Source organism: Protopterus annectens, chromosome 16.part0 (assembly GCF_019279795.1).
Source record: "Protopterus annectens isolate FY-2018-M chromosome 16.part0, PAN1.0, whole genome shotgun sequence".
Classification (NCBI taxonomy): domain Eukaryota; kingdom Metazoa; phylum Chordata; order Ceratodontiformes; family Protopteridae; genus Protopterus; species Protopterus annectens.
The window spans coordinates 651,382,985-651,455,073 of record NC_056750.1 but is presented as its reverse complement, the minus strand read 5'-3'; positions in this window follow the sequence as shown (position 1 = coordinate 651,455,073).

Here is a 72,089-nt window from a genome sequence, read left to right as displayed (position 1 = left end):
TGACTGTTACATGGGCAGTGCTATCTGCTACATTCAAAAGGATACTCATGAAAACATTTGAAATAGACATTGTAGACAACTGATCCTCTGAAGACTTGTTTGCGAGCCTCAGACTGTTGCAATGCCACTGACAGACATCTCGGTAATAAGATCTCTTTGAAGTCTAGCCAGGTGTACTAAACAGTTCAGTGCATGGAAGGCAAATATGGCTGAACTACATGAACACTTCTAAAAATGGACCAGTGCCTGTGACTATTTAGAGGGTAGGACTGTTGTACTCTCTTCGAAGATTTTTTTTTTCCAAGGCTGAAACAATAGTAAGAGTGTCCACCATGGAATCTTTGATCCAAAATAACCTATTCTTGGGAAGAACCAATACCTAACCTGGTTACTGGTGGATGGGCTCCACATCAGGTTCTCGCCAGTCCTTCCAGGACATCAAATTAATGAGAGAATCTAGAGGTGCTACCATCCAGGATATGGATGGGCTCATGCCAAAAGTCTCAAGAAAAGCCTACACCTCTGGGAAGGGGCTTTGATGTTGCATCTCCCTCACTGTCTCATCAATTCCAGCAAATCACCATAAGCATCTTCACAGTGAGATTTGAGGTACCCTTCTCCTTCATAGAGGTCAGAAGTCTCAAGCAGACTCCTGAGGGGAGTCTAGATGTTTACCCTTGCACTTATTCTTCACGTCTCCCAAGCAGGTTAAGCAGGAGAGAACATGGAAGCTGCAGGGAAGCTCCTGGTCTGGGACTGCTCAAGGCTTAGTGCGGGCTGTCCCAAAGACAACTCATGTGAACCCAAGGTTCCAAATGGGCAAGAGGATTGGAAGGGGGCCGACTTAGTGACTGAAATCTCAGGAACAGAGCGAGACAGGATCCTTTCAAAGATGTCAAACGCTGATGCCATGGCCAGAAAGATGGGAACAGATCCTCTGCAATCCACAGATCTAGGAGAAGGTCCAGAATCCACAGCTGACCCTGTCAGTTCCAATGTTTAGACCGGAGTCTAGCTAAAACCAGGACACCCAGGGAGAAGGATGGCTGTTATAACCCCAGAGTCGAACCTGACCCTAAGACCTATGCTCCAAACTCACAGCTCCAAGGGGAACAGAGTTGAAAATCTCAAGGAAGAAGCCATAACCTGAGGCAGCCAAGCTGTCAGCAACAACAAAGTGATAGGGTATGTTATAGTTCTAACTGTAGATATTGGTAGTGAAGAATGGGCCAGAGAAGGAAGAACAACAAGAGTCAGGGATTCCCTGCCCTCCGAACATACAATGAGAAAATGATCCTAAGGTGCATCTGTGCCTTCCAGAAGGTAAGCATAAGATGCTCTAAGTTGGAATCCCTTACACTTATGGCAGACCATGCATATCTAGATGATGGCAATGATTGTTTGGGGGGGGGGGGGTCTAGGCAGAAATAAATAAATCCTCCAGATCTGAACTGGAGACACCTGGATCAGATGGGGAGGACAGCCCTTGGGAAAACTCCGGAAGAGAAGTCATCAGGATGAAGTGACACTGGAGCCTATCCAAAGGAGGAGCCACAGTCAAGATAGGACTCGGGATGCTCAAAATGAACATCTTGACCTAATGTCAGAGGCAACAAAGATCTTGGGATCTTTGGATCCAGTTGTCCTTTAAGAGAGGCAGAGAAGAGTTTACAGTCCTCTCGTTCTCCTTAACTCTAGCTTTTTTCAATTCTCTTTTGGAGCTGTCTTTATGCAGTCTATCTCCTTCAGTTTCCTCGTCTCTCCAAATTTTTCTGGTGAGAGAAAGGGACAATGGAACTTGACTCGAGAAGAAGCCAGGGGAAAAGTTCCTCTGAGGACCAACTTAGCCTGATCAGGAGGGGGCTCTGGCCTCAAAAGTGGCATACATCTGCACTTTTCTAGATGGGACGCATCCAGACAATAGACATATGTATCATGCGAGTCTGGGGGGGGCATGCAATTTAGGCCCTCACCCCACATATTTTTTTGAAACCCAAAGCCCAGTTTCTCCACAGTTAAAGGTAAACTGACAACAGCAAGCATAGCACACACCACCAAAAGTAAAATCAAACAGCAAGAACAGCAGCCAACAGCAGGTCAAAGGATCATTGGAGATTACTATGCTATTGGCCCTAATGCCTCTACAAGCCTAGCCATGTTATACCTACCCTTGTTCCCTTATGGGCCAAGATACACAAGTCTATGTTTGCATGCGAATCTAAGATCAGTACCGGCTGTCCCTGTCTAACATGGATCCTTAAACTAATACTTTTTTGAAGCATCTTTTGATTTAATTACAGCATTGTCTTCTTGGGTAGGAGTCTATCAGCATGGCGCATCTTGACTTGGCAATATTTGCCCACTCTTCCTTGCAAAAGCCCTCCAAATCTGTCAGACTGTGAAGGCATCTCTTGTGTACAGCCCTCTTAATCACCCCACAAATTTTCTATTGGATTTCGGTCCAGGCTCTGGTTGGGCCACTCCAAAACTTTAATTTTCTTCTGGTGAAGCCATTCTTTTGTTGATTTGAATATATGCTTGGGGTCATTGCTGTGTTGAAAGGTGAAATTCCTCCACCTTCAGCTTTCTAGCAGACACCTGAAGGTTTTGGGCCAAAAGTGACTGGTAGTTGGAACTGTTCATAATTCCCTCCACCTTGACTAAAGCCCCAGTTCCAGCTGAAGAAAAGCAACCCCAAAGCATGATACTGCCGCCACCATGCTTCACTGTGAGGATGGTGTTCTTTTGGTAATGTGAAGTTTTGTTTTTGCGTCAAATGTACCTTTTGGAATTGTGGCCAGAAAGTTCAACCTTGGTCTCATCAGACCATAATACATTTTCCCACATGCTTTTGGGAGACTTTATGTACTGTTTTGCAACTTTTACCTGGGCCTGGTTGTTTTTCTGTTTAAGAAAAGGTTTCCATCTTGCAACCCTATCCCATAATCCAGACATATGGGAGAATACAGGAGATTGTCACATGTAGTACACAACCAGTACTTGCCAGAATTTCCTGATGCTCCTTCAGTGTTGCTGTAGGTCTCTTGGCAGCCTCCCTGACCAGTTTTCATCTCGTCTTTTCATCAATTTTGGGGGACAGTCCAGTTCTTTACATCACGGCTGTCCCATATTTTCTCCACTTTTTGATGGCCGTCTTCTCTGTGCCCCATGGTATATCCAGTGTTGTGGAAATTATTTTGTACCCTTCTCCTGACTGATACGTTTCAACAATGAGATCCCTCTGATGCTTTGTAAGCTCTCTGTGAACCATGGCTTTTGCTGTAGCAGACAATTGAGTAAATGTCAGGAAAATCCTACTAGGACAGCTAAACTTTATTTGGGGTTAATCAGAGTCTCTTTAATTGATGGCAGGTGTGTACCCAAGAAGACTGAATGCTGTAATTAAATCAAAAGGTGCTTCAACAAAGTATTAGTTTAAGGGTGTGCGCACACAAAGTATTAATTTAAGGTGTGCACGCTTATACAACCAGCATTTTTCATTTTTTATATTTTTCCCTCAACAAATTAAAAGTGGGAAAAGTTTGAAATGATTTATTGTGGTCTCATTTTTTTATATTACAAAACCTGGCATTTTAACAGGGGTGTGTAAACCTTTTTTATCCAATGTGTGTGTCTGTGCGTGTCTCACACACTTTTTTTAGTTCGAAAACCACTCCAAAAATGGTGGTTAAAAGGCCCAAAAGACAAAGGCAAATGATCCAATAAACATTACTAAGCTAGAAAAATCTAACACCAAACAATAAAGAAGCTAAAGAAAAGCTATACAGAAGAGGCAACAGAAGAAAATCCGTCAAAAATCCTTTATTCAGAGCTTTAGAGATTGCATCTGATAGCTGAAGCAACAAAAGAGATTTAGGGAGGTCAGTGCATTATAGGAGAGGGGGCAGAGCTGTAAAGTCAAAGCTGCTTACTTTGGACCCTAATGGATCAGATATCCCACAGGCTGTGGCAGACAGATAAAGAAATTTGATATAGGATTTCTTATTTAGCTGCATTACTATTTAGCTGTGTGAATACTGCGGTGGTGGTGCTGCGGTAGCGTTGTCGCCTCACAGTTAGACGTTGCCTGTTCGATCCTCAGTTAGAGCTTCTTCTGTGTGGCGATATGCGTGAACGGGCGTTCCTTCGTGGAAGGTTGTGCGTTAGGCCCGGCAAGCCAGCACGTAAAACTCTACTGCCAATCATTAGCAGACCAGAGTTCCACTGTGGCGACCCCTAACCGGGAAAAAACGAAAGACAAACTATTTAGCTGTGTGACTCTGGTTGTCTGACTGCATTTGATTTTGGATTAGACTTGATTGTTTAAGGTCTGAATACTTCCCTTTTTTATTTTTGCTCTTACATTATAGTTTGTTTTATTTTTAATTTAGTTCATCTCAAATTTTGTTTTCTTCTTGGAGTTTCAGAAGTTCTTGGCAAGGGTCAGTTAGAAAAGAATTCCGCTTCCATTCATTGACTGAAAAGGAATCTAATGTAGCTAATTAGTGGGAGGAAATGAGAAACAGGATGTCTTATCTAGATGAAGTGCTGTGCAATTCTGCTGTTGTCATACTGCATTTGATTTTTCGCACCCACTTGCCCCATCGCTATTGTGTTTTTAAGCTTTGTCGCTCTTCAGCTGCCTGCCTCTACTATAAATTTGACAATGGACACTCCTCCCACTCATCTCAATGGTCATTCTTGTGGACACATAGACCAACTGGAAAGGTCCTCCCCTTGGACTCAAAGCTTAAATTATTTTCTGTTTCATACCACCCCACTCACTCAGTACACACTGCAAATTTCATAGTATTAATTTTTTCATCTTGCTTTTAAAATCCATAACATCTGGGACAAGATCAATCACTGGCAAGCCCAAGAACTGCATCTCATGAATCAACTTGGGATTATTGTTCTGTTTTGCTATGAGATTCCGTGCATTCCAAGAGACAATCACTGGAAAGCCTGAAAAGGAGCCAGCTTGGAATTAATGTTACTGCTTTACTCCTAGGGAGAGAAAAAGACGGAGGACATTGGTTCCTGCTGGTCTCTGATACGGCAGAACATATGGGATTTCACCTAGTTGTCTGGCTGCAGTTTTGTTGAGAACCTCTTCAAGGCCATTCTACAGCTTGGCTTTCTGTTGCATTCAACCGCTATAGATTCTACAGCAACATCTGGGTGACTACTACTGCTCAGGAAGCAGCTTGAGACTACTGCTACTCGTTTCTAGTGAGAAAAGCAACAAAATGCATTTTTAAATAATTTTAGAGCACTGTTTTAACACTGCATTTAAACTGCTGAATTATGCATTCCTGCCTATTTTAAGTGTTTACTGCTTGAACCAACAACAACTGCTTGATCCACTATGGCAGTTGATTTCCTGCACTTTCATGTTAGATTAATTTAAACTGATTACTTACTGTACTTACAGACTCTTTCAATGATTTAAAATTAAAAGGGTTAGTCCTGCAATCCAGTGGCAGTGGAGGGTAGCCTGGTCTCACTATGCTGAAAATCACTGAGGAAACCTTAGTGTGTGATTACTGTGATTGGCCTAATTTGTTTGTTTAATGTTTTTTTTGAGCCTGTATAAAAGTGTTATATTTGCAAGACGCTTGGCATTGCATACTGGTTAGCAATGCCCCGTACTGATGCTGGCACTTGGAATTGAAGCTTTCCTATGAAACTACCTCTGAAATTTCCTCAGTACTTAGTTGTACGAAGAGCAGCTAATCTACATGTTGAAAACCACCACTCCAAGAGTATAGACAGTCTTGAATCTTATCAAAGCTAGCCAGCTGTAAATCCCTTACGCACTATCCACTTGCAGATCGTATAAGGATCTATAACCACGAATATGCACTTTCCTACCATCTCTGCAGCCATTTTGGTCACTATGGACATTCTGAGGCAATATAGCAATTGTCTCATGTCTAGTGACAATGACCTCTTCACAAATATAGTATGAGAGAGATGTAGTTACACAATGTTAATTGAGGCAACATTTTCATGTACCAGCACTTGTAATACTAAATAGGTCAGACACACACACACAGTTTAAAGCTGTAGAGATCAACCCAGCAGTGCAGGGCTCTAATGACTTCCACACATTTACATCAGCTACTGGACAAGAAGGGACAAAATGTAGAGGAGTCTCCATTTACAGAAACAAACCCACCTCAAGGGTAGCCAAACAATATTATGAACTTGAGCTACTCCACATCCAGACTACCATAGGCAAAGTCCCATACCGCATCCTTGCAAGTTATAGATCTCACTCTATGACCCAGGAAACCCATAAACACATACTTAAACATTCGACCCAACACCATATTCATGGGTGACTAAAGGTCTCACTATAAACTGGGAATCATACACAACCTCAAACATGCAGATCCAGAAATTTCTGGAATTTGTAAACAATCATCCTGAACCATCTAGCCCATATACCCACTACAGGTGATAACATCCTTGACCTGATCCTTTCAAACATGGGAGAATGGTGTGTTCCCCCCATGTAATATCCTGGTCAGGTCAAGCGATAAGCTGTCTCCTTTGAAATATAAATAAAACTCAGGACTACAAGTACCCCAGAGACTTTCAGGAATTAAATTATTCTAAAGCAAACTATCTACCATTGACATCCTTGCAAAATTTGAAGCCCCTTTCCCAAAAATCCTGAGAATATCATTGCCTATGCATAAAAAACTGTACAATGGCATTAATAGCTGTAAAGAGACATCTGTACCTACCCAGAGCAAGCACAGTACAAACAAATGAGCCACCAATGTGAAATCCCATCAATAGGTTGTACAACAACAAAAAAAAATGGCAAAACTTAGGAAGTACAGTGCCCAGCTTAAGAAGTCCCACAATCTAAACAAGCAACTCAGGGGGATAAACACGTCACCAGCTGGATATCCAGTCAAGTGTGGCTACCCAAGACTCGGTGATGTAGCCGCTCCTTTTTAGCATTTACTTCTCTGAAGTCATGGCCAACCATCAAGGGCATCTGGCTGACCACATTTTCAGATGACTACAGACTAGGTGCAGTCACAGAATACCCACTAAACACAAAAGCCCTACAAGAAGGCCTTTCACAGACCAAAACTTGGTGCCAGAGCCACAGTCTAAAACTCAATGCCAAGAAATGCATAATGGTATCCTATGAGAAGAAAGTAGACCAAGTGGTCAGGGACTTGGAAATACATTTTCACAGTACCCCAAGCCTTTGACTATCACTTGCCTTTGATAAGCAAAATCATTTATGCTGCACAATTTATAAGGAAGAGTATGGCATCTAGGTCCAAGGATATCATTGTTCCTCTTTACTCAGCCCTCATTAGGCTAATCATAGAGTACAGTATGCACCTGACCAGGCATATTCAAAAAAATGTTGCATCCACAGAGGTCCCCCTCACAAAAAATACTCGGTATAAACAGTATGTCCTACATGTATTGCCTCAAAACCTTTATCCTTGTATACAGTCACCTACAGACTGCTGAGACGTGATCTAAGTCTGGCCTACAAAGCATCCTATAATCCTACTGATGAACCTGCTGCACATCCCAAAGCAAAAAGCATCAGAAATGTTCAATCTAGAGACCTAAATCTCAAACAGGACATGCTGGGTGCACGGGTATGTGTCTCAGAGACTATCCCTGGTTGGGAGAGTGGCTTAATGGCTAAGGTGTTTGCCTTACAAACACAAAGTGCAGGGTTTGAGTCTCAAGGTATAACTGGCTAGGCTTAAAATGGCTCGCAAGGGCAGTTAGCTTAGTACTAAATTATGAACCTTCTCTGAAGCAGGCTTCCCATCCATGTGAAGCAGAGTTCTCCCCTAACCCACATCAAGCATAAGTGTGACCAGTGGATGGGAATCAGAAACCTAACCCTAGTCTGGTACACGTCTGCTACACAGAGGTAGCCTGTAGATGTTTGAGGGCTTATGCCCAGTCCTACAGATGCACCTCAAAATAACACTAGGTTATCAAAACTTAACAGATACATTTGGGAAGCATGACTAGGTTTAAAAAGGTCCCCTGGGGTCATTAAGTGAGTAATCATCTATAAACCAGTGCTGAGGGCACTACGAATTAGCCTTTGGAGCACTCAACAAAATAAAAGGACACAATTACCTATCAAAATTAAGAGACATGAGACTGGAAATGTTTAGGGACCTATTTTGTTACACTAGCATACAACATGGCTGAACAGACAGCCTGCTGGCACTATTAAAGATGAGCTTGTAATGCAATGAAGCACATGCCTATGTGGAACTTACTGACTACACTTGAGCACCTCCTATAAAATGTAACAGATACAGGAAGCAAACTGCAGGCATGCAAACCTAAGATACTTACCAAGATTTTCAACAAAATTCTCCAAAGCGTAATAGGCTTTGCTGATGTGATCACCTTGGGTCTTGTCAGTGTTAGAAAGAAAGTTCAGAAGTAAAGGCATGATGTCATCTGTATACTTGGTGATCTCGGGCTGAAATGAGAAGAGAAACAAAGCAAAGTAAGAGAAACTGAAGAGAACCAAGATGCAAACACTGCCGAAAGGCAAAGCATTACAGTGACAAGATATGGACAAGAAAAGTTATGACAGAAGAAATAACAATTCTAATGCACACACCATCTTAAATACTTCAGCTAATATTTAAAAAAACAGTGCCATCAATAACCAGTCTACCATTTTCTGTAAACCAAAACATTTCCCAACAACTAAAATAATTTGCCATGAATTAGTATTCCTGCAGCATTTTCATTTCAATCATCACAGTTGTGTATGCAACTTTAGAGGAAGACAATAAACTTAGGAAAATTCTATGAACAAGATTTACTAAAAATTACAGAATAAAATAATGGCAATTCTGAAAGGCTTTCCCTAAGAAATTCAAACACAGCCAGAGATACCCACTCCACACTTAAGTTATCCAACTACTGGTATCTTAACACGAGTCCTCATTTGAAAAATATCAGGCAGAAAATGCTTAGCGCTGTGAATATCTTGACCTCCTTTTCACTAATAAATGATAACAAAATGGAAGGAAGATGAACTTTTATGGAGGAACATTAGATAAGTTCTAAATGGCATAACACAAAATCGACCAACACAACTCAGTCTGCAAGAAATTAGACAATTTCATGGATCCAAGCCCTTCTAAGTGGCCCAAGAAACATTTTCCATTCAAGACTTCCTTACGGTAAGATTTATTTTATTTAACATTTATTAACCAGGAAAGTTCGACTTGGAACAAAGTCAATTTTCAGTGGAGGCCCAGGGAGAAATGCTCCAGATGCATGTCTTTGTAACATAGGACAACACCGGAGCACCCGGAGGAAACCCACAGGAATGCAGGGAGGACATGCAGACTCCACACAGAAGGCACCCCAGCTGAGAATCAAACCGGAGAACCTCTTGCTGTGAGGCAACAATGCTACCGCTGCACCACTGCACCGTCCTCCTTAAAAGTTTTGGAATTGGTTGGATAATGCAATTCTATCCTCCAACTGGAGAAAATCAGTGTCTTGAAATTTGCATGCAGTAATCTGCCCTGCTGTAGGATTAGTAAGGGCTTCTACAGAGACAAAGGCCACAGAAGAAGTGTATGTGCCCTGGCCTAGAGGAAGCAGACATTTAAGGACAGCTACATCTTGCTTTGCCACGAGAAGCACTTTCTGGATCAGTAGGAGGAGGAAAGTAATAAATTAAGGTTTGATTCCATAGGAATGGATCCAGTCTCAGAACAGATTTATGAGGAAGTAGGGGCAAATGATTTGGAGTCCACATCTAAGGATTTTTGACGAAAAACAATATATTGAAAAGGCTGTGGATCCAATTTCCATTATTATGCCAGTGTCTTGACTAATGAGGAAATCTGCTAACTGCTTAAGTCCAGAGACTGTGAAACGCACTACAAAAAGGCGCAACATCAGCTGACTAGACCAATGCCAGATCAAAACTGCCATATTTTAGAGTTGTAAAGGTCCGCTTGTTTGCTGATAACAGTACCAGTACTTTCTATGCTGATTTAAAGGTTATCCAGTAAAAAGGTATAGAAAAAACCTGCCAAGCCTCAGAACACTTCATTTAATTTAGTCTAATGGGAACAGATCTTTCTTGTTGGGACCAATTGTCTTGCACCAAAAGTTGATGAAATTGGCTTTTCAAGCAGAATCTGAAGAGGGTATTGTCACTACTACATTACTAATTGAAGGAGCAGTGACACTCTTCTGGACAGGCAGATAGGGTCCAGCCACTACAAATATGACAGTCTCAAGTGAAGCTGAAGCACGGTTCCAAACCTTTCTGCAGGTCCACTGTATTCACATGTGAAGCCTTGCACACGAGTAACTAAAATGTAAAACTACCTATATCCCACTGGCTTTTGCTCAACTAAATCAGACTGGGAAAATGCTGTCTTAATGCATAATGTATTTCCATCGGTTTCTCTTTGGAAACAGATTTCTATGGATAAAGTCTCCAACGGCTCCAAAATTGCCAATAATTATTACTTTTAGAATTTGTCTGCAACTAACTTTTAGAAAACAAACTGTGGATGTAGCAACTGCACTAGTACAATAACTATTTGGTGTGGAATAAGATTACACTTACTTCAAAAAACTGAATATAGTCAGACAGCTATCCTTCTAATCTCAAACTTTCTTATGGGACTTTTTCTTGGTAAAGGAAACAAATGGCTGCCTCTCTAGATACCCTTTTGTCCTCTAATCAGAAAACCTCAACTGGCACAGTGCACATCTTTGCAATGTAACAGACTTTCCCTAAGAGACAATAATGCTGGAAAAAAGCAGGTACATGGACAGACCAGTTTACTTTGGTCTGAATAGCAAGTTTTGGCATTGCAGATTAGTGCAGTGTGTCACCATGTCCAGATGAAAACACCAAAGACTGAGGATCAAATGAGAATGTGTGAAACACAGAACTTCTCCTGGTAGCAGTAAAAATCATGAAAAACAGTCTTCCAAAAAGGGAATTCAAGTGCCAGCACACGTTACTGGCTATAATGGACGCAAGTTTAAATTTTCCAACAAAAATGTAAGCATGTAATGGAGAGGTAAGATGTACTTCATTACTGGTTTGTAAAAGCTTACAGAAGTCCAACAAGAGTTGAAACCTTTAGAATAATTACAAATGACTGCTGTATGGATTCTGATTATGGGTTAAGCTATTCCTCATTCAAAAACTTTAGCGCAGGATGAAAAGAACTAAAGCCAGAGAAGGGCCCAATCACTTGGCTGGGATTCACTGCTCAGTTACTACAAAGAAAAAAATCAGCTGCATCAAATGAATGGAGAAACTGGTTATTAGTCACAAGTGGAACTGGAGAAAGCATTTAAATCCATCCATCAATAACCTCCTTTTCCATCTTTGCCCATATGATCAGGGTGCCACCAACACTGACAATCAAGAGGCAAGGTTCAAACCTCCAGGTGGCTGGCCCTACCACAGCTCTTCAACTATACTTGATTAACCGTTCTCTGTCAGAAAGCTACGTTCCCACACTGTGGAAAGTATTCACATATAATTCCCCTCCACAAAGGTGAACCCTCCACAGAACTAACCAATTACCACCCCATAGCTATTCTCACTCCACTCTTCAAAATACTAGAGAGATGCATACACTCTCCGGTCTCAAACTACCTCCTCACTAACAACCTCCTTTCCAATACTCAGCATGGTTTCCGACCAAACCATAGCACCACCACTGCCTTACTCTCCTTTACTAACACTATCCTTCAGCATAAAAACAATGGCTATCTCTCCTCTGCTAGTTTCCTAAACCTATCTAAAGCATTTGACATGGTCCCACACAAACAACTTATCTCTGTCCTTAATAACCTATCCTTCTCACAGTCAGTCACCAACTGGTTTCAGAGTTACCTGTCTGACCGCCAACAATCTGTTGTATGGCAGAATGACATATCTCCCCAACTACCTGTCTCCATAGGGGTTCCCCAAGGATCCATCCTTGGACCCCTACTCTTCTCTGTTTTCACCAATAATCGAGCCTCTGCCACCAAACATGGCACTCTCATACAATATGCAGATGACTCAACCATCATCTGCTCAGCCCAGTCCCTCCCCAAACTGCAAAAAGACACACAGGAAGCCTTTTCCTCTGTTGAAACTTGGTTATCCGATGCCCAGTTAATACTCAACCCAAACAAAACTAAACTACTCATCTTCCAACCCATCAAACATACTCAAAACAACTCTCACTTTATCACACCAAAAGACAACACCACTATATACCCAACTGAACACACCAAATTGCTAGGAGTGGAAATAGACAAACTAAAATTTGACATTCTCATATCCATGACCATAAAAAAGTCCACAAAAAACTAGGAGCATTATACAGAAATAAGCAACTTCTCACCAAAGCAGCAAAGATTTCAATAGCAAATTCCCACCTCATCTCCACCCTACTTTATGCCTCTCCAATATATACCAACCTAAGGCAATGCGATCTAAACAAGCTAGAGACCTGCTACAACAAAATCGCCAAATTAGCCACAGGGGCATCCTACCGTAGTCACCACTGTCTCTCACTTGCTGAACTGGGCTGGCTTGAACTCCCTCACCTCCTTCAATGGTATCAACTCTCACTCGCCCAAAAACTAGTAAACTATCCACTAAATGTCCCATCCCTCCAGAATCTACTCCAACCCTATCGCACCACCAGACCACTAAGATCCAGCAACAAAAATCACTTGCAGATCACTAAAGCCAATAACTCTGCTGGTGAAGCACTATTCTCTTGTGCCATAGCCAAATTATGGAACTCCTTCCCACCCACAATTACCTCCATACCATCATGCACCCACTTCAAAACTTTACTAAAAGCGCACCTAAACACATGCTGGCTATGCCCTTGCAACTCCCAATCTAATATCACCCACCCCATCCAACCACTACCTTTCTTTCCACTCCACTAACTACCTTAAGTATAGCAAGCTCAGATGCTCATAAGCCTAGTACTTATTATACAGCAGGAACTTCTTATTGTAACATTTGTTAATGTCTGTTATGTACTTCACAGATAAAGATTCTAGTTGTCTACTGATATGCTATGTTCTTCATCTGTAAATATGTTAAGTAATTGCTATGTAAATTGTTAATCGCTATGTAATCCAATGTAACTACTGTCTGTTTATTTTAACTGTGGATCTTTTCTCCCCGGGCCTCCGCTGAAAATGGACCTACGTCCAGTTGGACACTCCCAGTCAAAAAATATAAACAAATAAATACTGTACACTCAAACCTATGGCTAAGTTTAGTGTCCAATCCACCTACTGCATGTCTTTAAAAAGTGGGAAGAAACCAGGACACCTAGAGGAAAACCCATGTGAATAAAGGGAGTACATGCATACACCATACAGAAGGCACCCCAGCTAATCAAACTGGAGAACGAGTTGCTGTTAGGCGACAATGCTATCCTCTGCATCATTGTGAAGTCATGTACATAACCTGAGGGAATGAATGCCTAAGTGAAGCTTACCATACAGACTGAATGCAAATGCAAGGGCTTTAAGAGACAAGTAGAAGTACCAAATTCTGCCAAGGGAAATTAGGAGCCAAAATAACTTTAGCCCTGTGTACCCATGTTTTCTGGATGAAGTTCATTGTCAGAGGAAATCTAATGGCAGCGAAGGGAAGTTCAGAGCAGAGTAGATTAAGCCTAGTTCTGTGGTGCAGACGGATGTATCCCTGAACATATCTCCAGCACTGGAAAAGCCAGGCAGAAATGATGAGGAGTGAAGGGTTGTGCCGGACTTGCCACTCCTGCTGGGGGTGGGAATGGCTTGCACATACTCTTGGACACACACGGCAGTGCAGCTTCTTGGGAGGAGATTATGGAAACACAGAGGAGCAGGACTACTTTGAAGGAATACCACCTCAGACAGCACATTGCACAGCTCTCCCTGACAACTCAATGGGTGCATTCAAAAACTATCTTAACCATTCCAGAAGGCTGTCTGAATGATGCCCCCTCATGATACACCCTCTCCCAAGTGATGAACAATTGGGTCAATAAGGGCCAAACTACTGACAGCAGCTAGGGAAGACAGAGGCAAAAATCTGCAAGAGAGTCCAGACAGCCACTTCTGGACCATAACATCCCAGAGGCATCCTCTGCCAAAAATAAAAGGATGAGGGAGAAAGCTGTTCACAACCTTAATGACATTCAAGAAAACAATAAGGCTACAGAGCAAAAACTGCTTCACCTTCAGAACATCTTCTGAGCTGGCTGAAAAAACACAAGGCATCAGCTAACAATGACTTGAGCCTCTCCACTACAGGGGCAGAAAGCAGTCTGATCAAGTTCCCATGCATTCAAAGCTTCTCAAAACAAGGGATAGAATAGCCCCCCCACACACACACACACACATACACTTTTGTTACCGTACCAAGCCACAGCCATGATGCTGGACTAGATGATCACATCTCAAGGAAGGGGTTCTGACTTGTAGGATAAGAACTCTTTTCACCTTTAAAATATGTGGGGTGACCTTGGGAGGTGGGGTAATATTACAGGCTGCTTATTCTAGTTGTCTGGCTGTCCTCCAACTCTACAGAAGAAACATATGTGGTGACTGTTGCCACTGGAGTGGTCAGTAAACACAGACTGCCTCTGGTCACTCTCAAGAGGTGCATCCCACCACTGTAGGTGCCTCTCACATACTATTCAGATATAAATCTGCTGTAACACAGAATCTGATAACTGTGACCACTGGGTGCTTAAACTCTACTATACCACCCTTGAATGGAGGCTGGTGTGGAACAGCATTAGGACGGATGCTGTCATGAGGCCTAGAATCTTGAGGCACAGATAAAGTGAGATGCTATGGGAATCAAGGAAACATTCGAAGAAAGGTACTTCTAAAACTTTCCAGTGGCACAAGAGCCATGCACAGAACCTTGACCAAACAATACACTGAATGATGGCAGCTGGCCCTGGGTCAAGTGCAACTCTGCAAAATTCCCAGTAAGACCAAGACAGTGGAATATCTTTAACAGACCTAACTCTTTTGGTACAGTCATAGTTTGAAGAGTAGAATCAGTTAGGAGCCAGCAGTCGAGAAATGGGAAAAAGTACAGTTGTGTCAGTTGAACTTAATGGATGTTCAAACTTATTTTATTTATTAACATTTGTTTAGCAGGATTGTCCGACTGGACACGAGATGTCCTTTTTCAGTAGAGTCCTGGGAAGAAAAGCTCCACAAGGTTACACAGTAATTTAATGAAATTAGTTACAATTTAACAATGTTCATCAATAATTTAAAGAAATTAACAAGTTTAAAAAGTTTAACAAGTTATTTAGTAGAAAACGGATTACAAAAAATATATAGGTGAGCATAAGTACAGTATATATACAATCACCTTCATAGAAATAAGTACGCCAGATAATTACATTGTGTTTAATCTGCACAGGCTAGAGTAGAAGACAGTGGAAAACATGTTCTTTAGGGGTGGCTATGGATAATAGTGTAGTAGAGGTGGGTTCATGGAGGGTCATTGCAGTTACATAGCTGGTTTTCATAAAGTTGTGATTTAAGGAGTTTTTTTGAATGTGGTAGAGTGATTTTGCAGTCTATGGTGTGGGGGTAGTGCGTTCCATATTTCTGCAACTTCATAAGGGAATAGAGATTCCCCTGAGCTGTTTTTTACATGGAATGACTTCTACTAGGGCTTTGTTACTGGATCAAAGTTATATATATATATATATATATATATATATATATATACATATACACATACATATATACACACACACACACATATATATATATATATACACATATATATATATATATATATATATATATATATATATATATACACATATATATATATATATTATAATATAAATATTATATAATTGATATTAAATAATATATTATATATATATATATATATATATATATATATATATATATATATATATATATATATATATATATATATATATAATATTTGTATTACTTAATTTATTAATTATATATTAATATATATATTAGATATTATATAAATGATCACTACTGATACAAATACAGCTTCCAAAGCTTCAGGGTACCTTCCATGCACCCAAACTGTCAGACAGCTTGAACAGAGCTGTCTAAAAGACAAATTTAGGCTTAAACACCTTCAGAGCTTTGCTTTTCTACCAACAGAGAGGGAGGCTGAGCCCAGAAAGGACTACACCAATAAAAAAATGCTCATACTCTGGCATTAAAAAAACACACCAACAAACAAGGGGGATGGAGAGAGGGAATGGCTACTGCAATGATAATTCCAACATCTACTGTTATGGTAAGTTCAACTCACACAACCGTACTATGTTCATCATATTGATCAGGTTTAGTAGCTTTAGCTATATGGGTAGATTATCATCGCTAACTACATTTGGGAGGTGGAAGAAGAGTCCAGGAAGCCCCGGAGAATGCTCCTAGCAAAGCTTGATCAGGATCTAGAGAGGGAATTAAAGTGATTTGTAAAAGGATGTACAGAGGATCAAGTAGCAGCTTCTGGAATATGTCTAAATACAAACCTTTGCAAAAAAACATAGACTAAGCCAACGCCCTGATGGAGGGGGCCTTGATCTTGCCTGGAACAGACTTGTTATGGTGACCTTTGACAACCATTGGAAATGCTCTGTTGTGACACATCTTGTCCTTTCCCTTCACAAGAAGTAATTTATCTAAACATCTGAAAGATTTAGTTCTGTAAAGATAGTACCAGAGTTGTCTGTGGATATCTAAAATACGGAATAACATTTCTCACTCATTTTTGGGTTTAGTATTAAAAAAAAAAAAAAAAAAAATGGGTAGATAGTTTGGCTTAAAATAAACTTGGATGCGGCATAAAAGGATTAGTTCTCAAAGAAACCCTGTCCCTATGGGAAATGAGGTAGGATTGACTCTGCATAACAGCTTGTAACTCAAGACTCCTTTTTTTGCAGAGCTCAGCGCAATCAGTAAACTGTTTTCCATGTTGAGAACCTCAAGTCATCTACATTAGCTAGTGCAATTAGCTTCTCCAACACAAAATTAAGACCCCAAGCAAGGATCACCAGTTTACTTGAAGGCTTCTTATGCAAAACCCCTTTCAATAACATTATGACCAGAGACTGCCTTGAAAGAGGAGGATCTATGGGCAGACATGCCAAAATGGCCTAAAATGAACCTTGATAGATGAGTAAGAAAGGCTATACGATAGTAACTAACACAAATATTGAAAACCAGATAACAACTAGGCTTGAATGGGTGATAGTTATTTTGTTGGCACCAACTAGAAAACCTTTTCTAGTTACTAATATACAGTTTTCTAGTAACAGGCTTTCTTGTCTCCATTAGCACCTGCTGCATGTCCTTGAAATAAGATTCTATCATCCAGAAAAAGTCAACAGAAATTGATGTTGGAGTGTATTAAACATCCATGTTCTTGTGCAAGTAGAGCCAGTCTGTGAAGAAAGCTTGTGGTAACTGCCCCATTTTTGACTGAAAGGAGACACCGTTGCCTAGGCCAGAAGGGAATAACTGCAATGATCTTGGGGGATTCCTTCTGAATCTTCAGAGGTACTGCGAGTACTAGTGGAAAGGGTGGAAAAACATACAGGAACTTCCCTGTTCAAAGAAAAGAATCTGCATCTGCCTTCTAGGCCTTCTTACATAGAGTCCTGGAACATCATCTTGCCAGTTCATTGTTCAAAAGGGTCTACTTGGGGAATTCCCCACAGATGGATCAGATGTTGGAAGACCATCTGACCTAGTTTCTATTTGTAAGGGTCTGTCCTAATCCTGCTCAGCTTGTCTGCCTCACAATTCTGCTCTGAAGGAATGTAGGATGCCTGTAGAATGAGAATGTGCTGTGAAACTATATCCCAAGGTAACACAGCTAAGCCTGCAAAAGGGGTATGACCTACTTTCCCCTTTTTTGTTGATGTACCACCAGATTATGGTATTGTCTGAAACCACTAGAACAGGTCCTGGGGGCCAATGATGATTCAGAGAGTTGAGTGCCTTGATCAGAGCAAGCATCTCCTTGAAATGTATGCACCTGTATCTGTCCTCGGTGACCCACACCCTTTGCACTTTTATCCTTCCTGATACTGATCCAAAAAAGGAAAGTCTAACACATTTGTCATGACTGACTGCTTTGGAGGAGGGAGGGAGAAGCTGAGACATGAATTTAAGGATACCTGTTGCCTACCAAAAGATTTCTCTTCTGACAAACACTAGCACTGGGATTTGAAAAGAAAAAATGAGTTGATGCTGGGATCAAAGAAATTTCAGAAACCATTGCATCTTTCTCATGTGGAGTCTTGCCAGATGTATTATGAGAATCAGAAGCCATGAAACCCAAAATCCTAGAGGTATTTGCTTGCAGTGATCGATGTCCGACTGGAAAACGGACACAGATCTAAATAAATATCTATTTTTTCCAGTGTAAGAAAAGCGCTTTGAATGAAGGTGACTAGTTGATATCCCCAGGAGCACAATCTTGTGTAACGGGAGTCCTGAAAGACTTCTGGGTGTTCTCTTAGAATTCTAGGTAATGTAAGAGATCTCTCACTCAAGACCGAGATTCCTGACATTTTGAAAGACTTGGCAAAGGTGAGTAAGTAAGTTCATAAGTTGGTACTAGGCTATCGGTCCTAGGACTTATACAAGCCTAGCCATAACAATTCCCTGGCTATTTCTTCCCACACTATTTACTTCCCAGGACCTGTGATCCCTGGGGTGAATTTCCCTTCTACCATCCAATCATCAAGGTTCCCTTTGAAGAGGGCCAGAGGCGCTCTGCTTGACATGTATGGGCAGTCTATTCCAGAGTCTGGGGAGTCTCTGGGTCAGGAACTTATTCTTCCAGCATGTTTTGTTTATTGTGATGACAAGGTTTAGATCCCTGGAGCGTGTGGCTCTGAGGGATTGGGATTTCTTTAAGTGTAGCATGTCCAACAGCTCTGGGTTTGACATGGCCTTATATGTTAAGCAGAGATCGCCTCGGAGCAGACTATATGCAACAGAGTATAGCTGGAGTTTGCGACAGAGTACAGCTGTTATGTAAGTTATTGATTTTATATTTGTTGACCGGGTTTGTCCGACTGGGCTACAATTGCCCGTTTTCAGTGGAGGCCCAAGGAGAAAAGCTCCAACAGAAAAATTGAAATTTTACATATTGAGTACATACAGAATGCATTTATCAGTACCACACATTACTGCATTAGTGTCATACATTACACTATGGCAAGTGAAATACATACAGAAATGCATTCATCAGAGGGATACATTCATAATTACACGTTATATACGTAACAGTGCAATAGTTACATAGCTGAAATATTTTACTAGTTATGTTTGTACAGTGATGTAGCAAGAGAAGATAAATTAGTAAGTTTGTTTATTGAAGGGAAGGAAGAGAGAAGATAAGTAGGTTACATGGGAGTGTTTACGGGGGATAATTACACTGACAGGTCCATTTTTCATTAAGGTATTTTTTGTAGCAGTTTTGAATTGATTGGGGTGTTCAAGGGATCTTATATCTAGTGGTAGGCTATTCCAGGCCTTGGAAGGGTTAAAGCTATAGACCTAGGTGATCCATTTTGGTCCTTGGTTTGTAGATTTTTAGTAGGCCTTGTTCAGAACTGCAGAGTAATCTAGTGGGTAGGTAATGAGAGATGAGATAGTTGGACAGAAAGAGGGTTTTGTAGGAAATGGAATGAATAATCTGAAACTGATTATACCGAATCAGGTTAGGTAATTCTAGCCAATTTAGTTCTTTTTGTGAGAGACAGTGATGGGACTTGTAAGAATTTTGGGCAGCAAATCTGGCAATACTGTTTTAAGTTGTTTCTAACTTGTTTAGTAGTCCAGTTTTGAGGCTGGTGAGAATTTAAGAGCTTTAGAGTAAAGTGAGTAAGAGGTAGGCATTTGAAAGGGTTAGTTTTGCTGTTTTGGTAAGATATTTGTTGTTTCTACAGAGGAGACCTAGTTTGAGATGTGTTTTTCGGATACTATTATTGACATGTAAATCGAAGGTTAGTTCATCATCAATAGTAACACCTAAGAGTTTTGTACTGGTGTCCACCTGTACTTGAGTATTATTGTGTGACCATATGGAGAAGGAAGACTTTATGTGGTTAAGGTTTTTAGGGAGAAAGAGTAGTAATTTGGTTTTCTTTGGATTAAGGATTAGTTGATTTTCAGATAGCCAGTTTTCTACACAGTTAAGAGAGAACTTTGTGTGATATTAGTTGAGTTGGTGATTCGGCAATAATGATAAGTGTAGAATCGTCAGCGTATTTTATCAGTGAGGATCCAGGACAGGAAGAGTAGAGAAAGTTGGCAAAGATGTTGAAAAGAAGTGTCTCAAGGATGGACCCTTGTGGATCACCGTTTTTAACAGGAGGAAGAGGGGAGAACACTGAGAGCCATTTGATTGATTGGAGTATCAGAGAGAGCTGTTAAACCAAGATATGATGGATGGAGAGAAGTGCTAGTTTAAGGAGAAGGAGTTTATGAGAGACTGTATCAAAGGCTTTAGAGAGGTCAATGAAGAGACAGGAAATAAGTTTGTTACTTTCTCTAGCTAGTGATATAGAGTTTAGGAAAGACAGGAGAGCTGTAGTAGTGCTGTGCATGGGATGAAAGCCATGTTGGGTACGTGTGAGTAGATTTTCTTGCAGAAGGCAGTGTAAGACTTGATTGTGTATACATTTTTCCAGAATTCTGGAGAGTGATGAGAGTATGGCTATGGGTCTAAAATTAGTTATATCTATGGAGATTCCTCCTTTGTGTATTGGAAGGGTGTAAAATTGCTTCCGGATGGAAGGGAATGTGGATTCCGTGATAGTGGTTTATTAGAATAGAAACTGGAAAAGCAAGAACATCAGCAGCAGCCTGAAGGAATGCAGAGGGAATGTTGTCTACAGATGTGGAGCAAGGTTTTAATTTAGATAGTAGAGTTTTAATATAGTTAGTGGAGACAGGTTTGAGGGAGACGGTAGTGGTATGGTTACTATTGATGAAAGAGTTTGAGCTATTAGGTCTATTATTGTTGGTGGGATGGTTTGTGTCTTAAGTAATTTGGATATTGAGTCTATAAAGTTGTTGAATATGGAGGCAGTTTCCTCGTGTGTTTTGTCAGGATGAGGGTTAGGGGAGACTAGTGCACCTGGGTAAAGTACTTTATTTACAGAGTGCCAGAACTTTTTAGGGTTGGATTTAAAGGTAGAAGATGGATTATTATAGAAGTTTTTTTTTATCTTTATTTATATGACTTTTCTTTATTTGTCTAAATAAGCAAGAAAACGGATAACCTGTAGCCCGTAATGAGTTATAAACAGAACTTGACACTTGTGAATCAAACTTAGAGCAAAGCAGGAAAAGAATCTGGGGTGTTAATTACATACCTAAAATGAACTACCAGGAACACAGCGAGAGGGCAGGGACAGCAATAAACAGCCTGCTGGGGTACTTCCACCAGGGGACGTACTTCAGAAGTATAGGGGCTGCAGATACACTTTTCAGGATCAGAGTGCTGCATGCAGTTCTGGAAATCGTACAAGGAGGAGAAGGAGCAGTTTCTATTATTCTCTAAGACAACATATGACATTCAACTAGAGGAAAGAATTCAGTATGAAATTATTGGAAATTTCAAGAAATTAAGTGGAAGAGAAATGATCACAGGCTAGAGAAGCTAGAGTTCACATTTCAGACCACAACAGATTAAGGGAACATGATATTGGTGCACAAGTTCTTGTCATGGAGACATCAATCATCCTGAATGAGGACAGAGAAAGTACTTTTTCACAGTAGGAGTTGCAGCCTCATGGAAATGACTATGGAAAAAAGTGGAGATTAAATCCACAAAGGCACATAAAGGGTGTGGAAAGTACAGTTGTGCACACTTACCATAAATGTAGATGCTCAAGTGTATTCACTGTTGTAGTCGTTACATTTGGGTAATCTGCTGGCAGGTTGCCCTCAGTCGGCCTGATTAACAAAGTCTTGGGTCCTGCGTCAGTTGCTATCCCTTCTTCCATGACGTCAGGTCATCAGGGATATAAAACATGCAGCCGACACAATGACATCAGTTTTTCTTGCCCCAGATGTCAGGTGTCCCCCTAATGGGGAGCAAAGAAAATTAAAAATACAAAATTATACCTCCAACCAAAAGCAAATACACCAAAAAGGCTTTTAAGCATAGTAAAGGAAGGTAGAGGTATAGCCAGAGAAATGTAGGGGGCTGGAGGAGGGTAACCAGGACTGCAACAGTGAATACACTCGAACATCTACATTTATGGTAAGTGTACACAACTGTACTATGTTCTTAGTGTTTCACTGTTGCAGTCATTACATTTGGGTAGATTCCCAAAGCTATGGTTGGGAAGAGGAGTTTATACAACGTTAGGGCCAGCTATAAGGCCCTGCAATACAGCAGTGACAAAGCCAGCTCTGGATTTAGTGAAAATTGGTAAATGATAATGCTTGGTGAAAGTATGAACAGAACTAGAATATCCCTGGTAGGAACACCTCTAAGAAAGGCTGCAGAAATAGATGCAGTCCTGGTAGAGTGAGATCTGATCCCCTGGGGGATAGGTTTTCCATGGTGCTTATAGCAGAAATTAATGCAATGGCTTATCCATTTCGAAATGGTTTGTTTTGAAATAGCCTTCCCCTTTGCCCCTGCAGCAAATACTACTAGCAATTGTTCAGATTTTCTTCGAGATTTAGTCCTGTCCAAGTAGAATCTAAGTTGTCTGTGCACACCCAAGGAATGCAGAATCCGTTCCCCTTTGTTCAGTGGATTGTGAAAGAAGGTTGGCAAATGAATGGACTGATTAAGAGCCACACTGGAAACCACCTTGGGCATGAAGGATGGATTGGTCCTGAGAGATACCCTGTCCGCATGAAAGATGATGAAAGGCTCCACTGCCATAAGGGCCTGTAATTCAGATATCCTTCTAGCTGAAGTGATTGCTAAAAGGAAGGCTGTTTTCCAAGAAAGAAATTTTTAAGTCTGCAGTAGCAGCTGGCTCAAAAGGAGGTAAGGTGAGCTTCTCCAAAACAAAGTTAAGGTCCCAGGCAGGGGTAGGAGCTCTCCTGAGTAGTCTCAAGTTCTTTGCCCCACTGAGATACTGATTGAGCAGAGGATGAGAGAAGGGGGGGGGGGGTTTCTGTGTTATTGTGAGCTGAAATAGCTGAGGCGTGGATTTTAATAGAGGAAAAAGACAGGCCCTTGTGAAGCATCTCAGTTAAGTATTGCAAAATCTGAGGTAAATTGGGTGCTGCTGTGCTCATCCCCAAAGATTGGTTCCAGGCACAGAATCTTTTCCATTTGTCAGCATAAGATTTTCTAGTACTAGGTCTACTCGCCTCCAAGATGACATCCATCACATGTTTGCTGAGGGATGATAAGGGTGAAATTAAGTGATGAGCCAGGCTGCAAGGGTCAAGGTTGGAAGTTGAGGGTGCAGAATTTGGTTCTCCTACTGAGACAGCAGGGAAGGGGTCTGAGGCAGGCGCCATGGAGATATTTGCAACACACTGTGCAGGATTGGGTACCAGTGTTGGCGCGTCCAGTCTTGAGCAATCAGAATCATCCTTGGTTTGTCCTGTTTGACTTTTAGCAGAACTTTGGAAAGCAGAGGCAGAGGGGGAAAGGCGTAGATGGATAGGTTTTTCCAGCTGAAGGAGAGAGCATCCACATTCCAGGCTTGTTTGTGGGGAGTCCTTGTGCAAAACTTGTCCAACTGGTAGTTCTGGGGGGAGGCAAACAGATCTAGGTCTGGGCTCCCCCATTTGCTTGTCAATGTGTTGAAAATCTGTGGTTCCAGTTGCCACTCGTGTGGGTCCATGAGTTTTCTGCTTAGTCCGTCTGCCAGTGTATTAAATTTTCCTGGCAGGAATTGAGCTTGTAGGTGCACTTGGTAGCTCAAGGCTGTGTTCCACAATGCCATGGCTAATCTGCAGAGGGGGTAGGAATGTGTACCCCCCTGCTTGTTTATGTACCACATAACCGTGGTGTTGTCCGTCTTTACCATTAGTTGTCCTGGAGGAATGTAGTCCTTGAAGGCTGTCAAGAGCATTCTGTACAGCTAACATTTCCTTCTGATTGATATGTAGGTGCATTTGATTTGGGTTCCATTTGCCATGAATGCACTTCCCTGCCAGGTGAGCCCTCCCATGCATAGTCTGATGCATCTGTAGTTAGGGTTTCGGCAGCAGGGGGTAAGTGTGAATGGTAGTCCCTTGTTTTGGTGGCAGGCCTCTTCCCACCACAGGAACTCTAGGCAAGGTATGATAGAAATCATTGTTTCCAGGCTGTGACAATGTTGACTCCATAGACTTTTTAAGTATCACTGTAGTTTCCTCATATGCAGTCTTGCATATGGAATTAGAAGAATGCAGGAGGCCATGAACCCAAAGGCTTGCAGTATTTGTCTTGCAGATAAGCAGGGTTTCTGTGGCCACTTGTTTGAAGTAAGTTACCAAATTAATTTGCTTCTCTGGCATGAGGAAACCCATCTGGGCAGTTGTATTCAAGCTTGCACCCAGGAATGCAATCTGTTGACAGGGTACCAGTTGTGATTTCTTTTCGTTTATGGTGTACCCCAGACAAGTTAGAACCCTTTTTACAAATGCAAGATGATTTAGAAGTATGCCCTGGCTTTCTGCCTGAATTAGACAATCGTCCAAGTATGGATATATTTGAATATTTCTTTGCCTGCAAAATGCAATAACTGGAGCCAGGCCCTTTGTGAATACCCTGGGCACAGTATTCAAGCCAAAGGGCAGTGCAGACAAAGTACAGTTGTGTACCTACCATAAATGTAGATGTTCGAGTGTATTCACTGTTGCAGTCATTACACTTGGGTTATCCTGCTGGCAGGTTACCCGCAGTCGGCCAGAATTCCAAAGTCTGGTTCCGGCGTCCGTTGTGGTCACCTCTTCCCTGACGTCAGTGCGCCAGGGGTATACAAGATGCAGCCGAAGCCATTTTCTTCAGTTTTTCTTGCCCCAGATGTCAGGTGCCCCCAAATAGGTAGGCAATACATATTGCTAATAAAAAAATACAGTAAAATAAAAACAATCCCTTCATCTACAAGCAAATACACTGTAGGATAGAAAGGAATAGATAAGTCCCAGCAAAGAAAGTGGGGATGGAGGGTGGGTAACCTGGACTGCAACAATGAATACACTCGAACATCTACATTTATGGGAGGTACACAACTGTACTATGCTCATCGTGTTTCACTGTTGCAGTCATTACACTTGGGTTGAATCCCAAAGCTGAGGTAGGGTGGCTGGGTCTAAATAGGATTAGGAGTGGCTAGGAGGCCCTGCAGAACCTCAGTGGCGAAGCCTGCTCCGGATTTAGAGTAAAGAGTCAAGGGGTAATGCTTGGTAAAGATGTGTACTGAACTCCAAGTTGCAGCTTCCAAAATATCCTTGGTTGGTACTCCGAGGAAGGCTGCTGAAGTGGCTGCTACCCTGGCAGAATGTGGTCTTAATGTTGTTAGGCACTGACTTTCCATGTTGTGCGTAGCAGAAATGAATACAGTGTCCTATCCACTTTGAAACAGTCTGCTTTGAGATAGCCTTTCCTTGTGATCCTGCAGCATATGCTACAAACAGTTGCTCAGTTTTTCTGAAAGCTTTTGTTTTGTCCAAGTAGAAGCGTAACTGCCTGTGTATGTCCAAAGAGTGCAGAAGTCTCTCCCCTTTATTCTGAGGATTTGGATAAAATGTTGGCAAATTAATGGTTTGGTTAAGAGCCACACTGGATACCAAATTTGGCATAAATGTTGGGTTTGTCCTTAGAGAAACCCTGTCTTGATGAAAAATGATAAAAGGTTCCACTGCCATTAATGCATGTAGCTCTCAGACTCTTCATGCTGAAGTTATTGCTAGGAGCAGAGCAGTTTTCCATGATAAAAATTTTATATCAGCTGTATTGGCTGGCTCAAAAGGAGGTAAAGTGAGTTTTTCCAAGACAAAGTTGAGGTCCCAAGTAGGTATCAGTGCTCTCCGGGGGGGGGGGGGGGTCTTAGGTTTTTAGCCCCTCTGAGGTACTGCCTTAGTAATGGGCGAGAGAAAATAGGAAGTTCCGTGTTATAATGAGCTGAAATGGCAAAGGCATGGATTTTAATTGATGAAAAGGACAGACCTTTGTTCAGCATCTCAGTCAGGTATTGTAAAATATGAGGGATATTTGGCACAAGTGGGTCAAAGCCTTGTGCCTGGTTCCAGGCGCAGAATCTCTTCCATTTGTCTGCATAAGATTTCCTGGTGCTGGGCCTCCTGGCCTCCAGAATGACATCCATAACAGCTTTAGAGAGAGGTGTGGTCTGAGTGGCTATGTTATCTGCCATGCAGCCAGATTTAAGGTTCTGGGTTGGCTGTGCAAGATCTGACAGTTTTGTTGAGTCAGAAGTTGAGGTATTTGAGGTAAAGTCCAGGCTGGGCCTTGAGCCAAGTTCTTTAAGATTGGGTACCAGTGCTGGCGTGGTCAGTCTGGGGCAATCAGGATCATTTTTGGTCTCTCGTCTGACTTTTAGGAGCACCTTGGAAAGGAGAGGCATTGGTGGGAAGGCAAACTTTTAGGGTTCTCCAGCTGAATGAGAGAGCATCCACTTTCCATGCTTGTGGGTGGTAAGTCCTTGTGCAGAATTTCTGTAGTTGGCAGTTGAGAGGGGAGGCAAAAAGATCTATGTCAGGGCAATCCCATTTCTTTGTTATCATGCTGAAATCCTGTGGATTTAGTTTCTACTCGTGAGGATCCATGAGGTTTCTGCTCAGATTGTCTGCCAGAGTATTTCTTTCCTGGCAGGAATTGTGCTTGCAGATGAACTTAATAGGTCAGTGCTGTGTTCCACAAAGTCATGGCAGAGGGGATATGAGTGCATGGTCCCTTGCTTGTTTATGTACCACATAACTGTGGTGGTGTTCGTCTTTAGTAATACTTGTTCTGGATGCAGAAGGTCCTTGAAAGCTGTCAGGGCATTCTGTACAGCTAGCATCTCTTTTTGATTGATGTGAAGATGCATTTGGTCTGCAGACCACTTGCCCTGAATACATTTTCCTGCCATGTGTGCCCCCCAGGCATAATCCAATGCATCTGTTGTTAGTGTCTGCCTGGCTGTGGGTAAAGTGAAAGGCTGTCCCTTGTTGTGGTGACATGCCAGTGCCCACCATCGAAACTCCTGTTGCAGGCAGGTGAATAAGGGTTATTATTGCTTTCAGGTTGTGGCAATGTTGAGTCCAAACACTTTTTAGATACCACTGTAACTTCCTCATATGCAGTCTTGCATATGGAATCAGCAGGATGCAGGATGCCATGAACCCCAAAGCCTGCAGAATTTTTCTTGCAGGTAGCTGGGTCTTTGTTGCCATCATTTGAAAGTAATTAGTCAGTTGCCTTTGCTTGTCTGGCGTGAGATAAGCCATCTGGGCAGTTGCATTTAAGCTTGCACCCAGGAATATTATCTCTTGAGAGGGTACTAGTTTTGACTTATTTTCGTTTACTGTGCACCCTAGGCCAATTAGTAATCTTTTTACAAACGCCAGATGCTTTAGTAGAATGTCCTTGATCTCTGCTTGAATACGGCAGTCACCAAGTAGGGATATACATGAATTTCATTTTGTCTGCAAAATGCAATCACTGGTGCCAGGCATTTTGTGAAGACCCTGGGCGCAGTAGATAAGCCAAAGGACAGTGCAGAGAATTGGTAATGTATTGTGCCAGCTATGAATCTGAGGTACCTTCTGCAATTTTGTCTGATTGGGACATGCAGGTATGCCTCTTTGAGGTCCAAAGTAACAAGCCAAGCCTTCTTGCCCAGCATGGGTAGAAGTTGCTGTACTGTCAACATTTTGAATTTCGGAACATCCAGGAAAGTATTTAGAATAGACAGGTCCAGTATGGGTCTCCAGGCTTTGTCCTTTCTGGGAACCAAGAAAAGTCTTGAGTAAAATCCTTTTCCTTGTTCTTGCTATGTGGTACTTTTTGAATAGCTCTCATGTCCATGACAGCTGTAATCTGTTTTTGTGCCTCTGCCCATTGATTTTGTGGCAGGTCTGGCATTCCTTTTGACCTTGGTAGGGTGTGAAAGTGGAACCTGTAACCCTGAGAGACAATATTCAGTAGCCATTTGTCCTGGGTGATTATGTGCTAATTTTGTGAGAAAAGTGCTAGCTTTCCCCCTAAGGGTGCTGCCAAAAGGTAAGTGCTTGGCATTTGAAAAGTGAAGTCATTGCGACTGTTTTCTATAAGGTTGTTACTTGTCTTCTCCTCCTTTGGGGGTTGAAGCACCCCATTGTCTAGGTCTGTAAGAGCCTTGGGGTTGAGATCTGCCTCTTGGGCGTCTGTATCTGCCTCTTTGAGGCCCGTCTGACACTGGAAAGGACCAATTTTTAGAAGGTCAATTTCTGCTAAATCTAGGTGGCTGTACCTGTAAGAAATCCTTTACAGTCTGCATTGATTTTGCCTTATCCTCCATTTTCTTTAATACCTCTTGTGCCTTAACACCAAACAAAGTATCATGCTGTAAAGGAGCAACCAATAATTTTGCTTTAACATGATCAGGTAAACTTTGTTCTTTTAACCAAGCATGCCTTCGAATGACAAATCCTGTAACGGTGGCTCTAACAAGAAGCCTTTAATGAATCAAAACAACATTGCAGAGTATGTTTTCCCACTTGTTAAGCTGCATGCAATAAATCCTGCATTTCCTTATTGTCAGAACATTCTGAGCTTGTAAACATTTTCTGTTTTAACGAAGACATTAAGTATTGTTGGTATTTCACCATGTGAAACTGGCAGTTCAAAGCCCTTACTGTTAACGTTGTTGAAGTGTAAACTTTTTTCCACCATCTATCCAGTGCTCTAAAATCCATGTCTGAGGGGACTGGGTTTTTTGCAGTGGAAGCCTTTACCCCTTTGGGACCCTGAGAAATAGTTTCTGGGTCAGCAGCAGGGTTTTTATAAAGAAATTTATGAGAGTCTGGGACCCTATAGTACCTATCTGGCTTGACTGGAGCTGGGGTTAAAGAATCCGGAGACAAACTAGATTAAGAAAAACATCAACAATACCTAACACATGGGATATAGCAAGGGGCCTGTGCTGAGGCAATAAAAGAAAATCTATGAGCCTTTTCTTTGATTCTGAATAATCCTGGCTCTAACAATGGAAATGCTCCCTCATGGTGTGCAAGGTTTCCCCAAAAGAGTAATCCTCAGGAGGAGAGGCTGAAGGGATAGATTCTTCAGCATCAGAGTCCTCATAGGGAGGAAGACAGTATCCCTGGTCTGAAGAGGAATCGGAAATAGAAACCTGGTCTGAGGATTCATAGTCTGTATCCTGCCTAGGCCTTTTATCAGGTGGGGGAATGGGAACCCCTGATCAAAGTAATTAGGTCTTTGGCCATTTTGAACATCTGTTTCTTAGGCATGGATGACTGTCCAGGAGAATGCTGTACTTGTTTCTTTGTCTTTAATGGTGTTTTAGACTTTGCCTTGGTTGCTGTAGTTGACTTGATAGTAAGCTGTGTAGGTCTGAAAACACCCTCAGAAGCAGATGCCTGCTCAGCGGCTCCGGACCCATCTGAGGGGCTAGTTTCCGTAGGCCCAATACCTTGAGTTTTCAGAGGCCTAGTTGTCTCCACGTGGGAGTCGGAGGTGGCCTGTGGCTCTGAGGTAGCGGGTGTCGGGGGTTGCGAAAGCGCCTCACTGAGAACCGGCGACTGGCCTAGAAGAGGCTTCGTCGTCGGTTTTGGACCTCGGATGCCTGTCCTTTTCCTTGTCTTTGCGTTTTTTTATGAATTGCGGTTGTCAGTTGTTCCGACAGCATTATGTAGTTAAACCTTCAGGCAAAATAATGAAATGCAAAATCAAACAGAAGCTTAATAGTGCGTTGGTTCAACCTAGCGCAAAACCGACAACTAGAAATGTCGTGGTCAGGGCCTAGGCAAGGGATACAGTTAAGACTGAAAATTCTTATGAGGTATTTGCTTCCCACAAGAAATACAATTGTTAACTTTTACTGACATCGGTCTGGAGCAAGAAAAAGCTTCCCCAACGGGGTACTTAGCTTTATTGAAGACTTCGGTTCTGAAATTCAGTTTCGAAAATCTCAGGAGTCGGCCGACCGGCACTTGTGAACTACTTTTGCTTCGGGCACCATGCGGCAAGAAAGACTGGAGAAAATGGTGTCGGCTGCATTTTATATACCCCTGGTGCACTGACGTCAGGGAAGAGGAAACAGCAACCGACGCCAGACCAAGTCTTTGGAATTCTGGCCGACTGTGGGTAGCCTGCCAGCAGGATAACCCAAGTGTAATGACTGCAACAGTGAAACACTATGAACATCTGATAATGCATGTAGCCTGCTTTGGAGCGTCGGTATCTTCTGCAAGATTCCCTGATTGGGATGTGCAGATATGCTTCTTTTAAATCTAGAGTTGCCAGCCAGGCATCTTTGCCTAGCATAGGAAGTAACTGGTGAAGAGTCAGCATCTTGAATTTTGGAATCTCCGGAAAGGTGTTTAGAGTAGACAGGTTCAGGATTCGACACCATGATTTGTCTTTTCTGAGTACCAGAAAAAGCCTGGAATAGAAACCTTGCCCCTTTTCCTCTTCTGGTACTGGCTGAATAGCCCCCATGTTTAAGAGGGAAAGTACTTGTTTTTGAGCTTCTGCCCATTGATTTGGGGGCAGGTCTGGCCATCCGTTTGGTGTTGGCAATGTATGGAAATGAAACCTGTATCCCTGGGACACTATATTTAGAACCCATTTGTCCTGGGTTATGAGTTCCCAGTTATTTGCTTGAAGAGCAATCTTTCCCCCCAAAGGGGCGGTTAAAAGGTAAGTGCTTGGTAATTTTAAAAGGAAGTCATTGAGACTGTTTACCATAGGGGGTGTCTTATTTCCAGATTTGGAAGTGGAGGCCCCCCACTGCTTAGTTCTGAGAGTCCCCTGAGACTGAAACCTGGGGGTTTTGCTGTGTCTGCGTTTGGCTTGAGAGGAGTTGGAAGGGGCTGTTAAAGACCAATTCTTAGTAGGCCAGTGCCTACTAAATCTTGGAGGTTGCACTTGTAAGGAATCCTTAACAGTTTGCATAGATTTAGATTTTTTAGAACTTCTCCAGCCTTATTGTCAAACAGGCAGTCCTGATTTAAAGGAGCATCCAACAATTTAGCTTTAACATGATGAGGCAAAGATTGCTCCTTAAGCCAAGCATGCCTTTTAAACACATACCCAGTAACAGCAGCCCTGCAGGAAGCCTCTAAAGAATCAAAACCACATTGCAAAGTATGTTTTCCAACGTGTTCAGCAGAATGCATTAAATCCTTTAAATCTTTATTTTCCACACAATCAGAATCAACATTTTCTGTTTAAGCAGTCCAATAATATGCTGTTGGTATTTTAACATATGAAATTGGCAGTTTAAAGCTCCGATTGCCAAGGTCGCAGAAGTATAAACCTTTTTACCCCATCTATCCAGTGCCCTGGAGTCTCTATCAGAAGGGGTAGGATTTTTAGCAGTAGAAGCCTTAATGCCCTTGGGCCACAGATAAATGGTTTCTGGATCTGCAACAGGATTTTTGAAAAGGAGCTCGTGGGACTCAGGAACTCTGCAGTATCTGTCAGGTTTACTAGGAGCCGAAGGCAGGGAATCAGGGGCCAAACTGGATTCTGAGAACACATCAACAATGTCTAGTACAGGAGGTATAGCCAAAGGCCTATGCTGAGGTAGAAGGAAATCCCTAAGCCTCTTTTTTGAATCAGAAAATTCCTGACTTTCCCAGTGGAAATGTTCCATTAAAGTATGTAAAGTTTCCCCAAAAGAGAAATCCTCTGGAGGGGAAGCAGAGGGAATGAAATCCTCTGCATCAGAATCCTCATAAGTAGGTATGGACAAATCCAGGTCATTAGAAATCAGAAGAAACAGAATCCTGATCACAAGACTCATAATCAAGCTCAGCCCTAGGCCTCAGAGAGGGGGGGTTGACTACCCCTGATTAGAGTAATTAGATCTTCAGCCATTTTGATCATTTGTTTTTTAGGCATAGGGGCCTGAATATGTGGCCTAGGCATCGGTTTTTTAGACATAGATCGAGATTTAGGCCTTAGTAATGAAGGCGGTGTCGATTTAATATGCAAGTCTGTAGGCCTGAATACACCCTCAGAAGCCGGTGCCTGCACAGCAGCTCCGGACCCATCCAAGGTAGAGACATCTGCGGGGGGTTCCATATGTGAAGCATCTCACGGCATACCGGACTCTGAATGGGTCTCCGTAGCTGGTATCAGGGGCTGCAAAAGCGCCTTAATGAGTACTGGCGACTGGGTTAGAAGTGTCGCTGGCAGTTTTGGACCTCGGCGGCCTGTCTCTCTTTATCTTTGCATTTTTTTGGAATTCCGGTAGTCGGGCGGCTAACCAACAACATTTCTGGATAATTAAACAGAGAACAGAAATATTTAGAGGCAAAAATGTACCGATGACGGATAGTGCGCTGATTAAATAAAGCAAAAAACCGACAGCAAGGTACGTCGTGGTCAGGGCTTAGGCAAGGAATACAATACAAATGAAAATCTTCATGAGGTATTTGCTTTCCACAAGTAATGCAATTATTAACTTTTACTGACATCGGTAAGGAGCAAGAAAAAGTTTCCCCAACGGGGTACTTATCTTGAAGTTGAAGACTTTGGTTCTGAAACTCGAAAATGAAAATTTCAGTAATCGGCCAACTGGCACTTGCAAACTGCTTTGGACACCGCTTGGCAAGAAAGACTGATGTAATGATGTCGGCTGCATGTTTTATACCCCTGATGACCTGAAGTCATGGAAGAAGGGACAGCAACCGATGCAGGACCCAAGACTTTGTTAATCAAGCCGACTGAGTGCAACCTGCCAGCAGATTACCCAAATGTAATGACTGCAACAGTGAAACACGAAGAACATCACGCAGACAAACACCAAGACTGAAATTAGAGATGGACAGTACTACAGAGGCAGAGAATGCCAAATGCATTTCAGTGGTAAACTAGACAGGCTTACCATCTCTTTGTTCTCACGAAAATGTAATGCAATGGTTTACTCCCTAACAGTAACACAACACAAGGTTAAAGATCCATGCTTTCACTATAAAAAAAAGAGTGCATACATGTGACATGTTAAAAAGCAAAGATAAGTAGCATGAGCCCCAAACAGTGCAAACACAAAGAACTTGTAATTTCAAACTTACAAAGTTTAAAAGCAATACTGAAAAAAAAATACAGGAGTTCATTACCAAATTAGGTGGCAATAATTACAGATCAACAATGTCAAGACCTTAAAAAGAAACAATACTGTGGTTGATTGCCAAGCTGTAGCAAGTGACACACTATTTAACCCACTGCAGAGGTTCAGTTACCATGGCCAAGTGCTGTGCTTTAATGGAAACAAACTAGTCTTAAAATCATACAAGGAGCTGTAAAAAGCTGAGGGATAAAAAGAGTACCATCAATGAATTAAAAGCTCACTTGAAAAATGAAGGCAACTAGAGGCAAGGAGAGAAGGCAAGAGGGCATAAGATATATACATTAATACAAGCTAGCAAAAAATAAATATCAACAAATGTAGAAGTAATGCACCCTGTTTATATGTTGCTGCACTTGACTGAAGGAAATAAAGTAGTTAGAACCGAAGGAAAGCAAAGTTCTCTCCAAAGTGGTTCTCAAAGTAGCAAAACTATTTTGACAGTAATAAAAAATTCTAAGGAGTTTAAGTAAGGAAGGATTGCATAAAAAAAGTTTAAAGAGAAAAGGGGGATGTGGAAGGTCACATGCAAGTGTGGGCAACATGCAACTTAGGTAGACTTCCTCCTAGTAAGGAAAAGGCACTGGGATAGAATCCACGATTGCAAAGACATCCGCATTGAAACAGCTGGCCCACAGCATAATCTACTGGCTGTCAAAATCAGCTGCAAGCAGTGATCAGACAAGGCTCTAAGGTCAACATAGACCAGGCTCATACCACTCAACCTCTTAGAGCAAAAAATCTGGACAAAGCCTAAAATGATGGAGGGACAGATTTTAAATATTGTTCTTACAAACTTAGAAAGTTGATAGAATAATAGGTTTTGCATTAGCATGAATTTTCTGAAGGATGTGGAGTGTAAAACTCAAATGTTACACACCAAATATATGAGGCAAAAATCTGGACATTCTACGAAAATCTGGACAGTTGAGAGGTATGACCAGGCTGAAGACCTGGAAGTTAACAGGCAATAAAGTGCAACAGTTCAAGGAATTACTCTGGTATCTAGCATCCCAAGAAGAGGAGGAAACAGGTGGAGTTGAAGAACGGCAGTGCCTCAAAACAGCATGTGTTAGGACTACAGAACAGATATGTGGCAGAGTCAGATATGGAAATAAGGAAAGCTGGTGGTGGAATGCAGAAGTTTTGGAAGTCAAAAGAAAGAAGGAGTGCAGGAAAAAGTGGAAGAAAATATCAACCAGGCTAGGAAGGAATACTGGTTGGCTAAGAAAGGAGTTGCAATAGCAAAAAAAAGGGGAATCAGTGGCACTGTACCAGCTTGTGGAAAGTGAGTCAGTAGGTGGCACAGAGAAACTATCAGGTTGCAAGGCAAATACAGAAAGATAAAGAAGATATACACCCTTCTAAGAGATGCCAGCTACAACCTGCTCACCAGTCCACAGGACATCAATGGCAGATGGAAGGGGCATTTTCAGCAGCTTCTAAAAAACTCCACAGAAACTATACTGCCTCAGACATTCTGCAGTGAGAGAAGAGGAGGAGAACACCACCACAGAAGAATAGCACTAAGGAAAATGACGTCAGGGAAAGCAGCAGGGTCAAATGAGGTCACAGCAGATATGATAAAGACGCTGAGTGACATAGAAGGAAATGGCTCCTGAGGGTATTCCTAGCAGTATGGAAAAAAAAGCATATCCCAGATGACTGGAGAATAAGCATACTTGTGTCAGTTTACAAGAACAAATAGGTCATCCACAACCAAGGGCAGCACAGAGGCAACAAACTCCTGTTACAATGCATGAAAGTTCTGGAGAGGGTGATTGATAAATGGATACGTACAGTAGTAGACATTAAGATGGGGGAATAGCAGTTCAAATTCAGATCAGGATGCAGAACAACTGACCTGATGTTTGCAGTTCGACAGATGGTTGAAAAGCTAAACATGAGGACAGTCTCCATCTTGGCATTCCTAAACTTGGAGGAAGCATATGACAAGCTGCCTAGAAAGCTGATTTGGGCAGTACCGCAGTGTAGTTTGAAGTCCCAGAAACATTGGTAGAATTAGTGGAGGCTATGCGCAAGGACCCAATGACAAGTGCAAACAGTGTTCGGTCTCACAGAGGGGTTTCCCAGTGGGAGTGGGTGTGCACCAGGGTTCAGCTCTGAACCCACCGCTGTTCGTACTAGTGACGGACTACATTAGCAAATAGGTTGCAGGGGACAGATCAACAAAGTTGCTGTATGCAGACGCATACTCTAAGCAAGAACTTCAGCAAAGGATAAGGAAATGGAATGCAAAACTGAAGGCACGTGGGATGAAACCAAGCACAGAAAAAACAGTGGTAACAGCAACAAATTGAGGAAATCAGAAAGTAGCTGAGAATTGAAACAGAAGGCAAGACACTGGAACTGGTTAATAGCTTCAAGTATCTTGGAGAGATGGTCAAGGAGAAGGGAAGTCTGGACAGAGAGATCAAAGTTAGAATCAGGGGGCTACAGCCAACTGGTATAGAGTCACAAACGTAGTGAATGACAGAAGCTGAAAAGTAAGATGTACAAGACAGTAGTGCAACCAGTGCCACTGTATGGTACAGAAACTTGGGCAGTAAAGGGAGAGCAGATGAGGAAGCTAGAGGTGACAGAAATTAAGTGCTCAAGAAGGGTGGTAGGATGCACACTGTGGGACAAATAAAGAAATGAGGACATAGGAGCAGAAGCCATAGTAGCTCCAATTGCAGAAAAGATCAACATGAAAAAACACAGAAGACAGTCTGGTGAACAAGATTTGGGACAGACAGGAAGAAGGTAAGATGAAACAAGAACGCTCCGCAAAGAGGTGGATGGACTGTGTAAGAGAAGATCTGCAACAGTCAAGCATGAATGTCAAAGACTGCAGGAGTGTGGCACTGAATTGAGAGAGATGGTGACAGTTAACACGATACCCTGACTATGTAGAAAAATGGGAAAAAGGGGTAGTTGATGATCCTTAAGGAGAAGGATAACCTTATAGAATATCATATTTATAAAGCTGCAGACAATATTGTAATAAGTAAGCCAACGCAAGAATGGAGAAAGATTTTGGTGGTAAAAAATGTGCAAGAAGGTGCTGGAATTTACTGGAAAACACTGGCAAAGGAACAAAGGTATTGGGAACAAATAACTAGAGAAGGAATGGTAAACAGAGCGGGACAAGACCAAACAGAAGTTTGGATTGCAGATTCCAGGCTACCTTCCTGATCAGAGACTGATACAGTACAGGTAAACAGAAAGGAATAGGGGAATGTTAAGTGAAAACAGTTCTAGTAGAGTGTTTAGAGTGTAGAACATCAGCTGCTTTTAAAAAAGGAAATTTAGTAAGGCATATAAAATATTGCATGATAACCATATCAATCAATCACAGGTTGTTAGAAAAGATTGGAGAGAGACTGGAAAGGCATTTTTTAGAGGAACAATGAGAAGACATCTGTTTAGCACTCAAGTATGCAATGAAGTTCAGAAAGTTTATACATTTTTCTTGGAACTGTTTGGCTACATATTTTTATACCAAAGCAAACTTGAGGTTTTTTACTCAAGACATTTGCAAATGTTGGAAGTGTGATGGATGAGAGAGTGTCAACCGGGTACACGAGTTTGAAGAGTGTAAGGAGTTGGCAGATATTAAAAATTCCATACAAAGTACGCTGTCAGAAATGTTGGGTGAGTTAACAGCTGTAGCAAAGGAAATGATTCTTTTGAGCTGGGACACAGGATCTTAATTGCCTATACATAGTAAGGCCTTGCCAAATATAATGCTACTGGCTGCAATAAACAAAATACTAAAACAAATGTAAGTCAAATGCTAAACCAACTGTAACTGAAGTAACTAATATTTCTAAGGAGATAAAAGAACTAGAGGTAGGATCTTTAGAAAAGGGAAGGAGCAAAATTGCGTAGAAATAAATTTGTTGGAGCAATACATGCACAATAATGTTCAACCACTAACAAACTCACTTTTAGCCAAACCTAAAATGATTCTGGAGAAAAATCAACCTGTTGACCAGTTGAAAAATGCAACACAACACAACTCCAGCCTCCTAAACTCCTCTACCAGCACATTTAAACTCTCATACACTGACTTCCTCAATGAGTTCAGCAACCTACCACACATCAACAACACAAACCTACCAGCCCCACAGCCACCATTTTCCCCCTTTACATTTCACTATTTCTCATCAAAAAGACTGGAACCAAAGAGACCATAATACATCTGGACCAAACACAGATACTCTCCCAGGCTCAGTTAACCTAGACCCTTGGTTCTTTCACCTTTTCAAGGATGTTATCTCTCTCCCTCCCTCTCACTTACAAACTCTGCTTAACTAACAAGATTATGCCTCAGATTAGGAAAACAGCAACAGTTACTCCCTTCCCAAAACTACCTAAGCCAACTACCACTTTGCAATAACGTTCTATCTCAATAGTTCCCACTTTACATAAAATACTATAAAAACTATCTACAACCAAATTACTGCTCATTTACATCATCTTCTATCCAGAGAGCAACATGGAATCTGGTCTGGATGCAGTACCATAACAGTAGTCTACTACATCAAATTACACTTTATCCAATCAGGACAAAGGCAACCAGACAGAAGTAGTTTTTATTGACCTCAAAAAAGCCTTTCATCTAATCGACCATAACTTACCATTAGACAAATTACTGAAACAGGCATTAGTGACAATGCCAAAGCTTGGTTTACTTCCTCACCAGTAGATTGTTCAAGGTGACAGTAGATACCACCACCTCTGAAACAGCTCTGTTTATGAAAGGAGTCCCAGAGAGTTCCACTTTAGCCCGTTATTTTCCATATATATCAAGAGACTCCCATTTGATCACCCTCAGATTCCTCTAGTTCTTTATGCAGATGACATGGTCATCTACAGGTCAAACAAATCTGACTCTATTAAGCAAAATTAGTTCCAATATGTTCTCCAAGCTCTCAACCATTGGCTTACTGGCCAGAAACTTTTACTCAAATCCCTCAAAAACCAAAGCAATGCTATATGGAACCAACCAAAACATAGCCAAATCAACTAGCTTCCTTAACATTAAATATGGTAACAATACCGCCATAGAAGCTACCACATCCTTCAAACACCTTGGCTTAAACAATCTCAAACTTCCAACTATACATTCAAAACACTCACAAAAAGATCAACATACTATACTTCTGGGCAAATAAGCTGTCACCTCCTGCCCAAGACAGTTAAGGTTGTCTTTAGGCAAAGGAATACTCTTATCTCAACTTAAATATGGGCTATCCACTATAACTGCAGCCTCGAAAAAAAAATGCCACCACCTTACAAACCATCTCCAATAAAATCTGCCACTTTATTACTAACTCATCAATAATGAACACCACTGCCTAATTCTTGCCAAAGTTAAATGGCTCCCAGTACACTTGAGAGCCAACCACCTGCTAGGATCACTAATTTACAAAGCCTTTTCTCCTGAGACATTGTCCCCTCTCACTCAAACTTCTCACTAAAACCTCCACATTTAATCTCAGGGTATCTCTCAAACGCAACTAACCCAAATAACTCCAAAAGATAAACTTTATTGCACTGCACATGCATTCTCCCTCCTTGCACCTAAACTATGGGACTCTATTCCTCTTCTCAATCAGAGATGTCCATAAGAACTCAGACTTCAAATAGCTCAAGGAACACCTCTTCACCCAAGCAAAGTGCAGCTGCACTTACTCAGGTTGCATTACATGAACCCTGCAGCTCTCATACACCCGTTTATCCCTATTTCATGCTTCCTTATCTCATCTCCTTACTTAATGCCTCTCCTTCATCCTACTTCCCTCTCTATTTGCACCTCTCTCACACTTCTCTTTTCTACTCCTCTTCCCCTGGCAAGCCTCTCTCACCCCATGGTATCCTATCTTGCAACTATTCTCACTTGCCACTTCTAATGTCTTCGTACCTCTTTATATAATGATATGCTGCTATCCCTGTAGCATAAGCCATCTCAGCCTTTATGGCTACATTCTAATCCATACAGCTCTGCTAAGTATAACTCAATTTAACATCCATGTTTTGATAATGTAAACTGCTTCTTGAACTAAATGTTGTAACATATTCTTGTATCTGTAACTATGTATATAAATTAGTTTTCTAATATATCTTTGTATCTGTAAATATGTTTTGTTCATTCTTACAAGATCTTATTCATCCAGGATATGCCTATAAAAGGTCTATTGAGATCAGTGCACTACCCCAGTAAACAAATATAAATAACTAAATAAAATACAATAAATGTTCAAGAGGCAGAGGAGTGAAGATTTAGGGAAGGCAAGAACTGAGCAATTTAAGTAATGGATTAAACTGTTGAAAAAAATAATTCCATGCCACCTAACTGTTCTGAGTTTTGCAGAATGTCCAAATTTTTGCCTCATTTGTTTGGCCTGCTCTTCAAAGTCCATGGCATGTGGATAATTCACAGAAGACTGAAGTCACTGAATAGTGGCATACATTTGAGTTTGAGTTTGCATCCTTCAGAGGAAGTGGACATGAACACACATCCTGTTACTCTAGCTACTTTCTAATTATGTAAGAGGAAGGGACACTATCAGTATGGACAGTAGACAAAACCAAACATTTTATTCAGCTGCTGTCTTCGCTGGTCAGTACTTACAGAATTTACTGCCAAGCCAGAGACCCAACCTTAACAACTTAAGCAGGTGGTGCTTAACACTCGGTCAGATGTTGCAACACTTTAGTACTTAATTGATTTGTCCTTTTCCAAATATCACAGCATAATCACCGTGCTCCATGCACTACATATATACAACATATGATGCATAAAAATGATGAATGTTAATATTTGTTTTCTTTTCTTTTAATGTATGTGTGCCCATGTCTTAAGTAATAAATTAAAAAAGGTGGTTAAAAATTTTAAAGGGGAAAAAAATTGTCATACTTCTAAATGAAAGGCTCAAGTACAACCAAAACAGGATTTGGGCTAAAAACAGAAAAGTCCCAAAAGAAGTGGAAAACTAAATTGATATTTAAAGAAAAAAGGTAATAGAAACAAAAATATAAAGCTCAAGCATCTACAGTGCTTGCATAAACTTTTGCTGCAGAAATCAATCAGACAGGCAGGAAGGTACAGTGTAGGAGTTTGTAAGCCTTGGAAACTGTAGTGAGGAGCACTATTAATACTTGGGGCATGGCGTGTATGTGTGTGTGCTCTACAGCCAGAATTCTATGAATTAATCAGACATGCAGCAAGGATCACAACAGCTGAGCAGGGTTGGAGTATTTATTGAGCTTCCCAATCAGTCTACAGATAGAAAAAACAATGATCGGAAATGACGACATCTTGTAGATACTTCCAAGAACAGTACTGAGAGTTATTATAGAACATTTAGTTTAGTCATAGCTAAACAAAAAACATTTAATGAATGAACAAAATGCTGTCACAGAAGCATATGAAATGGTGCCAAAAGATGCACAAATAGATAAAAGGAATAATGAAGAGACACTATCATATTTATTTGTCATGCATTTATGATATGCAGAGTACCTAATTCAGTAAGTGAAGCAAGCCAGAGTTTGGTTTAAGAACTGACTTCAAGCTCTTGTTTATAAAGGCTGCATGGTAAAGATGATCCACAAATGTGAGGTGTGCTATCTTTACTGTCAGTACTTAATCCAATAATATTACCAGAATATTTAGAGAGAAATAAAATTCTCCCATTACCTGAAGGTGTTCTGAGAACTGACCCATGGCAAAGAGAGCTGCGTTCCGCACCACTGGACTTTGATCTGCCAATGCTTGACATACCACCTGAAGCATGGGCTGCAACATCCTTTAAAAAAAAAAAAAAAAAAGCTAAGATGGGCATCATCAAGTCTTTTATTACATCAGACATTATCACTCCTCAGCAATTCAAAGATAACCTTAAGCAGCAGCTAATTATGCTCCATTGCAGTAACACATGAAAAAGTGCATACTATAAGATCACTTATTTTCTTTACAGGAAACCTGCCTAGAATGTTGCATCTGTTGTCAGTTTTTTCTGACTGCTAGAACCATAAAAAAGTTGCATCTTTAATCAAAGTGATAAATTACTTGGTGGGCTAACATTTTCACTTAAGAACCATTTTGGGTACAGTCACTTAAGACAATATGCAGCTGTACTATGTTCATTAGACCGCTTTAGTAGCATTCCTATCTTATTGGGATGATTTTCTAAGCTTTTAGGAAGAAAGTGTGGAGCTTGAATCCAATAAATCTGAAAGAATGGCTCCATGCCCTCCTTGGGATGGGTAAACCTAAGCTGAGCCACTAACTGAACCAGACTCCTCTGCAGCATATGGAAGGCTTCATCCATCTACTCCACGAAGCTTGGCCTAACAGTTTTATTTATATTAATAAACAGCACAGCCCACCCCATAATTTTCTCCCACTGACCCCAGATACAAGGGTTTTACCAAGTAGCCAGTAGTAGCCATTTGTTCATTACTGAAAACTGTTAATTTGGGTAGTAGGACCTTTGGCTTATTAATACAATTCCAGTTAAGTTGCAGACTCTCTTGAATCCACTGTATACAACCCCTTGACACAATACTTGCTGAAATAGTCATGAATACATAACGGCTGGCAAGACAAAGAGATTATGCTGAGGAGGGTGAAGTACATACTCTAACCCTACGCAACCATCCAGGATCAGCTCTGCCTGGGCTCAATTCAAGAGTATGTTTACGGCCTACTGATCCATTCCAGGTAACCAGACACAGTCTCTGGCTTAACAGGCTCATTAATTTATTTTGTGTTTTAAATAGGTTCCTACTGGAGGTGTTATACTTTTTTTCCAATCCTCTCAGCCCCCAGCATTCTCTCCAAAATATTTTCCAATAAATACAAGAAAATGTTAGCATAACGTAACACACCTATTTACTGCATTCTCCTGTCTTAGGACAAATGATTCCAACATACTACTTACTTGTGTCGAATGTGTTCAGCGCAGCCCTCTGCCAATACTGCGAGACACATCAACCCAGCCTTACGGTGATAAGGGTTCTCACTACGGAGAGCAGGTTCCATCAATGGGGTCTATCAAAAGAAAAAAGTAAAAGCCAATTTGATGAAACAGTGCAGACACGTGCACAAGTAAGTGTGCATATGCACAGACATGTACTTAAACTGATCACTCCATCTCCAATAGCCAAGGTCTTCAATGTCAGTCTATGGAAGGCATTAGCACAACTTGGCATAAACATGTTGAGTCAGTCGAAAGGACATAAATCAGAATGTGCTTCTCTAATAGCAATTTATATTCTATGTTGTGGATGCTCCCTAAATCTGCATATGAAGACAGGCTCCCTCAACACCCTTTTTCCAAAGTAATTTTTCTCCTAAACTAACAAAACTGGTGAACAGTTTTCTTCCCAGATCCGGTTTAGATTTTTTTTTTCAAATAACCACTTGCTAATCACAAGTACAGCTAAACTGTTCTGCTCTCATGTGCAGTGTGTTATGAGTGCTTGAGAGAGACTCGTATATAATGCATTGCAGATTTTCTCCTTTACTTACAGATGTAGGACTGCAGAGTTGGAGTTAAGTAAAAGGGTAAAGGAAGTTTTCAAGGAGTGTGGACTTTTTTTTTTTTTAAGAAATGATACATTCTTAACCAAATTTTCAGTCAATTTTCCAGCAGCCATCAGTAATCCAGTCAAAAATGCATCAGGATCACCTCGAAATACCTCCAAACCATGAACCCATGTTACTGTTATCTTGTAGGCTGCCATCTTCAAGGAAACCACCCAGTCTTTTCCTCACAATTTTTTCAGTGCCATCCCAATCTACTGTTGCTATGCTAGTTGGCCTATTGTTGCCCGGAATCTGCTGTTTTACCCTTGCAACAACATATCACCTTAGCAGTCTGCCAATCAAAATGCAGTTTTGTTCCTCCAGTAATTTAATGAAGACCCAAGTTATGAGTCTACCTACACACTGACCAGATTCTTGAGAACAGCATTTCTGGCCTGTGTCCTGTCCAGCCTTACAAAAGAATGCTCATTTTCAATTTACTACTTCATCTACTAATGGCCTTGTGCATTCTTCGCAATGTGCCCTCTTTTCCCTTATACAGGGGGTCAACAAAGGTAAAAGCATCTGTTCAAAACATCTTGCTCACATTTTCAGTTCTCCCTCCCACCCTCAATCAACCTGGTGAGGTGTCAAACATTCCTTTCCATTTTTCTACAATATACTTAAAATTTGCTGACATTTTCTGATACAGTTCTAGTAGCTCCCTTTACACACGTCTTTGCCGCCTTCACTTCCTTGGTCACCCTTTTCCCTGCCAACAGAAGTTAATCTCCACCACATGTATTCTCCTTACCTTCTACCTTCTGTACAACTTCTCCTCATATCTACTTGCTGACATCACATTTCTGTTCATAAGAGCTATAGTCTGGTGTTTGACCCTGTACAATGTGGAGACTACGCTATGTTCCCTCCCACCTTTAAGTACAGTCCATTAACAGTCAAGTGTTACCACTCATGGCAACACATGTCAAACATGATTTAATTCCCCTCTACAGGCTACAAGCTTAAGATGTCCCATGTCTGGCTCTCTGAGATTCAGATCACTCATGGACACAATACCCCCTATCCTGCTCCTCTATTTTCTGTCCAAGACCCTCATCTTCTCCTCCTAGTGTATGACATCCATTAAGCTGATCCATCAGACCTCCACCCCAACCTCTCCTCTTTTCTATCTGAACTATAAGGTACTTGGCCACAGCTTCTGACACTTGACACTTCATTATCTTTATTGGATACCTTCCCCTATAAAAATCCTAATTTTTCCACAAACTCTCAATAAGTTGTTTTTAAATTATCGGTACCATGGTAACTCATGCTCCATCCCACTTTTGGTCATTAGCCCATGTTTCTATCATACCTGAAAAGCAAATACTTTCCCTACACAAATTACTGCTTGATGTTCCATCATCCTCTATTCTTGATATTCTTGCACTAAGCAGTTGTTTGTCCTTGTGAGGGATCATGTGAAATGTTTGTTCCTCTGCTATGTTCTGCATCAGTTTTATATCTTGCATGCTTAGGTACATATCCCATTCTTCTGCTTTAGTGACACACTTCCCCCCTACTATCTTATTTTAGTATCATTATGCAAATACATTTTTCCAACATAGATGTGAGTACTGCTGTCCCTGACACCAGGCAGTCTTTTCTGCCACGCCTCTTCTATACTCCACCCTTTCTCCTTACCACATGCTTCGGTAAGTCACTGTAACCTTTTCCTACTTCAGTGTGTCACCTGGAAGAAGGCTACCTCTAAATTCTGTCTTCTCGTCCCTACCACACACATGCCCTACCCTATCACCGCAACTTCCTACAGTTACAGGTTACTGGTACCAACCGGCACCACAATATGCATCCACTCTAAAACCCAATCATAAATCTACATTAGGTCTAGGGAAAGGCTCCTGGGCATGAACCCATGTTGGTGACTGTGCAGGGGACTGATCTCATCCAAGAAACAACCAGGTTTCACCAGGATGCTTTCCATTACTTTAATCACCAATTCCATAGGGCTAAAAGGCCTGAAGGTCCCCAAATTTTACTTGCCCTCTCCCAAAGACTTCCAAAATTTGCCAACACCTTAGCCTTGGACACCTTAATATGAACCACTGCCCTCCATTCAGGGCATCTGCTAACATACTAGCAGATATTTCAGGATCCTAAGAAAAGACCCATTTGGTTCATGTGCTTTATCATTCTATGGCACCCAGTTACCTCCTCAACTACTCATCTCTCAAACTCACCATCTAGTCTCATTCACTGCTCTCTCTCTCACTCTCCCCTTTCTTTGTTGAAGACCAAAGCAAAGTAGTAATACAATATTTGTATTTCTCATTTTTTACCCACACTAGGACTCTTCCAAGATATCCCTCCCATCTTTGCTCAGCCTGACTAAAACCTCTTCCTCCTTTCTGTTACACAACAAAGAAAGCATTTGCTCTCTTTTATCAGCTTGCTTTCAAGTTATGTCACTGCTACATAGCTGTGGGGTGTATGAGCTCCAGTGTGGCAGAAAACCCCAAACCTCCTATGCTATCCAAAGCCTTTATATAAAGTAATTAAGTGGACAGGTGTTGTGGTCTGTGGAAACACAGGATCACAGCACTGCACAGAAGGTGGCCTGAATGAAGGGGCCTGCAGAAATTATCCATCTTCTCTGAAGAACAGAAGTGGTACCTAGATATTTCATGCCTGCAAAAGCATTATCCACGAGTACAGCCTGCCTCCATGGCTGGGATGATGCAAGGCTCCTCCTTCCTCAAAAAGCTCGAAAATATTTTTGTGAAGCTGATGTAATTAGTGATATCAGTCTTCTTGGGATCATTTAAAATTTCTGAGACATCAACCTGTGTGTGTTGGTTTTGCTTTGGACATTTAAACTTACAGTAAAAGCCAGTGGTTCCTCCTTTTTTGTCTTCAGTTATCCAGTAATGAAATGCTGGTATTCCTGGCAGCATGCTGTGTTATGACCTTCCAAACTCACCCCCCCCAATACTACATGCAATCTCATTCCACCTTTTGCCTTGATCTCATACACACAAGCACTCTGTTGGTTTGTACTTTCTAGACATCAAACGCTGGAATGTTTCCATAATGATGAGCACTGAGATCCAAACTGCATACATGTCAAAAAACAGCATGGAAAAGGCTAGGCCAGCTTTCCCATTGCAGTATATGAAGTCACAGTGTGTGCCAGCAGGAGGAAACTTCAAATATGCATGAGCGTGCACGCACACCTATGCCTACAGGATTTTAAAACTCAGTTCAGCTGGGGTAGTAAAAGGGGACTTAACCCACACAGAAAGACACCAAAAATCAAAACCAGTGTTTTTCAAAAGCACTGTCCTATGCTGCATTTGTCAGCCTGCCTAAAGTTCAACACTTAAATTGGTACTGCTGGGTTATTTGGATGTATTAAGTCAAGTGACTGCAAGATTCAGGGCAAATAACAAAATTAAAATACCATAGCTGAAGACAAACCAATAAACTATTTTGCTCAGCCAGTTTCAAAACAAAAGACTAGTGATTGTTTTTTTTTATTTGTTATCAAGTTTAAGTAAAATGACCCTACTTGAGTCAAACAGTGTTCATCTGAAAGTCTAAACATGAAAACCACTAGCTTGAGACAAAGTATGTATTACAGTAAGCACTATAAAGCATAATACAGTGACTCACCAGCTGAGGGAAGAACTTTTCTGGAGGAAGGTGCAAGGCCAACATATCCACAACCTAAAGGAGAGAAAAACAGTAGTACATACAAATATTCATATGCTGTTTAGCTGTTGACACAAACAATATAACAAACTAGTGTGAAGGTAGAGTTTCTATGATTTCAAAGTTGCAATCCTACATAATATGAAAAAAAATTCCGTTCCATACATTAACAGTAACTCTATCCAACCACACTGGTTATTCAAGCTGGCGCAGAAAAGTACATGACAGAGTTGTCTTCATCGCATACAAGAGTATAGATAGCCTTGACTTCAACTCAGCCAACCTGAGTGCTTCAGGAACCAGTCAGGGAGTGACAGGAATGAAAAGGTGGTTTCTGCTTACCTCTACTGGGGGAAGAGGTTACAAGTAACATGCTGTGGGTGGTGTCCCTCACAAAGGAATTATAGATTTGAGAATGGAGATCCAGCAGCAGTCGTCTGCTCAGAATGGGAGGGTAGGGTTATGTCACTCACAAAGATGCGACAGCACATGCTGTTTCCACTGCATGCCTCACCCTGGAGATGCTATGCAACACACCAGCATATGTAAAATACAATTCCCCAATGGCTTTCTGTATGATTGCAACACAGGTATTGTCTCCCAAACTTCAGGGGACAAATGGATCTGAAATCATGAGCAGGCCAGATGGTTGGGTACTACTGGGAAACCAAAGAAAGCAAATAGTGAGGCCTGTGAAGATATATGAGATGAATACCAAATGCCACCAAAGTGTCTATCATACAACACCCAAGAAGCTGAACAAATATTAAAATCGATGCAGTACAAGAACGTCTAGGCAACCTAGCCACAAGAGCATTTCTTTCTCTTCTAATGTAAAGGAGCTTAAAAAAAAAAATAAAAAAAAATTTTTTTATTTTTTTTTCACAAGAATAGGTCACATGTCAGAATATAAAATGTACCAGAAAATCTGGTTACTACTTCGAGACATCTTTCCGGTTAAATTTAAAAGTCTCACAAAAAGCAACTATTGCAAATTCCTAGGAAGCACCAAAAAGGAGAGACAAAAACATTTTGGGAAGAGGTTCAGGGTAACCACTGTATTACTAGCTAATCTTACTTACATTTCCAAGTGGCTGCAGCTAATAAATACCTTCCTATTCTCCCTGTGGAACGACAGATGTGTTCCAGAAATTGTCCTTACTATGGAATAAGCCTTCCATCCATGTGAAGCTGAGTTTGTGTATTACCCAATTTAAGCACAACCTAGACTAGGGGATGGAGAATAGGAAATTTACACTGAGCCTGGTACCCATGTCCCTTATGGACAGAAGCAGCTTAAAAATGCATGGCTCTTAATGCCCTGTTGGTATATAGCAGGTCATTATACTTTCGGGAACACTTAGGCTTACAAAGCCCCCCCCCCCCCCCCCCCCGGTTGTTAACCAAGTAATCCATAAATCTATGGGTATCTGGCAGATTAAAACTTCCGTTAATGCTGTCTTCCTGAAAAGTACTATTTACAGCACCACCACTTCCAGAGCTGTCAATAAAACTGCAAGTCACTACAGTAATCAGACAGCTCTGTTGTGGTAAGGTTGAGAGTGGATGAGATCCATCTGGAAATGCTTAAAGTGGAAATTTTTGGGATGTCTTGAATACACTTTTTTTAATGGTTTATAGAAGGCTAGGACAGTACCTTTGGACTAACAAACTAGACTAGTTGTCTTTGACCGAAGAACAGCAGCATTATAGGTTTGATTACAAAGGTAGCATTCTCTTCAGCTCTTTTGGAAAGTGAATACTAAGGCACAGTAAAGGACTATGTCAAACAGTCAGGCCTTAGATTCAGCAACAGCTATGCAGATTCCTTCCTGGCCATTGAACAGCATCTCCACTTTCTGTCTATCCTTCCATTTTCATTAGAATGGTCATGGACATTTTCCTTCTACATGTTCCGTGGAGCCAGAAAAAAGGCATATGACAGCATTTTCCATGATATTTGGGGGTACACTATCATAGTATAGGGTTGTCCAAAAGGATGCTGCTTCATGCCAAATAGTTCCTGTACCTGAGTAACAGTTGAGTCTACAGTCTCTGTATTAAATCAAATGCATTCAGGGTGAGCCAAAGGACTCTTCCCAAGGGTGTCTCAGTTCTCCTCCTGTGACTTTCATGCACTGGATAGTCAATGGGTAGCCTAAGTCCAGATAGTATCAAGCAGATGCTCTTGCTGTTGCCTTATTCTCAAATAGGCAATAGAGTCATGCAGTGGAGCAATATGTTGCTGACTGCAATGCAAATGGGATGAAAATCAGCACCTTCACATCACTGATTATAGTTCCCTCCCAGAGGACAGTGAATTGAGCCAGCACAATAGTGTAGAGGGATAAAGCTGCAAGTCACCAGAGTTCAGCTAGCAGCTCTGATGCATGTACAAGCTTTCCAGTGGAGGGATAAGAATGAGCAGTCACTACTGGCTTACCGTTCTAGCTCTGGCTCATCTAATGTTGCATACAACAGCTTTGAAACCTGCCTAGTGCAAGTTTCTATACAGTACACTCACAAGGAAGCTGAGAAAAAACACTGCATATAGATGTCTGCTTTCCCTCTGGAGAGAAATGTAAACATTGAAGCTACCAGTCAGGTGCTGTAATAGGGACAGTCTCTACTCAGGTCCAGCAAGTTAGCCCATTCATGCATCAAGTGTACCTCATCACGAGGAAGTTCCTCATTTTGAGTCTTAAAAAGGCCAAGTTCCTCGATGTTATACATTGAGTGTCACACATTCAGTATTAGAGTTTTTCTAACGGATATCCATGGAAAAACACTGAATCATATTAATTCATCAAAAAAAACTTCATACAAATAAAAAGAAAACATTTGGCCCATCCTCTGACTTTCCAAGCTGAAGCTGTTAGCAAGTTAAGTGTTCCATATTTTGCCCATTTGTTCCATATTCTGGGAGGTAATGTTTCACATTCTGGAGATGAAGTGTTGAGAATTAAAAGCCTGCTGCCTGCCACATGACTCTCACTTGGGAAACGGGGGGGGTTTGACTGGGATTCCCAGGCAGGAATTAATGACCTGTCAGGCTCTAGCCTAGCTCCCAGAATGAAATGGACAGACTGGGCAAAGGTACAAAGATAATGGGCAAATTCCTAGGGGGAAGAGGAAAAAAATGTGTATTGCTCTTTCAGCTTCATTATGACACTCATTGGTACTTGCATATTATCGCAACCAGATTTCAGAAGTCGCATAATTCCTTATGGTTGTGTGAAATGATTTCTGGTAACCTAAGCAGGGGTATGTAAAGTCTTACCTACTATTCTGTCAGATTGTTTTCCACATAGGGAGAGGAATAACGTCCAAATTCCTCTTGCCGGGTAGCGTCCTTTGCCGACCTGTAAACAGGACTGCTGGTTGTCAGCCCTTCGGGCTATTCTTTTGCTGGAGAAACCATCGACAAAAAAAAACTAATTTTAACCTGTATGCTTCTTTTTCTTGCTATTTTTTATGTTTGGTGGGGGGGTTCTGAAGTTGGAGTTTTTTAGGTATGTGCAACAGTCTTACAAAGAAACTGTTGTTCAACCAAAATCCAAAATATTTCTGATGGAGCTCGGCAAAGTTCTACCTCCCAATGGCATTACTGTTGGGGGATCTACCAGCATCTTTCTTTTCTTTAGAAAACATACATTTTTATTTTCTTAGAAACAACAATTAACTTTCATGTGAGATGACAACACCTTAAAACTGCCATGATCCAACGATGTTACATAACTGGAACAATAACTAAACTAAAAGAAAGCTTGATTATGAACAGGAGTTTCACTCTGAGAATAATGATTATATAGAGCGACCAGCATGCTAACATAACATTTTTAAACATGGTAATGCTTTCGATATCCATATAATTTGTGTTGTAAAGATAACATTGTAAAAAGGGTGGATTTTCTTTCCCAAACAAAATGGTAGCTAGAAGGGCTGCAGATTACAACAGTGACTCTGGTAGCTTGAAGGGCTGGCAGAACACAACAGTGACTCCTTTAGAATCTGGTTGCAATAATACTCAAGTACCCACTCATTTCCTAAACACTTAATACATAGCATGAAGTAATGTACAATAAAAAAACAAAGCATAACATGGTGCATCAATAAGTTGCAAAGTTACTTCTAAATTACTATTCCAGGCCAAATGTAATAATAATTTAACATCATAAAATAAAATACTCAGACTGCCAAAAAATAAACAATATTTCAAGAAAGTCTGAAATGACTACCAGAAAAAGCAGGAGCAAAATTATTTTGAAACAAATCAGTACTCCAGTTACAATTTTAGCCTAAACAAGACCTCTTTAGGGTTTAGCATTCCAAACAAAGCTGAGCATCAGTTTTCCAAACTTCAATGGGAAGCATTCCATCTACTCGTGCAGCTGATCATCAAAGCAGAACTGAAGTAGAGACACCAAACTATTTCAACAAGGCCACTGCCAACAATTAAACAAGTCTTGCTTCAGCTTTCACTGGTAAAAACTCTACCCAGTCATTCAACTAATATACAGGTCTTCTTGATATCAGTTCACTAAAGAGGAAATACAGGGCCATGCAACAAATACTTCAGATTCAGAGCTGACCAACCAACATTTCCCCTCTAAATGACCAAACCAATACAAAATCAAAGCAGTCAAGGTGATTCAGGATAAAATTGACACAAAATGGTCCAATGTGTAAAACGAAAGTTGTATGCTCACCATAATGATGGATCTGTGTTGAGGGTATACATCCTAACTCAACATACGAGTCTTTAAAACAGAATTCAGCCTCCCTCAAGCTTTCTACTCAGTACTCAGGCTCCTCCCCTTGCCCATAACATCCTTGCGCTGAACAAGCTACAGTACCTCAGATCAGGGTTTGCCCACCTAGAAGTAGACAGAATGACTGTCTAAAGGTAAAGGAATGAACCAGCTGATACACAAGACCTATAAAAAGCACCTCTGTGAAACAAGGCCATGTCAGTCAGGCCAGTCCAGGGATCAAAGGAGAAATTAAAAGTGAACATATGGAAGGAGGAAAGAAGGTGGGAAGTTGAGGAAGGATGGAAACAGAAGAGACAGATCTGTTGTTATAGTGAGCATATAACTTTCGTATCTGATGTGTGTTCTATCCATTCTTCAACGTATGGGACAGAGTCCCCAGCTACTGCTAACAATTGGGATCTTATGGAAGGATATTCTGGAGTAGAGCTGATGCAACAGATATTCTTGACCTGGAATGTATGTCCAACTTGTAATGTGAAATGAAGCTATGAACCTTGGACAATGTAGCTACAGCACAAATGTCATACAGAAGTACTCTGGAAAAGAAGGCTGAAGAAGTTGTTACAGATCTAGTTGAGCGAGTTTTTGGAGGTGTGGACAATGATACACCCTTTGTTTATAAAACAAAATTATGTACTTACCATAATGTTCCCTGTGTGTTATCCATCTCAGTCTTCATTCTCATTTCTGAGTTGGATCCAATCCACTGGATTCATCTCGGCCTTTTATAATGCTCGAGGCCTTCAGCAAAGCTCGTGGTTATTCTAACTTACCCATAATGCAGTTTTCTAACTCTCTCAGATCTTGTTTGCCCATGATAAAAAAATATTAGAGGTAAACCTATTCATAACTTAAAAGAAAAAGTGGTTTCTGAGGCGATAAAATCCAATGATATCCAATTAGTACTACCCAGTCTGCCAGGAGCATAGGTAGGGGGGTATGGTGGATTGGTTGTGGGAATATTCATTTATTTATTGCATTTGTTTACCGGGAAGGTCCACTGGGCCTAGTTGAGCCCATTTTTAGTGAAGGCCCTGGGAGAAAAATTCCACATACAATTAACAAGTAGATACAAATACAAGAGCTAGCAGGTATTACACAGTAACAAGTTTGGACACAGTATGAGCAAAAGGTTCAGATTATTTATATACATACTACCCATTTGCATTATGCAAAACAATTAGCATTGTTAAAGGACTTTATGCAAATAGTCAGTTTAGAGATTTTAGATTGCGGAGTTTTTACACAAATGAAATAACAGTTTTATGATATTAACTGTTAGATTTGAGGCGTAAGTAGAGGACGTTGTCAGGCAGAGTGATGGCTCCTATGGTTAGTAATGGAGGTGAGAAACAGAAGACGGTGTAAAACGTATTGGAGTGAAGAAACGGGCATGGCAAGTGGGGTTTGGTTGTAGAGAGAGTTAGGTGGCACACATGTTACCAGAATAAAGGCAAAGATGGACAACCCACATGGAACATTATGGTAAGTACATAACTTTATGTGAAGTTATCAATATCACCTTTATTCTCACTTGTGGGACCGTGTCTCAAGCTACCTGATCCTTGGGCGACTCATAGGAGAAAATTCCTCAGAACCATAGAACGCTCTACTCCTGGAGGCCAAATCTACCTTGTAATGAGTAATAAAGGTATGAGGGTTTGCCCATGTGGCTGCACCACAGATATTGTCCAGAAACAGCCCATCTTGGAAAGATGCAGAAGTAGCTACCACCACCCTGGTGGAATGAGCTTTGACAAGTACAGTGAGAGTTTTGTTTTTAGAATTATAAATAAAAAATGCATTCAGGAAGACATTTGGATAAAGTAACCTTAGATACTAGTAGGCCTTTCCTAGTGTTAGGGTAAGAAACAAACAGCTGGTCTGATTGAGTTCTGCCGTTTTATGTAGATAAAAACATAACTGTATGAACATCCAGTAGATGTAATGAGTATTCTTCTTTATTCTGAAAATTTGGAAAGAATACCGGTAACTAAGATTGACTGAGATTACTCTCAGATACAACTTTGGGCAGAAAGGAGGGGTTGGTGCATAAAGAAACTCTGTCTTTATGAAATAACAGACATGGTAGCTTGGCAGATAAAGCTTGCAATTCTGAAATTCTCCTTGTTGAGGTAATAGCTACTAAGAGGAGTGTCTTCCAAGAAAGATGCTTCAAATCACAGGTAGCAGAAGGGTCAAGTGGAAGATAGATGATATCTGACAAAACTTAGATCCCAAGGTGGGAATAGGTCTTTGTACAGGGGTCTTAGCATTGTAGTTCCTTTCAAGAATGCTTTACAAACCTTGTTTGATATGATTCCATATCTATTTTCTCCAATATGAAATTTTGAAATTGCTGCCAATTGAATTCTAATAGTAGCTGCGGCAGCACCTTCACTGAAGAGCTTAGCCAAAAATTCTAGTACAGAATGAATGGGAGCAGTAAAGGAGTCAATTTGATTGGAGTAAGTCCATAAAACAAATCTCTTCCATTTTCCTTTGTACAGTTTACGTGTCAATGACTTATGAGAAGACACCAAAATGCGTCTCTCCGGACAAGAAAGGGAAGGAAACCTGGCTATCAAAGGAATTGTAGGAGCCAAGCTGTCAGTTTGAGATCATTTAGATTGGGAAGAAACATTCCTGACGGGTGAGTCAGAAGGTCTGAACAGGGTCTAGAATCCATGGTTCGTCCTTATTATGAGGATGATGGAAGGAGAACTAAATTTATCAAGGCCAACAGGGGTAATTAGGATTACTGTTGTCTTCAACAAACTTGCTTTATGCATTAATTTGGGAATAAGAGGAACTGGAGGAAAGGCATAAAGACATCATGGGGGCTCATCGTGCAGAAGGGGATCAAGCAAAGTAGTTGCTGCATTTGGTATTGGATAAAGCAAAAAGGTTGCAGCAAGGCTGGCCCCATTTTTGGAAGATCTCTTCCGCAACCTTTTAATCGAGGGACCAATCATGAGGCCATATTATGGCTCTGCTCAATTCGTCTATTATGTTGACCCTCCCCAGAATGTGCACTGCTATCAGGAAGTGGTTAGAAGATGTAGCCCATTGCCAGACCCTCAGTGCTTCTGACAAAGGGCGTAAGATGTTTCCCCCTTGCTCATGTACCAGACCACAGACATGTTGTCTGAATGAATTGCTATCATCCGCAGAGAGAGGGTATCTTGAAATGCTTGCAACGCTAAAAGCATTTCAAGATACCCTCTCTCTCTGGGTATCTTGAAATGCTTGCAACGCTAAAAGCACAGCCTGCATCTCCAGGATGTTTATGTGCGAATGGGCCTCGTGTTGATGCCAGATGCCTTGAACCATCTTCCCCAGATAATGCCCACCCTCACCCTATCTGGGAAGCATCCATGGTCACAGTGGCTTGGGGTTGGCAAGGAATAAAGGGACAGCCTTGAGCCACCAGGGAAGAGTGAATCCACCAGTGAAGATCCTTTTTGCATGAACTGGTTATCATGATCTTGTGTATCATTGGAAGTTCTAGAATTGACCATTGCATCAAAAGTAAACACTGAAGAATTCTCATGCCTTGACAAGGTAAGGGAATAAGGACAACAGAAGGGGCCATTTTGCCCAGTACTTGAAGAGCTAGTTTGGCAGAAGCTCTTTTCTTTCTGATCAACATTTTCACATAATACCGAAGATCATCCACTCTGTCTTGTGGAAGTTTTGCTATCATCCTTTTTGTGTCTATTTCTGCTCCTATGAAGACCATGTTCTGACATGCCTCTAGAGAAGATTTGTCATATGTAATTCCTAGGGAGGAACAGAGTTTTAAGGTGCAGTCCTTGGCCTGTAGCAGAAGATGCCTAGTTAGGGCAGTTATGAGCCAGTCGTCCAGATATGGAAACACCCAGAATCCTTGACATCTCAGGTGAGCCGCAACTACTCCCATGCATTTGGTGAACACTCTGGGGGCTGTAGTGAGATCAAATGGCAGAGTTCAAAATTGGAAATTACTGGCTCCTAGCCAGAAGCCCAAGTGCCTTCTGGACTGCCTTTCCAGCCGTATGTGGTAGTACGCATCCTGAAGGTCTCTAGAGCTTATCCAATTGTCTTTTTCCAAAAATGGAAGTATAGACTGCAGTGTCTTCATCCAGAACTTGCTCTTTCACAGATTTGTTTAGAATGCTGAGGTTCAAGATGTGTCACCAGTCCAGTTTTCTTTGGAACTAAAAAGAACCTGGAGTAAGTTCCGAATCCTCACTGGTCTGCAGGGACTTCTTGGATGACTTTTTTTTAAGCAACTTTTGAATTTCCAAGGTTGCTTATTCCTTCTGACTGAGTGGAACATCTGGAATGGTTTTGTTTATGGGAGTGGGAAAGGAAAAGGGAATGATGTAATCTTGGATATTATATTCTGCAGCCATCTGTCATTCGTTATTTGTAGCCAGGTATGAAGGTGCAGACGATTGTCCCCTGCCTACCTCCAGAGGCGGACAATCGGGCACCCCCTCAGGAGTGCTGAAACGGCCTACCAAAGAAAGATTCTCTAGAGCCCTGATTCTGCAGGCTGCCACTACTGTGAGGGTGATGTCTTCCATTATTGTCCCCACCCCCCGTCTCTATGGGAACTTTCACAGTGTGCCTTGGAAAGACCTTTGCGATTTTCTGAACCACATCTTTCCACTACCTCTTTGACCTTTGGGAAAGAGTCTAGTGGGTGTGGAAAAACGTACTCTAAAGGCAGATAAGGTCTTACCTGGTGAGCATTTGTTTTACTTTGGACTCACAAAGAGAAGAACCGTCAAAAGGGGGGGTCAATGAAGGAAGATTTGAAGGGCTCCGCAGAACTGTAAAAGGGCATCCAGGCATGCCACCTGAGAGAGATACCTGAACCCACTGCCCTACTCGTTCCATCTGCTACATATGTGATAAGTCTTATAGAGAAGTTCATAACCGAATTGAGGGTGGCGAGCTGAGCAGTTACTCTGTCTGCCACTGCATCAGCTACAGCTCCTTGGAGGGAGTCTGGCAGTTCTTTTAACATGTTCCTCTGTAAACTATTAAAACGAGTCAAGTAGTTCACTGAATGCAAGGCAAAGGTTACTGATGGAAAAACACGCTTCCCATACCTATCCATAGTCCTAGAATCCTTATTCAAAGGATGGGTAGAGAAACTGGTCTCAGATTGTTCCTTTTTGGTGGCTGCCGCCATGGCATCAACTGCTGCACCGTTAGTAAGGAAAGGATCGTCTATAGGGGCAGTAATATATTTGGCCTCCTAGGAGTTGGCTCTATGGAGTATGTGGTCTCCCAAGCCTTATGAAAGATTAAATTTATAAGCTGATCGGACGGAGTCACCCAAGTGGTGGAAGGGCGAGACCCAAAAGCCTTCAGGTATGCCGACTCCTCAGCAAAAGGGGTTGTGGACTTGCCAGTCACCTCTCTGCTTTAACATTTCCAGAATGCCTCCAAAGGACACATCTATAGGAGGTGACCGTGTGGACCATTCCCCATCATCGAGGTCGGTATCATATGTGACGGACTCTTCTGGGGAGTCCAGGTGTTTTCTCTTACAAGTCCTCTTCTGAGGGACTTCCTCAAGTGGGGTAATCTGGGGAAGTTCCAGGGGGACCCTTGCTGGACGTCCTGAGGTGATTGGTCTCTGTGGTCCTGTGGAAGGGTACATGAGTAGGTGAAGTCACTGGCTCATAAAGAGAAGGAATACCCTGGATACTGTCTGAGACTGGGATATAGTCATCACCCTTCTCATAACCTCAAAGGCACTCCACCCCAGATCCAACAAATGGGGAGTCGAAGCCGAGGGCATCTAGGGTGCACAGGACAAATGCTCTGAGGCAAAGGTAGGATTCCAAACCAACCCGCTTTGAATTTTTGAGAGGCAGATCCAAATCCAGTGAGATCCGAACCTTCTTTCTGGTTTGACTGGGGCGTGTCAGACCCTAGATGAACAGAAGCACTCAGGGCAGATGTCTGATCTGAAAAACCCATAGGTTTAGGATACGACACAGACACCAGCTGAACATCCGAATCTTCCGGCTCCAAAACCAGTGGACAGATCAGAGGAGGAGTAGGAACCAATGGGGAGGACTTTGTCAGATCCTATGCCTTTGTGCTTAGATCCAGTAATAACTAGGCCAAAGCCTGTGCCTTCATAACCCTCTGCACTACCCTATCCACATTGGACGAACTCCAGGTAGACTGGGTAGGTAGGGTAGGGTATCTGGACTTTGTCAAAAATGGTGATGTAAGCCGAGAAGGTATAGGCTCCAATGAAGGAGATCGGCTTTGATATCAAAACTCAGTAGAAGCCAAAGACGTTGGAGATGAAGATTCAAGATGCTCCGAAGACCTCTCGGATTAGATAGCTCCTGGGTGCTCCAAAGAATCTGTAGGAGCAGATGGTTTAGAAATTTTTTGTTTCGGCTTCAAAGACACTTTGGAGCAAAGGAAGGTCTATTTTTGTGCTTTATCAGACTTATCCGGTTTAGCAGATTTAGAAGAGGACTCTGAAGAAATAGCCTCATTAAAAGGAGTTTTAAGGTATACTTTCATAATTTTTTTTGCACGCCATAAGAGCCCTCTGGTTAAATCCATGACAAATACAGCAAGGCTTGGAGATGCAGAGGCCTCAAGCAATACACACACACACACACACACACACACACAGTGTGTGCCCCTAACAGGCATCTTTTTCCCACACTGCTCACATTTCTTAAACCCCAAGGGTTTCCCTTCTCACTTTTGAGACATTATTCATCAAACAAAAACTAAGCAAGCTAGCGACAGTAAAGGAGAAGCAGCACGCATACACACAAAGGAATGCCCTCTAATAAAAAAAAAAAAAAAAAAAAAAAACAATGAACGAAATTAGTAATTTTTTTTTTTTTAGCTGAAGAGCATCCTCTAATTTAAACGGACATTGAGAAAGGGGCAAAGGGAGAGACCACACACGCCCCAACCAATAAACTACAAACGTCCTCTAACTTAAATGGATGTGGGGGGCTAATAAGAGGGAACACCACTCACAGCCAGAAGAATGTCCTCTAAAATGGTCGTGAAAAGCCAAGGAAGTTATAACACTAGAACTCAGAGAAAGGATCAAGTGAAAAATAACTAGAAATATTTGAAAAATAGCTGTACTTGTTCTCTCTAGAGTCTTTTGCTGAGCAGCAAATGAGATCTGGAGAGTTACGGAACTGCATTATGGGTAAGGCAGAATGCCCACAAACTTTGTTGAAGGCCTCGAGCTTTTGTAAAAGTCCGAGACAGATCCAATGGATCAGATCCAACCCACAACTGAGAATAAAGGCGACACTGACATCACGAGTTACATTCAGAAAGCCAATGAGAAACAGTCATGTTAGATACTCCCTTTACCATCTTTATACAGCAGTGAGACAAGCAACTGGTCAGTCTTCCTGAGGGATTTTACCCTACGCAAATAAAACATAACCCAATGAACATCCAATAAATGTAATCTGTATTCACCTTTGTTTGAGAAATTTTGGAAAAACATGAAGATTAATTAACCGACAGAAGACATAGAAGTTACCTTGGGAAAGAAGGAAGGGCTAGTTCTCAAGCATACACTGTCTTTATGAAAAAACAGGACATGAAGCTCAAATTCTTCTGGATGAGGTAACAGACACCAAAAACAAAGTTTTCCCCAAGATAAAAACTTTAGATCAACCTTATCAAGAGGCTCAAAAGGCGGGATTGGTCAAGGCTTGCAATAAAATTGTAATATCCCAGAGCGGAATTTGATCCCTCAAGTGGGAGGCATAGTAGAAATTTTTCTGAGGAATCCTTTAGTCAGTCTTAGGAATGCAATGGGAGTGTGATTCTCACCACTGTGGAAAAAAATACAGCAGATAATTGTACCTTAACAGTAGAGCAAGTAACTCCCTTTTTAGAAAAGGTGAGCTAGAAAATCCCCAACTGCAGCAAATGAGGCTGAGAAAGGATCAAGTTTGTTCTCAGCTGCACAAATGGAAAATCTTTTTGCACTTAACTTTTGTAAACCTGTTTAGTTGAAGGTTTCTCTGAATTCAGAATATGAACTAATGATGAAAACCTAGACTGCCTAACCACCACAGGAACTGGTGAAATCATGTGGTTACTTGAGACACAATGGCCAGGTGAGGCAAACCCACTAGATGAGTCAAAAAATCTGGTGGTGAGCCCAGTACCCAATGAGGGTGTAGTAGATGAGGCTACAGGAAGGGAAAACCACACTTGGCGAGGCCAGTAAGCTGCTAATGAAGATGGCAGACCTTCAACAAAGCTTTCTGAAGAAATCTGGGTATAAGAGGTGTGGGAGGAAAGGCATAAATGACTCTGGGAGGTCAACTGTGGATCAAAGCACTCCTTCTTGGTGACTTTCTCTTCTGGAGGATTAGCTCGAAAAACTTGTTGCATTTGGTGTTGTCAAGGAGATGCAAAGAGATCACAACAAGGTCAGCCCCAGTGGCTGAATATCCACTCTCTGCTAGTGGGTTGAGGGATCATTCACGAGTGAGAACAGATCTGCTCAACCACTCTGCTAGAACACTGACTTCCCCGGAAAATGCATTGCTATATGACACAGGTGACAGGATATCATCCATTGCTATACCCTCATAGCCTCTCAACATAATGCACAAGATTTTGTCCTTCCCTGTTTACTGATGTACCAAACCACCGACATTCTAATAATGGACGTCACCCTCTTGGCAGAGGTGGCCTGCAGAACCAGGGCTTCAGGGATCCCTTTTCTGGGAGTCCTTTCCAGAAATCCTGAATATTGCTGTGATACTCTGGAGACTGTCACGGTGGCTGGATGGATATTACACCCAAGGTGAAGAGAATCTTGAAAGGCCTGCAACTGTAGGAGAACCACTCATCTCCAAGATGAGGATGTGAAGATTGGCTTCTCTAACCGGGACCAAATGCCCTAAGATTGCCCTTACCTGGAAATGCTCCCATGACAAGACGGAAGCATTTGTGGTCACTTTGGCTAGTGCAGGAGGAATGAATGGATGTCCCTGTGAGACATGAGTATTCCAACTACCCATGGATGTAACACCTGCAGGTATTTCCCCAAGGATAACTGAGAGGACACGGGTTGGTGTCTTATCGACCACTGAAGTGACAAGAGTCCACAACAGAACATGCATGTAGTATTCTTGGTAGGGGAACTAAGGTAAAGGAGGTTGCCAAAGAGCCCAGAAGGTGAAGAGCCAGTTTTGCTGGTGGCTTTTGAAAGGACAAAACAGCTAGGTAAGTTGATGAACAGATGAAATTCTTGTCTGCGGGAGCTTTGTAATTTGAAGTTTGAGGTCCAAAGTGCCCCGATGAGCTCCAAGGATTGTACTGGTTGAAGCTTGGACTTTGCTAGATTCACTGTAATCCCTAGATTTGTACACAGATGTAGCAATAGATCCCTGGTGACAGCAGGGATGAGTCAGTCATGCAAATAAGGGAACACCTGCAGTTGGAGGTGGGCTGCTACCACCACCATACATTTGATAAACCCCTGCAGAAGCTGTAGTGAAAGCAAAGGGCAGAGCTCTGAACTGAAAATGATTGGCTCCCAGCTAACAAAGGAACCTCCTGGATCATCTGCTCATCTTTATATGGTAGTACGCATACTGGAGGTCAACCAAGCACATCCAGTTCTCCCTTAGCGGTAGAAGAAAGGACTGTACAGTGGCCATCTGGAATTTCATTTGTTTCACAAATCTGCTTAGATAGCTCAGGTCCAAGACTGGCTTGGGTCACCATTTTACTTTGGCACTAAAAAGAATCTCAAGTAAATTCTGGATCCCTCTAGTCTGATGGTACCTCTTAGATGACTTGTTTAACAGCACCCTTATTTCTGAAGCTGCCACTTCTCTTTGAAGATATGGTACAAAGTCTCGTCAGGGGTGGGGGAAGGGAAGGGAATGAAATAGCCTCTAATTATAATCCTCTGCACCTATCTGTCTTGAGTGACAAGTTTCCAGGATGATGGGTAAAGGGATAAACACCCCCCTGACAGCCTCCAGAGTATCACAGCTGGGCAATATTCAGGATTGCTGGAAAGGACTCTCAGAAAAGGGAGATCTGAAGCCTTGGTTCTGCAGGCCACCTCTGCCCAGAGAGTGACATCCATTATTGGAGTTCCCCCTTTTCTGCTGGGGGCTTTACCCCCAGAAGTGTCAGGTGTAAACCTTTGAGACTCGCAAAGCCAAATCATCTTACCTCCCTTCTGATTCCTCAAAAAGTCCTTTGAGGAGATGAGAATTTAATCCCTACAGCAGAAAAGGATTTACCATCTTGTTCCCTTCTAGAGATGGATTCTTTGCCTTTGGGATCAAAAAATGTTGTGCCGTCATATGGGGTGATAACAATAAACATCTTAAAATGTTCTTCAAAATCACACAGCCACATCTAAGAATGTCTCCTGATGGAAATACTAGTGCTAGTTGCTCTAGATGCACCCTCCACAGAGTTGGAGACAATGTGCATAAAGACAATGGATAAACACCAAAGGGTAGCCACCTGCACATCAATAGATATTTCTTTGATTCACAGATAAGGACCCAGGGAACAGATATGGAAATCTCCTTGGTCAAATCTCTGAAAAAAATAATGTGTGCCACATAATTCAATGCTCTCAAAAAGAAAGTAGATCAGGCGAAGCCCCACTTCCCAAACGTGTCCAACACATGAGATTCTCTGTGAATGGATGAAGGACCTTTCTTCAACCAGGTCCTTTTTAGTGGCTGCCACTACAAAGTACAGTTTTGTACCTACCATAAATGTAGATGTCCGATAGGTATGCATCTGCAGTCCTAACATATGGGTTGTCCTGCCTCAGGCAGCCCTTCGGTCGGCCGGATTCCAAAGTCTGGGGGTCTGGCCTCGGCTGATGTCGCACTTCACCCGACGTCATAGCTGCTGTTTGTTGGGTATAAAGGCATCAGCCGACGCCATTTTCCTCAGTGTTTCTTGCCCCAGATGCCAGGTGCCCTCTAGGAAGGCTAAATTTGGATAAATGCAAATAATTCCAAACAGTAGAGAGCAAACAATAGGAAAAAAAATATATATATATACATATATACAAACAAATACACCATAATAGATTCCCCCAGCTAGCTAAAAGAGGGGTAAATACCCTAGGAATACCACAGAGGGGAAGGAGGGTGGGTAATCCTGACTGCAGATGCATACCTATCGGACATCTACATTTATGGTAGGTACAAAACTGTACTATGTCCTTCAAGGATGCATCTGCAGTCCTAACATATGGGTAGAATACCATAGCCAAACTGGGGGAGGAGGCACTAAGATAAAGATGGTGTAGTTAAGATCCCTTGCAAAACAGCAGTTGCAAAACCTGCTCGGGATCTAGAGTATAAGGGTAGATTATAATGCTTGGCAAATGTATGCACGGAGCTCCAAGTAGCAGCTTCTAAAATGTCTTTGGTAGCCACTCCTCGTAGGAAAGCTGTAGTGGTGGCTGTAGCTCTTGTGGAATGAGGTCTGATATTATCAGGAGTTGTCTTTCCATGAAAAGAATAGCAAAATCGAATGCAATTTCCTATCCATTTTGAGATTGTCTGTTTTGAAATTGCTTTTCCTTGCATTCCTGTTGCATATGCTACCAGAAGCTGGTCAGTTTTTCTGCTGGTCTTAGTTCTGTCCAGATAGTAGCATAATTGTCTGTGTACATCCAAGGTATGTAGCAGTTTTTCCCCCCTGTTCTGTGGGTTGGGGAAGAATGTAGGTAAATGAATCGCTTGGTTCAATGATACTCTGGAGACCACTTTTGGCATAAAGGTAGGGTTAGTTCTCAGAGAAACTCTGTCCTGATGGAAGATAAGGAAGGGTTGTACTGCCATTAATGCCTGTAACTCAGATACCCTTCTTGCTGAAGTAATTGCTAGCAGGAAAGCAGTTTTCCAAGACAAGAATTGTAATTCTGCTGTTGCTGCTGGTTCAAAAGGGGGAAGTGTTAACTTTTCCAGCACAAAGTTGAGATCCCATGTAGGTAAAGGTGGTTTCCTTGGAGGTTTTACATTTTTGATTCCTCTCAAGAACTGCCTGAGTAGAGGATGAGAGAAGACAGGAGGATCCATGTTGTATTCTGCTGAAATTGCTGATGCATGAATCTTAATGGAGGAGTAAGACAGGCCATTGTGGAACAGCTCTGCTAAATATTCCAGGATGTGTGCTATGTTTGCCAATGAGACATTTTCTCCCTTTGCTGCACTCCAAATGAGGTATCTTTTCCACTTGGCTGAATACGTCTTCCTTGTGGAGGGGCGGTGTGCCTCCAGGATAATGTCCTTAACCCTCTGAGATAAACCTGGGTTATTTTGTTTTATGCAATATTCCAGGCAGCTAGCTGCAGTGTTTTCAAGTTTGGATGTAGGATCTTGTAGTTGTCCTGTGTTAGTAGTAAGGGGCATAGAGGTAGTGGCCATGCGTGTGTCCGAGACATGCTCCTCAGTAGCGGGTACCAATGTTGCCTCGGCCAGTCTGGAGCTATCAGAATTACCCTTGGCTGATCCTCTCTGATCTTCAGTAGAACTTTGTACATCAAGGGAAGAGGTGGAAATGCATATGCTATCAGGTTTTTCCAGCTGAAGGAAAGGGAGTCCACCCTCCAAGCAAGTGGGTGGTATGCTCTTGTGCAGAATTTCTTCAATTGGTGGTTGTGTGGGGAGGCGAACAGGTCTATCTGTGGTAGTCCCCATTTCTTTGTTATGGCTTTGAAGATATCTGGATGCAGCATCCATTCGTGAGCATCCGTGGTAGTTCTGCTTAAGGTGTCTGCTAGAGAGTTTTCTTTTCCTGGTACAAATCTGGCCTGAAGTTGAATGTTGAGATTCAGGGCCACATTCCACAGGTCCATTGCCATCCGGCATAGAGGATATGAATGTGTACCTCCCTGTTTGTTGATGTACCACATGACTGTGGTATTGTCCGTCCTTATCAGCAGATGACCCTGTTGAAGGAGTGGTCTGAATGCCTGGATCGCATGTTTCACTGCCAGCATCTCCTTTAGATTTATGTGTAGATTCAGCTGGTCTTGGGTCCATAGGCCTTGTATACACTTGTCCACCATGTGTGCCCCCCATCCTAAGTCTGAGGCGTCCGTGGTGATGGTTTGGCTTGGATGAGGTTTGTGGAAAGGCAATCCTCTGTTCAACCGACAGGCCTGAGCCCACCACAGGAATTCTTGCTTCAGGCATGGGATTATTGGAATCTGGGCTTCTAGACTGTGCTTGTGTTGAGACCATACATTCCTTAGGTACCATTGCAACTTCCTCATATGCAATCTGGCATGCGGGACCAATATTATGCAGGATGCCATGTAACCCAGGGCTTGCAGGACTTTCCTTGCAGTAAGCTGAGTTTGTGTTGTTAATGTCATGAAGTAGACTGGTAGTTGCTTTTGTTTTTCTTCTGTGAGAAAAGCCATTTGAGTTGATGTATCCAGTTCTGCACCCAAGAATGTTATCCTTTGGGATGGTACTAGTCTTGACTTTTGCATGTTGACTGTGTATCCCAAGGCTTGCAACAGTTGTATGACATTTTCCAAATCTTTTGTTGATTTTTGCTTGTTATCCACTTGTATTAGGCAGTCGTCCAGGTATGGGTAAATTTGAATTCCCTGAAGCCTGCAATGAGGAATTACTGATGTCAGGCATTTCGTGAATACTCTGCGCGCAGTAGATAAGCCAAAGGGCAATGCTGAGAATTGATAATGCTCTGATCCTGCAAGAAATCTGAGGTGTCTTCTGCAATCTGGTCGTATAGGGACGTGCAGGTATGCCTCCTTGAGATCTAGAGTCACCAGCCAAGACTCCTTGACCAGCATGGGAAGAAGTTGCTGGAGGGTCAGCATTTTGAATTTTGGCACAATGAGGTATGTGTTCAGTGCGGACAAGTCGAGAATAGGTCTCCATTGATTTTCTTTTCTTGGTACAAGGAAAAGCCTGGAGTAAAATCCTTGGCCTTGCTCCATAGGCGGTACCTTTTCTATAGCTCTCATCCTTAGTAAGTTGTTGATTTGTCTTAGAGCGTCTGTTTTTTGGCTTGGTGGTAGGTTTGGAATTCCTCTCTTTTTTGGTAGAGTGTGGAAGTGAAACCTGTAGCCCTTGTCTATTGTTTGTAAAGTCCATTTGTCTCCTGTGATGTAATGCCAGTTGTCGGAAAATAAGGCTAGCTTTCCACCCAAGGGTGCTTCCAGTTGTTCCCTGGTAGGCGGAACCAGAGCCAAGTCATTGTGTCTGCCCTGTGGAAGTGGTTGTAGTTGAATCTGTGGCAGTACTTCTCTGGTTGGTAGGTTGCCACTGACGTCCCCTGTAGGCACCCCTAGATTGACCTCTGCCTCTTGGGCGTCTATTTCTGCCTCTCTGTGCTCTGGAGTTGTCTGGAAAGGACCAATTCTTCGAAGGCCAATTTCTGCTAAACCTCGGAGGTTGGACCTGTAAGAAATCCTTGACTGTTTGGACAGATTTTGCTTTTTCTTCCACCTTCTTTAGAACCTCCTGTGCAGGGGAGGCAAGCAAACTTTGTTTCTCCATGGGAGCATCTAGGAGTTTTGACTTAACATGGTCTGGTAAGGATTGTTCTTTTAACCAGGCATGCCTTCAAATCACTGTTCCAGTCATAGCTGATCTAAAGGAAGCCTCCAGTGCATCATAGCCATATTTTAAAAAATGGTTACTGACCTGCTGAGAGTTATGTACCAAATCCTGAGGGGACTTGCGGTCTATAGGTTCAGGAGAGGACAGTTTTTTATTTAGCTGGTCTAACAAAAATTCCTGGTACTGAATCATGTGAAATTGACGGTTTAAGGCCCTGGCCGAAAGAGTAGCAGAAGTATAAACCTTTTTACCCCATCTCTCTAATGCTCTAGATTCCCTTTCAGAGGGAAGAGGGTTTTTGGCAGAGGCAGCTGCCACACCTTTAGGGCCCTGTGAAATGGTTTCAGGGTCTGCAACAGGAGCCTTATACAAATGGTAGTGTGTGTCCGAACCCTATAATATCTGTCAGGCTTGGCAGGGGCCGGAGGAAGAGAATCAGGGCAGTACAGACATCATTATATGCATCATCAACAACTGTTAGTGCTGGAGGAATGGCTAAAGGCCTATGCTGTGGTAAGTGTAAAAAGTCCTTAGCCTTTTCCTTGAATCTGAAAAATCCTGGCCCTGCCATTGGAAGTGTTCCCTCATAGCATGTAAGGTTTCCCCAAAAGAAAATTCTTCAGGAGGAGAAGCAGAAGGAATGGAGTCTTCTGCATCAGAATCCTCATAAGGAGAATATGGGCCTTCGTGAGGGTCTGAGTCATCCGAGGAATAGTCTGTAGAGACAGGTTCCGGGGGTTCAGTCCTAGGCCTCTTATCTGGAGGGGGCTGAGAGGCCCTGTCTGGGTGAGGTTGGGATCCCCTGATCAAAGAAATGAGATCCTCAGCCAGGCTGAGTATTTGGGAACTAGAGGTAGGCCTTTGTGAGGGGGTTTTAGCAGGTAAGGCCTTAGAAGATTTAGCTGCTTTAGCCCTGGCAAAAGCCTTGATAAACATAGATGCAGGGGGTCTAGCAGCCCCACGTGCGGTGGTAGAATTGTCTAAAGGAATAGTGTCTGATACGTCGTGGTCTGGGCCTAAGCAAGGAAGGCAGTAAGAGTGGAAATCCTTATGAGGTATTTGTTTCCCACAAGTTAAACAATTATTTACTTTGTCTGACATCGGCTGAGGCAAGAAAGAGTCCCCAATGGGGTACTTAGCTTTTTAGAAGTCTTCGGTAGTAGAAATCTCTGGATCTGACCGACGGGCACTTGCGAACAGCTTCTGCTTCGGGCACCGCGCGGCAAGAAAGACTGAGGAAAATGGCGTCGGCTTATGCCTTTATACCCAACAAACAGCAGCTATGACGTCGGGTGAAGTGCGACATCAGCCGAGGCCAGACCCAGACTTTGGAATCCAGCCGACCGAAGGGCTGCCTGAGGCAGGACAACCCATATGTTAGGACTGCAGATGCATCCTTGAAGGACATCTATGGAATCTGCTGTAGGACTCCTGCTCCAATGACAGCAATCCTTAGGGGAGAGAGGTAACTTACTCAGTTTATTGTGGACAGTTTCCAGCTGTGTCTGGCTCCTTCCAAACCCACTTAGAGATGAGGTCTACTATCTCATCAGTGGGTGGGGACTATCAGACACACAGATTGGCCAGAACCAAAAGTCTCAATGAACTCCACAGAAGAAATTGTCTTGATGGACTAGCCCCCTTTCTGTTTAAAAAGTTCAAGGTCTCCTCTGAGTGAAATGCTTTCAGGTGAGGATATGGTAGAACCCTCACTTCCTCAAAGTCAATATCAGTACTGGCCAACTCCTGAGGGGAATCTAGGTGCTTCTGCTTGCACGTACGTTTCCTATGAACCTCTTCAGTGGGTTGCTACAGAGGACTCAGAAGTCGAGATGGGGTGTGGGACAAGAAGAATAGGACCTAGGCCCTTGGAAATCTCGTCAGGGAGGGATGAATCCAAGATTGAAAAGGAGGGTTTCTCTCTCTAGACTGACAGCACACACTGTCAAAGGCAGGGCCAGAAACAGATCTCAGGAAGCCTACCTTTAGGAACAAAAAAAAAACGCATTAGGAGGCTAAATCCAGGATTCCATTTAGCTTGGATCCAAAGCAGATGTTGAAGCTGAACTAGCACTGAGGCTCCAAAAGAAAGGTACAGTTCTAAAGACCTCAGATCCAAACATATCCTGTTAGAGACGGTGCAGACTATTCGGCCCTAAGATTCAGAAAACTCCAAAGTGGTGGGAGCCAACAGAATCAGAGAGTCCACTGGTTCGGAAGAACAAATCCTCTGGTCTTACACAGACCTGCCCCTAGTAGAATGGAGATCAACATGCTTCTATAACAGAGGACGGATTGGAGAAGCAATAACTGAATGAGGGGAAGAAGTCATTCCCATGGATTTGCAGTGGCTGGATCTGGGTCCAAAGATATCTCATCATCTTGTCCATATCTGCTTCAATAAGACTTCTGAAAGAGCTGGCTGACCATAACAATGTGGCAGAAGATGAGAGCCTGGAGAGATGTAAAGACTTTTCCTGTAAGATGGGAGAATACATCCTAGGGGAAATTGGTTCTGGTGACAACCTTGGAGGTGAGGTGTCATGCCAGATCAGACAACAATCAGCTCCAAAAGAGCACTGGTTATGAAGTTTTAGCAACTCTAGCTAGCTACTATGTCCGGCACACAGCTACCACTACCAAGTGTTTTTTATCCAAGACTTGGAGAGATGTGGAACAGTAAGTAACTTTTTTTTTGAAAAGCAACAGAGAAATTATTTTAAACATTTGAATTCTGCTTAAATATTTGAGTTTCACGTATTAACTTGTGTGGTAATAATAGTGCTGTGTTCCATCTAATTGCATTTTTAAGTTTGTTCTGAGACTCCTGTCTTGTTTAACAATTGTGGGAAGATTGTTTTTCCTGTGTTATTCTACACTTCTATTTCCACAAGTAGAATTACTTGCAAAAGCTATCTCTTTATATTTTAAATCCTATATTACAAATATCTCGAGCACAAGGATTGTAGATAAAAAAACAAACTCATAGAAAAAAACAATCCCAGGTAAGAAATGCCGCTCACCATAATTGTCCAAGCACAATGAAGTTTATTCCACAACTCTTCGACAAATAATCCACAACAAGGGTGAAAGAACTCAGTAATCCCAACAGTAATGAAGTAAGCACTTTCGTCTGTGATCATACCAGACTTTATCAAACTGTTGTATTTCTCTCCTCTTTACTCTTATATACAATTATATTCCTAATTAATATCCAATTAACATTTGAAAACACAGTCCCCAAAAATTCATTAAAAATCATCTACTCAGAAAATATATTTGCAAAACAACTATTCACATAAAATATATACCTAGAAACATTACTGTGTATTGGGACTAGAAATATAAATATTACTTAAATAGTTCACATTTTAAACTACAGTTTTCTAGCTCTCTGTTTTAACACTGGCCGAAGGGATAAACACTCATTAATACCTGGGACTTCTATTGCATTTAAGGTCAACTGCCAATGCAATTCCCTAGTATCTAACTCATTCCCCCAGTCTCCCCCGGTCACCCCCTCTAATATTCCTTTTAACTATCTCCAGTATACCAAATTTAAAACTAGTAAAATTAGAGCACATTTCTGAGTGCTTAAAAATGGCATTATTCTTATTCTTCGTTTCCATGGCATATGTATGTTCATAAATTCTTTGTCTAAGGGAGCTTTCTGTTTTCCCCGCATAGAAGTTCAAACAACTTTGGCATATGGCGATGTATATTATGCCTCTTGTTTGATAATTGCCACCAACCATCTTAATAGTGGGTATCTTTTCTCCTAATTTATATTCACTACTTGCTAAAATTAGTGAACATTGATTACACCTACCACAAGATTTTTAACTACACAGGGTATCCAGTTACTGATACACATTTCACTACGTTTGAGAAGGGATTTAAATTTGTTCCAGTGAGGAAACCTGGGTTAGCACAAGTACTCAACGAATTGAAATTATACACAAGAAAATTACATTTACAATTATATTTTAAGCAGACAAAGAACGAAAATAATATGAAGAGAGGAATTTTGAAGAAAAAAGCTTGTTTAATCCCCCATTAAACCCAGTGGTGGCACATTATGAGAATGTGTGTATAAAGGAAATTTGTAAAGAATATCAGGGTTATAAAGAAAAATTTTATAACCTGACTAGTAAAGAAAAAATTCTATTAAATGAATTGAGAGTCAAAATCAATACGTGTGATGAAGCCGGATAAGGGAGGGGGAATAGTATTAGTAGAAATAATAGATTATATAAATGAGATCACTAATATGTTACAGGATACAGAGAAATATTCAATAGCTTCTAGAAATGAAGTTAATATGGCCCATAAGAGATTACAGATTTATCTAGAAGATAGTTTACTGCAGGAAGTTATTAATGAAGTAGTATTTAACTTCCTGCAGAATCAATACCCTTTTGTCCCGACAGTATTCAGCACACCTAAGGTACACAAGGATATCTCCCATCCACCATACAGATTGATTTTAGCTGCCCAAGGTAGTTCAACATACCCATTGGGTGTGTTTATAGATAGATTATTGAAAGATATTTTACAAAAAATTGATTATGTGGTAAAAGATTCATGGGACTTTTAACTCTGATAAAGCAGAAATATTATACAGATTGTACTGGTTTCTCAACTATTGATGTTATTGATCTTTTTGGATCCATCTCCATGAATTGGGACTGGAATTATTCCATGAAGCACTACTAGAATATAGTAACTTGAGTGCTACCATGATAAATTTTGTAATGCAAATGATGGAATGGGTATTAAAAAATAACTTTTTCGTGTTTGAAGAATACTACAGCCAATTAAAAGGGGTGGCACTGGGGTCCAGTTGTGCCCCCATTTTTGCTAATTTAGTTTTTTGTATGTGGGAGAAGAAATATATTTTTGGTACAGATTTTTCTAAAGTTTGGATATTATATATCCGTTATTTGGACGATGTGTTCATTTTATGGAGAGTAGATACAGAGAAAGTATTGAAATTTGAGAGATTCATTAATAATATTTGTGAATATTTCCAATTTATACATATTCACAATTCAAATGTTATAGATTACCTGGATGTAAGGTTGACTAAAATACAAATCAGAACTGTTTTGAATCTATGGTTCATAGGAAACCTACATATTCTAACAGTTTTCTGAGATTTGAAAGCCAACATCCATTATACATTAAGAAAAATCTCGTAAGAGGCCAGATGATTAGAGGGCCAGAATGTGTTCAACCTTGGAAGGGTTAACAACATAATTGATTTTGCTTACCCAGAAGTTTAGAAACAGGGGATATGCCATGGAATGGATGGAGAAATTCAAAGAAGAGGTTATAAAAGGATGGGGTAATAGATTTATTCCCACATTAGGACAAAAACAAGTTATTAAAGCCCTGGATGTTAATCAGACAGAATGATATGCACATTTGTTAGGGAGGTACAAAAAATCCTCACTAAGAATTGGGTGATAATGGATGGAAATGAAGAGTATACCCACTTGTTAGGTACAGGCCCACTGTTTACAAATAGAGTGGGGAAAAATATGAAATATTTATTAGAACATACAAAACAGTTGAGTACAATCAGACCTACTAACAAATGTGGTAGGTATAATCAATGTTCACTAATTTTAGAAAGTAGTGAATATAAATTAGGAGAAAAGATACCCACTATTAAGATGGTTGGTGGCAATTGTCAAACAAGAGGGGTAATATACATAGCCATATGCCAAAGTTGTTTGAACTTCTATGTGGGGAAAACAGAAAGATCCCTTAGACAAAGAATGTATGAACATACATATGCCATGGAAATGAAGAATAAGAATAATGCCCTTTTTAAACACTCAGAAATATGCTCTAATTTTGCTAGTTTTAAATTTGGTATACTGGAGATAGTTAAAAGGAATATTAGAGGGGGTGACTGGGGGAATGAGTTAGATACTAGGGAATTGCATTGGCAGTTGACCTTAAATGCAATAGAAGTCCCAGGTATTAATGTGTTAACAAAGATCTAGAAAACTGTAATTTAAAATGTGAACTATTTAAGTAATATTTATATTTCTAGTCCCAATACACAGTAATG